This window comes from Hyperolius riggenbachi, chromosome 6 (assembly GCF_040937935.1).
Source record: "Hyperolius riggenbachi isolate aHypRig1 chromosome 6, aHypRig1.pri, whole genome shotgun sequence".
NCBI lineage: Eukaryota > Metazoa > Chordata > Amphibia > Anura > Hyperoliidae > Hyperolius > Hyperolius riggenbachi.
In genome coordinates, this window is record NC_090651.1 from 151,614,277 (window position 1) to 151,686,365 (window position 72,089).

Below are 72,089 nucleotides of genomic sequence, written 5' to 3' on the forward strand. Positions count from 1 at the left end.
CGAGGCAATTTTTTGTACTAATTCGGCCACTGCAGCTTCAAGGCCATGCTGCAGGGCCGCACAACTCGGCACACAAGTGATTCCCTTTTCTCCCTACTAACAGAGCTTTCTGTTGGTTGGGTCAGATCGCCCCCAAGAATGTGTTTATTTTTTATAAATATTTATTTTATTTTTTTTAACCACTTCAGGATTCTGCGTACGTTTAAGTACGCCCCTGAATCCTGAAGTGGATTCCATGGAAACGGCCGCTCGTGTGAGCGGCCGTTACATGTCAGTTCACAGAGGGTGTCTCCGTGAACACCCTGCGAGCCACCGATCGCGGCTCGCAGGGTAAATGTAAACACGCGGGGAAGATCTTCCCCGGTGTTTACATATATACGGCGCTGCTGCGCAGCAGCGCCGTAGAGGTGATCGGCGATCCCCGGCCTTTGATTGGCCGGGGATCGCCGGCATCTGATAGGCTAAAGCCTATCCCATCAGGCGCAGGACGGAAATCCGTCCTGCGCCGCTCACAGGGGGAGGGAAGGGGAAGGAGGCCAGGAAGCGCTGCGGAGGAGGGCTTTGAAGAGCCCCCCGCAAGCGCAAGCAGCCGGCAGCGATCAGACCCCCCCAGCAGGACATCCCCCTAGTGGGGAAAAAAGGGGGGAAGTCTGATCGCCCTGGCTGCAACCTGATCGGTGCTGCGGGCTGGAGAGCCCACACAGCACCGATCAGAAAAATACCCCCCTGGCACAGAAGTGGTTAAATTAAATTTCCTTATTTTTCAGCCTATCACAGTGGATCACTCCTGTGTCCCCCATGCGGACAGCCGCTGGGAGCCTAAAGGTGGAGCTCCGTCATCCATTCGGAGATGCGCGCGCATTGGCGCACGCAATCTCCTGCCAAACCCATTCCCCAGCCATTCACGTGGGGTGGTCCTGGGGCTTCTGCCGTGTTCACGCCAATTGGCGTGAAGCGGTCGGCAAGAGGTTAAATATCATATAAAACTGTGGGATATCTAAAAAAAAAAAGTCATTTTTAGGAGAAGGAAGATGGATACAATTCTTTTTCTCATCAGTTTATTTTCACCTCGGATGTCCTTTAAAGAGGAACTACAGTGAAAATGTGAGGAATTTTTTTTTTTATAACTTACAAATGATTTAGTCAGTGTTTGTCCATTGTAAAAATCTTTCCTCACCATGATTTACATTCTGAAACTTATCACAGCTGGCGACATCTTTAGTCCTGTCAGGTGCAGGTGCATTGCTACAGAATGTTTGTTTCTGAGAATTCCCAAAGCTAGTGAAGATAATGCCTGGTCTCCCAGAGTACTCTGAGAGAAGAATACCGGAGAGCTAAACAGCCTGGGCTAAACATCACTGAGAGGTCAGGGATATGCAGCAATACATAGATCTAGGAAGTATTTCTGATGCTGAAACCAGTAAAATGACTGTAAAAGTGGCTATCCTGAATAATTTACTGCGTACTACTAGGTCACTACATTGCCTTTTTAAAGGGACCCCGAGCAGTGCCTGAAATTAAGATTACACTTACCTGGGGGTTCTTTCAGCTCACCGTAGTTGGCGAGGTCCCCCAGTGTCGTCCTGGCTCCTCTCTATGTGCCTCCACCGGCCCCCCGTTACTGGTGACGGTGGGTGTCGGGCCGGCTCTTCCTGGTTAATGATGCCACGCATGCGCAGACCTGTGATGACGCGAAGCAGCCGGCGTGATGACGCCATGCGTCATTAACCAGGAAGAGCCGGCCTGACAACTGGCCTGGGTGTCGCCGGTAACTGGGGCCGGCGGAGGCACAAGCATAGGAGCCAGGAGGATGCTGGGGACCTCGCCGCCTATGGTGAGCTGGAAGTAGACCCAGGTAAGTAATCTTTTAATTTCAATCACTGCTCGGGTCCCTTTAAAGGGAACCTAAACTGAGTAAGATATGGATTTTTCCTTTTAAGATAATACCAGTTGCCTGACTCTCCTGCTGATCCTGTGTCTCTAATACTTTTAGCCACAGCCCCTCAACAAGCATACAGATCAGGTGCGCTGACTGAAGTCCGACTGGATTAGCTGCATGCTTGTTTCAGGTGTGTGATTCAGCCACTACTACAACCGCAGAGATCAGCAGAGTATTCAGGCAACTGTTATTGCTTAAAAGGAAACATCCATATCCCGCTCAGTTAAGGTTTCCTTTAAGCAAAAATGAACCAACAAACTCATGGGCTTCAATTCATAAAGGGCTGTTCCAGTAAAAAAAAAAACGGGTCAATAAAATACCGCATTTGGTATTTCAGACTCATTTGCCAATTCATAAAGATTTTCACAGGTGCGGTAGAAGTTCGGTAATTTACCAAAAGACATGGCTTCAGTTCACAAAGACCTGTATGGTAACAGTACAACAGTGTGGAGTAGGTCTCTGCTTTGTTACAAGATGATCTCCCACTTCTGTGCAGTGATGGCATTACAACAGTTAGGGCTTGAGCCCACTGACGCAGTTGTATCCGCTTTACACATCAATGTTACAGATGCCCGAAAAGCGGACAGAAGCAGATACAACTGCGTTAATGGGCTCAGGCCCTAAAAGGCATTCCCGGAATCTCTTTAGATGTACATGTTTCCTTCTAAATCCTTTAAACCTGTCTATTAGTCGTTCTTAACATTTTATTTAATGGCCAGAGTTTAGTTGAACTTCCAAGAAACATAAAGGCGGCCACTAATGATACTCATTCTCGAACCCTTTAAACATTAAAAGAGCCCTTTAAACATATCTGACAAGCACTTGTATTTGTTCTTGTGGCCACACTTCTGCCCGTGTAAAAGTGATGAGGTACTTCACATGAGTGAGTATAATCCACCCCTATGCTGTATCAAAAATATGGGGACGAGGGACAGGAAAAGGACTAACGAAGTGCAGTGGTCCAAATGCATTGTATCATTAATTTATTAAGTGCTGGCGTAACAAGTAACAAAATGTATGCAATAATACAGATTCATAAAATATTTTGTCAGATGTGTCAAACTGCTAAAAACAGAAGCCTTCTGACTCTCACCATTCACATGCCTAGGATCCATCTGCATAGATTCTGCCGGGCCTGGGTTTCTGTGTGGTGCAAGATCGCTAGTCCTACATCCTGTGCTTCAGACTGAGGAAGAAAAAAGTCCACTAAGGATCATAAGACACGGTTTAGGAGATATAATGCTGTATGTTGCATAATTCCGTGGGGACTCCAGGTGAAGTGTAGTTGTATTACTGTTTGCAGTATGGCATAATGAAATTGGATGTATGGCTCCAAGTGGTTATTGCGTGCGAGTAACGACACAATGCGCCGTCTAGTACCACGGCATACACACGTGTGTTAAAACCAAGCTTTACAGCTGGCTCTCGCATATATCCTGTCACCACCGAGCCTGTACTGCAATGCCTTACAATGATGGCACACCACAAACGGCAGTCCTCAGTGGATTGCCACCTCATCCCTTTAAATACCGACACATGAATTATACATGTCTTGGGCACAGATTATGTGTGAGTAGCCCCAGGAACTGTATAATTCATATGTGCCGGTATTTAACCATTTTAGCCCGCTGGGATTTTTCACCTTACGCATCAGAGCAATTTTCACCTCCCATTCATTCGCTAATAACTTTTATCACTACTTATTACAATTTATTGATCTATATCTTGTTTTTTCCGCCACTAATTAGGCTTTCTTTGGGTGGTACATTTTGCTCAGAGCCACTTTACTCTAAATGCATTTTAACAGGATTAAAAAGAAAAAAATCATTATTTCTCAGTTTTTGGCCATTATAGCTTTAAAATAATCCACGCTACCATAATTAAAACCTATGTATTTTATTTACCCGTTTGTCTCGATTATTATACCATTTAAATTTTGTCCCTATCACAATGTATGACGCCAATATTTTATTTAGAAATAAAGGTGCATTGTTTCTGTTTTGCGTCCATCGCTATTTACAAGCTTATAATTTAAAAAATGTTTGTAGTATACCCCTTTCAAAAACATATTTAAAAAGTTCAGACCCTTAGGTAACTATTTGTTTTTGTTTTGTTTTTTTTATTGTAATTTTTTTTTCCATTAAAAATTTTATTTGGGTAATATTTTGGTGTAGGACATAAACAGTAAATGTTTAATGTTGTTATATGTGTAAATTGTTATATAAAAAATGTGTAGCTGTAGTTTTACTATTTGGCCACAAGATGGCCACCTTCGTTTTTGGTTTCCCTCCTTGAACTTCTCGCTAAGCAGAAGTACAAGGGGAATCTTTCCGGGCAGAAGGACTGAAGCCTCACGGGTGAGCGCTTCGGTTTTTCTGCGGGGGACAGGGATCGGTGATCGGGAACCATGTTCCCGTTCACTGATCCCAGGGCTACCAGGGGACACCACGGGGGCGCGCCCGCGATCGCTGCAAGGCAGCCGCCCGGACGTGAGCTTCACGTCCGGGCGGCACAAATGGTTAAAGGGATGCAGTGGCCAGGGCTGTGGAGCCGGTACAAAAATCCACCGACTCCGACTCCTCAGTTCCGACTCCTCTAATATGCATATTACAATCTTGTTGATTAAAAGTATGTAACATAAAAAGCATCTCCTAACTGCCAACACTTAGGAATTTTAAAAGACAACTGAAGTGAGAGGGATATGGAGGCTGCAATATTTATTCCATTTTAAACAATACCAGTTACCTGGCTATTTGGCTGATCTTCTGCCTCTAATACTTAGATTAAGTACTAGTCATAGACTAAAACTAGTCCTTGGTAAGAGTACTTGTAGAAGGTACGGACATGAACAAAGAACATCTATCAGGCCCTAGGCCATGTAACTGTGGGTGCATGTAAGAGTGATGTGCAGTTACTCTGAAGGAGAATGAGGCGATTCTTCCTGTATTACACATTCTTCATGCACAATCTGAACCAGGTTTATGGGTAATAGACAACACCTCTGTGTTCAATGTGCACAACATTCTCAGTGGATTCCCTGCAGCTCTGTGGGGAGTGCATATGTAGAGTATAGTACTACTGTGTAACAAAGTAAACCTGAGACAGATGAAATTAAAGTTTTATACATACCTGGGGCTTCCTCCAGTCCCCTTCAGGCTAATTAGTCTCTAGCTGTCCTCCTCCGCCACCTGGATCTTCTGGTTATGGGTCTAGGTACTTGGGCCTGTCAGGTGTAGTGCGCATGCACACACTCCGCCGTTGGGAGCGTACTACATCTGCGCAGCACTGTTGCGCAGGTGCAGAACGCTCCTGGCTGTGGAAGTGGCATGCGGCCGGACTGCACTGATTGGCTGAATTACCAGGACTCATAGCAGAAGATCCAGGTGGAAGAGGAGGACAGCGAGGGACTGATTAGCCTGAAGGGGGCTAGAGGAAGCCCCAGGTATGTATAAAACCTTTTTCACCTGTCTCATGTACCCTTTAATTCGTAGCCACCAAACCAAATTTTAAAAAGATCAAATTATTTGATTTCATGTGCAAAGGGAGTGCATACATTTGCATAAACCAGCATCAATGAAAAATTATTAGCATCTCATTGACCATCTCTGTTAGTGACACGGCTACACATCATGCTTTATTCTTACAGCATAGATGTTATTTAGTATATATGTTACGGCCAGAACCCGAAGTTTGGCCACTTCGGGTTCTGGCCGGCCAATGTGCGAAGTGGCCGCTGCGCTGCGGCAAGTGTTAGAAATGAAATGATTCCTGTTCAGATGAATGTATTTTCCGGTTGTCTCGCTGCGGCCAAATGTATGAAAAGTTAGTTTAATTTATTGAAATGAAGCCGGCGGCGGCGGCGGCAATGTAGCAGATGAAGCCGGCGGCTTCAGCTCTCTCTCCTCCTCCCTGCCTCTCTCTCTCCTACTGGCAGCCGGCGGGGACATGCGTGTCCCCGAGAGTCGTTTGTCCTGCCAGGGAAGCAGAGCGGGGAGGCTGCAGACATTGCTTCTGCCAGGACCCACTCTGCAGGAACAGCAGGATTCCCTGCCGTGACGAACGACTCTTGGGGACACGCGTGTCCCCGCCGGCTGTCAGTAGGAGAGAGAGAGGCAGAGCGGAAGCCGGCGGCTTCATTTCATTAAATTAAACTAACTTTTCATACATTTGGCCGCAGCGAGACGGCCGGAAAATACATTCATCTTAACAGGAATCATTTCATTTCTAACACTGGCCGCAGTGCAGCGGCCACTTCGCACATTGGCCGGCCAGAACCCGAAGTGGCCAAACTTCAGGTTTTGGCCGTAACATATGCAAAAGATTCCTGTGTACACATCATATATACAGTCACAATCCGATATGTATATCTGACTATAAAAATACGGGGACTGCAGCACAAGTAACTATTTTTTGATTGGTTTATTTCATTTTTGTGGACTAAGCACAGCTATTAGTGTATGTATAAATAATTTATGATGACTATTATCTGAGAAATAGAACATTTTATCATATTGTCTATTTTAATTACAGTTTAAATTCATTAGGAGTCGGTGTATTTTTCCCCGACTCCAGGTACCCAAAATTGTTCCAACTCCACAGCCCTGGCAGTGGCAACCCTGTCAGTGTAACACAACAGATGGAAAACTGAACATTTTAAAAACTGAGCCGTGTTATGGATCAGTTTTTACACGGATCAGTTTACTATCTGTGGCCGTGCCAGTGTGAACTGGGCCTAATGCCTGGTATGGTAAACCCTGATATAAAAGAACTTCTGTTATAGAAACCCATGTGCCGTGCTCAGTACTTTGGGCCCATGTTGATTACCTCAAATGGTTGGAGAGACCTATGACTATTTATGATATACACCTCTTTGCCCAGTACCTTGGAGTTTACTATAAAGGGATTCTACTGTCTGTGTCGGTATGCAATATAATTTCCCCTACAGGTGTTCCAACATCCTAGCATAATTATCCTTCATATTAACATTTTAAAATAAGTATGATATCAATTTAAAGGATGGGAATAAAGTTTAGAGTCAAACACATTTTTTTAGTAGAGAAATATATATATTTACATACAAAGAGGGACAAATGGGGAACAAAGAGAGGCAAAGGGACTGTCCCTTCAAAAGAGGGGCAGTTGGGAGCTATAATAGGGTTAGGTTGGGTTGCACTTTCTGATATGTATAGTATACATGCAGGTACCACCCCGGAAATAGTTTATTTTCAGCATGCTGCTGACTGATGGGATTGCATGGTATTGCAGTAAAACAGCGCTCACATAAAATGGAAAACGAAAGCAAAGCAAACGTCTGCTAACATGAGCAGCATGAGAGGTTGCCTGGCTCCTCCCACTCAGTCACGTTACAGTGACATCTTCCCTTGCTGTGTGGTGGTCTTCTCGGTGCTGTCAGTGTCCTGTCAGCCTGTGCTGCAGCCCTGGGCGTTAGATGGGGTCTGGCGCTCCTGAATGGACGGATGCGATGTTAGTCAGCTGATTACTGCCGATAGGAAGCTGTTTAGACGTCACAGCTTGTAGTGTGAGTATAACTGGGAGAGTGGGAGTAATGCAGGACGCTGTGTTATATACAAACACTGGGTTTAGGTGTGAGAAGTTCCTGACCTGTTGTGATATTCTGAACAAATGATCGCGGGAGTCTGATTTCAGTGGAACGTGGAAGCTGCCAGTAACTGCCATGTTTGTTTTGAGAAAATGTCGTGCTGACCTGAGAAACTAATGAGGTTCAAAGTCAACCTTCTCATAGTTTCTCGGTCTTTGCATGAGGCAAATCACGTTCGGAAAGCTACCTGACAGCTTGATTATTCAGTTGTCTATCCCAGTCTGCTTAGCCCTGTGGAACTCTGTCTACTTAGCCCTGTGGAAAATTAAAAAGTATTTTTTTACATTTTATGCTGTGTGGTGTTATTTGGGGCAGTCACACTGCAGCTGAAAAGCACCGTGTTATAGCAGTGGTGCGACCAAAGAAGAAAAATTAACGTGTGACATCTGGAAGTCGCACGGTAATGCACTGCAGCTTGTGTGTAAGGCCTGGTTCACATTAGCGTTCGCTGTTCGGATTCGCCTGATCCGAGCCGGACCGTATACTGTACAAACGGAACGTACGTTCCGCATAGCAATGCAAAGTCTATGCGGACGTTCACATGCGTCCGTTCCGTACAGAACGGAGCCGGATCAGATCCGGACTCCGGACACTTTTCCAACATGCTCTATTTTTCGGGTCCGGCTCATCTGGCCCACGCACCCGGAGCCTGACTGCACCATCCGGAAATAGAAACCAATGGGAAATGGAAAGCACAGAACACACTGGCCATAAAAAACTGACGTTCTACCCCACTTCCTATGCGTTTTCTAGCATTTTGGATGGGGAAACATGGGCCCAGCATTTCTGGAGTGGAGCAGCAGTGACTTAGTGCTGGAGCTGTTTGGCAGTATGTCTGACGTGGAGGTGAGGCCCTAAACAGCGGAGGACCTGATTCTACAGATGCACCTTCTACTGACCTCCCAGACCCCAACAAGTAAAATAGTTTATCTCTTTTACCAAACGGATCCGGATCGCAGCTGTATACATTCCTGATGCATCCGGATCGGAACCGTACTGTTCCGGTCCGGTCATCCGGTCCGTTTGGCACAGAAACGCAAGTGTGAACGGGGCCTTACTTAGAGCTCTTCTGTTACGTCGCACCGCAGGCAGTATGTGTCATGTCTCATTGACTTTAATGTCTACTCTACTGCAATGAGCTGCGGCGGAGAGTACTAGAGATGGGAAGTTCGGATCTTTTCAATGATTTGGATGATTCGAATCGGATCTTTGATCCGAATCTCGGATCATTTTACTAGGGAAGCATTCGGGGGTGAAATGACTAGCAGGACAGGACTTTCCCTGCAGTGGACAGAGAAGGGGAGGGGGGTGGACACACAAAGGGGAGAAGATGGACAGAGAGCAGGGAGTGAACAGAGAAGGGAGGAGGGACGAGCAGAGAGCAGAAATGTTTGTTTGCACACAATACCCACATGCTGCAATCATATGCTTTACATATATTTCACCTATATGTTCATCTGTATACTTTGAATGCAAACGTCGCAAAGTGAAAAAAAAAAGCATTCCCCAAAGCATTCCCAGAAGTGAAGTGCAGCTGTTTAGAGCAGAGTGCAGGAGGATCATATTGCCCTGCAATCACAGTGCCTGCCCTTGTAGCCCAGCACGCTGTCTACAAAGTTACTGAGCTGAGCCAAAAGTTTCCCATTTGTTCACTGTGCACAACTACGGAACAGACAGCCTATAATGTGCAGCACATAATAGCCAGTATGTGTGCTCTACACATATCTGGCAGTGGCACCCATGTCCCCTCTCTCTCATCTACCTGTCCCTGCAAGGCTGGCTCCCCTCCAACAGAGCGATACATTTCTGCTCTGCTTCCTTCCAGGACCCCCCTGCCCGCTGAGAGGGGGGTGTGCCGCTCCTGGTCCCGCCCCCCTTTGCGATCCGAATCACTAATTTTGATGATTCGACTCACAAAAGAGATTCGGATCAAAGATCTGAATCGTTCATGATCCGGACAACACTAGAGAGTACCACAACTCAGCATCGCTGTTGGTGTAAAATGACCCTCAAGGCAAAGTTCACACTGAGGCGTTGCGTTGTGTACAATATAAAGGCAGGCTCGCAATGTAACAATTTGTGCTATGCAAGCATTGCAACACATACAATCAGGCCCTTTTCCCACTTGTGCATTGCTGATCACATTTTCAGCTACACCCAATGTACATGATTCGCAAGGACATCAGAAGTGCATAGACTGCAGTGCACAGTCACAGTGATCGAATCTGCTGTATATCGGCTGGAAAATCGTTAGGTGTATGGGCCCCTTAAGACCTTGGACCCACTTGCAGCATTTTAGCCAATTTATTTCATATTGATTTTGAAAAAAGCAAAAACGCAATTAATAGGCAGTCTTGTATTGTGAATTTCCAGCGTTTGCGCTTTGCATTGAGTTAATCAGAACTGTGTCACGCTTGCTCTGAAAATGCTGCATACACTGCGTTTGCAATTTTTACATAGCACAAGTGCTGCAGTCCTGCATTCCACCGCTTGCGGCTGTCTTGAAAAAATTCAAGATACCTGCATGCTTTCTTTTTTTGGGGAAATGGGGAGGGGGCTAGTTAGGTTCTCCTGAAGTGAACCTTGAAGGCCCGTTTCCATTAGAGCGAATCTGCATGCGTTTCCTGCATGCAGATTCGCATAGACAATACAAGTGGATGGGACTGTTTCCACTTGTCAGGATTTCTAAGCGTTTTTCTGTGCAGAAAAAAATCTGCACAGCAGAGCCATCAGAATTCGCATAACGCATACCGCTATGCGATTCGCATACAATGTATTTAATATGAAATGTGCATGCGGTTTTGGTATGCAAATTTTCATGCGAATTCGCATACGATTTTGCATAGAAACAATGGAAAAGCACACAGGCACTGCCATGGTTAAATTCGCATACATAGTCATCCATGCGAAATCATATGCGAATTCGGATGAAAATTGGCATACAACCGCATGCGAAATTCACATTAGCATGCACATTTTTTCCGCGGCGATTCCCACCGCACAAGTGGAAACGTACCCTGACTAGGCCTGAAAGATGAATCGAATTTAAACCGAAATCGCGATCACCAAGATCACAATTTCGGAATTGTCAAAGTGGCGATTATCATGATCCCATCATTTCCACATGGGGTACGGTAGAAGAAGCGGCTCGTGTGGCCCGCAGCGTTGGACATACAGACAGAAATCGTTCAATTCAATTTTTTTCCTAAAATCGTTCAGGCCTAACCCTGACTGTAAAAAAAAAAATACAAGTGTTTCACTTACCTCGGGCTTCAACCAGCCCCCTGCAGTCATCCTGTATTCTTGTAGTCACTTACTGATCCTCCAGTCCCCCGCCATGAGCTAGCTTCATTTTCGTTGTGGCCAACATGCGCAGTACATGTAGGTATGCGTACTGCACACATGCAAGACGGCCACAACGATGGGAACGTGATCGAGAATGCACGAGGCAGTGGTTGGCGAAAACGAAACTAACTTGCGGCAGGGGACAGGAGGATCGAAGAGTGACAGCGCAGGCACAGAAAGGCTGCAGGGGGCTGGTTGAAGCCCCAGGTAAGTTTTTTGTTTTTGTTTTTTTTGTTTTTTACGGTTAAGGCTCCCTTTAAACATTCTATAAATGCAGGAAGTTTTGAATCCGGATGATACCACATACATTCTATAAATGTGATTGCTTGAGGTGATCTGGACATATTTCATGCTCCCAGCAATGGAAGCCTGTGAACAGTTGTCTTTCTGAGAAAGTGCTTTATTTCCTTCAGGTGTTAGGATGGACTTCTTCCTGCTTATCTCCATCTGTTTGGCCACCTGTCATGGAACATACCAGGATTTGGACTGGATAGATCCAACAGATATGATACATTATGATGCAGCTGCTGGAAGGATGAGAAAAGAAAGGGAGGTATGACATTAATTTACACCATAACAACATGTTTGAAAGACCACAGCCATTTAATATTGATTTTTATATAGCTCCAGCATCTTCTGTGGCGCTGTACAACAGAATACACAGTATAACAATAAAAAATAAATACAACAGTCTACAAGGTTTCCCAACCAGGGTTCCCCGGTTACGTTGCATGGGTTCCTTGGCATTTTTCTCCATCGTGGGTGTTGAGGGAAGTATGATAGAGAAAACTCTATAATAGGGGACACACTATAATTGGTGGTCAGAATAGCAATGAACACATTAATAAAAAGCATTAGAATAAAGGGACATTAGAATGAAGGGCTCTGTAATAGGACATAAAAACGGCCACAGCAGCTTTTATTATTATTATTTTTTTATTTATATAGCGCCAACATATTACGCAGCGCTTTACAAAGCACAAAAAGACGACAAGGGGAACATAGATACACTAACAAAATGTACAACAGAGTTACAAGCAGCACAAATATTGTGCCAAAAACAGTAAACATTAGGAGGATGACCCTGCCCTTTGCGAGCTTACAATCTAATGGGTAGTGGGGGACACACTAGGTAAGGGGGTGGAGGATGGATGAGGCAGTGACCCTTTGCCTCTGATTACATTGTGTCAGATAAAGACCATGCCACCTGCAAATTACATTCAGGGTTTCCTTGAGATCCGAAAATTACTTGCAGGGGTTGCTTGAGATCCAAAAAGTATTTGCAGGGTTCCTCCAGGGTAAAAAGGTTGAGAAAGACTTGTCTACAATGACAATGGTGGATTGCAGCTGATGCAATGAACAAATCAACTATTGACAGGGGTGGAAGATAAGTGTGCATAATAAAAACACACGATTGGTTCGCATGATGGCCAGGGGCCCCGGACCTCTCTCACTGGCCGGGGCCCCAAGGCCAATGCGCGATACCTGGAGGGGAGTGCAGGTGGGCATGGACCTCTCACACCCAGGCTCTGGACCTCTCACATCCAGAAAACCCACCAACACTGCCTCCATACTGAATGCTAAATTCGACACACACAAGCAATAGAACACAGCAATACATGCATGCAGCTACATTTAAGTCGTCAGCAGGTGCTCGTCAGCCAATCAGGATGCACTGTCATACACCCTTTACCTGCCATACCACATCTAGCAGCCATTAGCATTCAGGTGGGAGGCTTCAGTTGGACGCAAATCGCAAGATTGCGTCGCTAGCAGGACCGCCCCGTGCAGGCATTCCTCCCACAGGGGTCCCTCCCTAACCGCTCACCTGTCTGCCATGTCCTAGAGCTGAAAAAAAACGTTTAAAAACACACGATTGGTTCGCACGATGGCCAGTGAGAGAGGTCCGGGGCCCCTGGCCATCGTGCGAACCAATCGTGTGTTTTTAAACGTTTTTTTTCAGCTGTAGGACATGGCAGACAGGTGAGCGGTTAGGGTGGGACCCCTGTGGGAGGAATGCCTGCACGGGGCGGTCCTGCTAGCGACGCAATCTTGCGATTTGCGTCCAACTGAAACCTCCCACCTGAATGCTAATGGCTGCTAGATGTGGTATGGCAGGTAAAGGGTGTATGACAGTGCATCCTGATTGGCTGACGAGCACCTGCTGACGACTTAAATGTAGCTGCATGCATGTATTGCTGTGTTCTATTGCTTGTGTGTGTCGAATTTAGCATTCAGTATGGAGGCAGTGTTGGTGGGTTTTCTGGATGTGAGAGGTCCAGAGCCTGGGTGTGAGAGGTCCATGCCCACCTGCACTCCCCTCCAGGTATCGCGCATTGGCCTTGGGGCCCCGGCCAGTGAGAGAGGTCCGGGGCCCCTGGCCATCGTGCGAACCAATCGTGTGTTTTTAAACGTTTTTTTTTCAGCTCTAGGACATGGCAGACAGGTGAGCGGTTAGGGAGGGACCCCTGTGGGAGGAATGCCTGCACGGGGCGGTCCTGCTAGCGACGCAATCTTGCGATTTGCGTCCAACTGAAGCCTCCCACCTGAATGCTAATGGCTGCTAGATGTGGTATGGCAGGTAAAGGGTGTATGACAGTGCATCCTGATTGGCTGACGAGCACCTGCTGACGACTTAAATGTAGCTGCATGCATGTATTGCTGTGTTCTATTGCTTGTGTGTGTCGAATTTAGCATTCAGTATGGAGGCAGTGTTGGTGGGTTTTCTGGATGTGAGAGGTCCAGAGCCTGGGTGTGAGAGGTCCATGCCCACCTGCACTCCCCTCCAGGTATCGCGCATTGGCCTTGGGGCCCCGGCCAGTGAGAGAGGTCCGGGGCCCCTGGCCATCGTGCGAACCAATCGTGTGTTTTTAAACGTTTTTTTTCAGCTCTAGGACATGGCAGACAGGTGAGCGGTTAGGGAGGGACCCCTGTGGGAGGAATGCCTGCACGGGGCGGTCCTGCTAGCGACGCAATCTTGCGATTTGCGTCCAACTGAAGCCTCCCACCTGAATGCTAATGGCTGCTAGATGTGGTATGGCAGGTAAAGGGTGTATGACAGTGCATCCTGATTGGCTGACGAGCACCTGCTGACGACTTAAATGTAGCTGCATGCATGTATTGCTGTGTTCTATTGCTTGTGTGTGTCGAATTTAGCATTCAGTATGGAGGCAGTGTTGGTGGGTTTTCTGGATGTGAGAGGTCCAGAGCCTGGGTGTGAGAGGTCCATGCCCACCTGCACTCCCCTCCAGGTATCGCGCATTGGCCTTGGGGCCCCGGCCAGTGAGAGAGGTCCGGGGCCCCTGGCCATCGTGCGAACCAATCGTGTGTTTTTAAACGTTTTTTTTTCAGCTCTAGGACATGGCAGACAGGTGAGCGGTTAGGGAGGGACCCCTGTGGGAGGAATGCCTGCACGGGGCGGTCCTGCTAGCGACGCAATCTTGCGATTTGCGTCCAACTGAAGCCTCCCACCTGAATGCTAATGGCTGCTAGATGTGGTATGGCAGGTAAAGGGTGTATGACAGTGCATCCTGATTGGCTGACGAGCACCTGCTGACGACTTAAATGTAGCTGCATGCATGTATTGCTGTGTTCTATTGCTTGTGTGTGTCGAATTTAGCATTCAGTATGGAGGCAGTGTTGGTGGGTTTTCTGGATGTGAGAGGTCCAGAGCCTGGGTGTGAGAGGTCCATGCCCACCTGCACTCCCCTCCAGGTATCGCGCATTGGCCTTGGGGCCCCGGCCAGTGAGAGAGGTCCGGGGCCCCTGGCCATCGTGCGAACCAATCGTGTGTTTTTAAACGTTTTTTTTCAGCTCTAGGACATGGCAGACAGGTGAGCGGTTAGGGAGGGACCCCTGTGGGAGGAATGCCTGCACGGGGCGGTCCTGCTAGCGACGCAATCTTGCGATTTGCGTCCAACTGAAGCCTCCCACCTGAATGCTAATGGCTGCTAGATGTGGTATGGCAGGTAAAGGGTGTATGACAGTGCATCCTGATTGGCTGACGAGCACCTGCTGACGACTTAAATGTAGCTGCATGCATGTATTGCTGTGTTCTATTGCTTGTGTGTGTCGAAGTGTGCATAATACTCAGCATTGAGAGACAGAAGGGGAAAGAGAGTCCTGGTCAATAGGCCTTACAGTGTAAAAATTTAAAGGATAGGACAATAGATAAAAGGGAATCCGTGTATGACATGGTAAAAATGGTGGTCAGGGACCGAAGTTCCCTAGGTAGGAGAGTCCTGAAGAGGCGAGTTTTCAGGTTGCACCTAAAAAGGATATGTGTGGATGATTGGCGGATGTGTTGAGGGAGGGAGTTCCAGAAGAGGGGAGAGGATTGAGAGAAGTCTTGCAAGTGGGAGTGAGAAGAGGTGACCAAGAGAGGAAGACAAGGGAATATTGTTAGTAGAGCAGAGTTTGCATGGAAGATGGTACCTGCAAGATTGGCCCAGTTTTGGGAGGGGTTACAAGCTGTATCACGACTTTTGTAGGTTTTTTTGGGGAGATTTAACTTTATTTCCTGTCCTGGTAAGAAGAAATGTGAGTGGTGACTGTTGTTTACTTGTTATAGTACTTGTGGGGGAGGGGGGTGTTATCTTATATTTTGGATACATACAATACTGAATATGATACATTCGGGCTGGATGAATGGCATTTCATTTAGTATGTCTGCCCATGTGAGCTTTTGGAAGCTTTTGAATTTTTACTCATGGCAGATCTGAGTGTTGTAAACCATGGTGCCTTATTTTTCTCAGGATATTTCTCAAGAAGAGAATGATAGCCGCACAGAGTATGCAAACCAGAAGTATGGGATGGATGTGGATGAGTTGAAACAACAGGTACGCCTTTTGTAATAAGTATAAACATGAAAGCAGAACATTTTAACATTTGCTGGCACACTAATTCTTTATGACATGACAAGCTGCTTGAGTAGCTGGAATGGTATAGCAATGGAAATATTAAATGCATTTTTTTCACATTAGGAGGTAGAAAATGGCAACTGACGTGCCTGGAACAAATCTGTACATTAGCTTTAATATAGAGACTAGTATAAGGCAAGCCTCATTTGTTGGTATTAGAGTAGGTAAGCATTGAAGCTTCTGTTGTTTGTGTCAAATCTGGGGAGATTTATCCTCCTTTCCTGTTCTGAATTATCTGCGCGCTCACTTCCACTATGTACAGGTGCGACGCCGTGTTCTGAACAATGTGTGCCTTGGTATATGATATACGTCCACGTTATCCAGGGCTGCTTTACGTTCATCAGTGAATAAGAGAATGCGGTGTCTGAAAAAAGCGACATGCTGTCACATTTTCTTTCTTGACATCTATGCATGTGAAAACCCACATTAGATGGAAACAGCCCAATCCTTTCCAATGGCCTGGCAGTTCAATGTGTTTTATCATTTGTGTAACGTGCATGGAATTCAGACATAGATCCCTAAGGCTTTAATGTAAAGCCAGGGACAGGAAGTGATGGACATGAACAAAAACTTGACAGAGAATGTAACTTGCACACTATTCATTGACTGAAACTATTTGGTTTCTACCCGTTTCCCTTCACACTCCTGGCCTCCACGATAGTAGCTGGCTTGTGCATCTATGGATTGTACTTTCTCCAGATGAGGAGAAAGATGGCAAACCCATTCTGATAATTTTTAGTATGCGGGGGTGTAACCTCTGAGCTGAAGAAGACATTTTAGATTTGCCAAGTAATTATGTTTGACATTTTTGAAGAAGGTCATTGCAGCATGGCATCCCAGTGATGTGTAAAAAAAAAAATGGTACTGTTTGTAAGAACAGGCTGAATATCTGCTGATTAGCAGAATAGTAATTAGAATTGGTTCTGCTAATTATTTTTTCTTATTCCACCAATGGCCTTGACTGTATAAACCATCGCTGTAACAAAGGCAGCACGGAAAAGCTGAATGTCCTTTTGACAGCTAAAGATTAGATCCATTTTAAGACAGACAATTCCTGACAGGCTGACATTTCTGTTCATGTAGGCCCACAGTGGCTATTTATGGTTAAAGTGGACCTGAACTATTCCATATGACAGAAGGAAAACATATGGAAATGCTCCCTGTATGTATTTAGAGCGTTGAGCCCACCCTCATCTGTGACTAATCACAACTGTATTTTGATTTCTCACCCGTTTCAGCTGGTTGCCTCAGCAGAGCAGCTAATTTGTAAACACATAATGTGTTAACCTTATGTCTGCTTCCATGAAAGTAGGAAGTAGGCACACTGCAGATTTATTGCAGGATATGTATCAGCTGTAACAAAGAAATGTTTTTCTTTAAAGGAGAACTGTAGTGAAAGGTATATGGAGGCTACCATATTGATTTCCTTTTAAGCAATACCAGTTACCTGGCTATCCTGCAGATCCTCTGCCTCCAATACTTTTTGCCCTAGACCCTGAGCAAGCATGCAGCAGATCAGGTGTTTCTGACATTATTGTCAGATCTGACAAGATTAGCTGCATGCTTGTTTCTGGTGTGATTCACACTACTGCAGCCAAATAGATCAGCAGGGCTGCCAGGCAACTGGTATAGCTTAAAAGGAAATCAATATGGCAGCCTCCATATACCTCTCACTACAGTTCTCCTTTAAAGGTTATGTTATTGTTGCTTTTCTTTTAGAGCAGAGAGGAAGTTCTGAGTTCAGGTTCCCATTAAGAACAGTCAGGAATTGCGGATGAGAAAATCTTGGTTATCTAAAACTAAATACACACCACAGATCGTTGTTGGCTAAATCGATCATTCATGACCTGTTGGGAAATATCCCTATACAGACGCACTGCTCGTCTTCTGCCAAGCAGCCTGTTCTGATCTATGGAAAGGGGAGGGCGGGACGGAAGATGACTGGTTGCACGGCAACAGTAGCAGGGCCAAGAATCTTCCAGCTTGGTTCATTGCTAGAGCCCACTGACATTGGCGGACTCCTGTATACACTCTAGATTTTAGCCTTAAGTTAATCCTTAAGTTAGGATTGATTTTGGCAATGAAAATGTAACCTGTGTTCATAAATTTCGAGTGCAACGCTGTGTAGAAGCAGGGAGAATAATTTAGCAGTGTGTGAGGGTGAATTAGTTATCGTAATCCTATTCCGACTAATGTAAGGAGATTTTTTATACAGAATTGTAAAAGCTCGAGTAAACTCAGAACTGAACATCCTAAGTTATAATAGCGATCAGAATGTTATTGTATATAAATAGTTAATAGTAGCAAAGTGCTAGACAGAAATACCTGTTTCATTGGCTGTATGTGACATCTTTCCTGCCTGTCCTCTGTGGATATAGCCGGTGGATGAGTCAATCAAGTGTGACACCTAAAGTAGGTAGAACAGATGCCAGACTTCATACATGGCTTCTGCTATAAGGCAGGAATGCATGGAAATGAAGAAGTTCTCTGGAATTAGATGCTGACCATTTTGAGCCTGTATGGATCGATAGCTCAAGAGCTGCAGAGCGCAGCTTACTGTGGGATATTTGTACTAAGAAAGTACAAAGTGAAGGTAATCCTTATGGTTCACACTAATCAGCATGGTTGCCATTAGGACTTTCCTCGCTCAGTTCTGGTTAGTTTGTCAGCAGATGTTCTGATTCAGTATGTTCAGTTTAGATTTAGAATTCCCACATGCAAATGTCACTATTTTTTGCAGATTGAGGAGTACAGGAAAACGGAACAAATGCCTCAGAACAGTGAGCCGGCTTTCAGACGCTTCCTGCTCAGGATTCTAGATGAAGCTAAGCAGCTTGGACTTGTAAGTACTACACGTCTTGTCATTCTTGCATTCAGTTTTATCACCCTTGTATGGTACATCAGAGCACAAATGTACATATAAGCATTAGAATTTCATGTGCAAAGTGTATAACCTGTGTTTAAAAAAAAAACCATACATACATACATACATACAGTTACAGACAAAAATCTTCACTGATATGGTAACAGAATCCTCAAGGATTTAAAACTGTGCTAAACTCCGTGCATGAAATTACAAGGTAGGATAAGGGAATTGGCTGTACTGTTTAAATAAAATTCCTTTGCGGAAAGAAAAAAAATAACTAAAGCATTTTAGGGTAAGTTTAAGTGTAGCTCTGTTTGTCAGCACCGCTCTTCACTGACAGTTATTGACCTTTAATTGACTCTCAGCAAAAGCTTTGCTGACGTCAGTATGATGGTGCCGGCAGAGCAGGAGGTAAAGATAGATCTGTACTGGAGACAATCCTGAAATGTTAAAGGACACCTGAAGTGAGGAGCCATATACCAGTCGCTTGGAATCCTGCTGATTTTTTTTCATGCATTATTAGTGTCTGAATCGTCCATCTGAAGCAAGCATGCAGCAAATCCAGTCACACATCAGTCAGAAACATCTGATCTGCATGCATGTTCAGGGTTTATGGCTAATGGCCCATACTCACGGGCTACAATTGTCGCCGCAACACGCGGCGCGCGCGTGTTGCGACGACAGGTCGCCCGTGAGTATGCGCCGTCGCACGGGCGCGCACCCCGAACTGCCGCCCGTCGCTGTCGCCAGGCGATTGAAAGTTTCAATCGCCTGGCGACAGTCGCCGCCGCAACTGTCGCTAGTCCGGAGCTTCCGGCGGGGGGAGGAGGAACGTCGGCGACAGCTTCCGTCGCACCGCTGGTCTCTCTTCCGCGTGTGTACGCGGAGGGACCTGGCGAGGAGCTGCCGCCGGCCTGTCGCCCACACGCTCACGTGTGCTGGCGACAGGCCACTTTTGCAGCCCGTGAGTATGGGCCATTACAGGCAGAGGATCAGCAGTACAGCCAGGCAGTTTGCATTATATAAAATAAAATGAATATGGAAGCTTTCCACACTCACTTCAGGTGTCCTTTAAGGTGCTTATCAATAATTCAGTCTGGATTGTACAGTCATACCAAAGCTATGTAGCAGAGAGGTAAACTGGGTGAATATTCTATGCTCCATTCTTTAGGTAGTCCCTCATATTGCACAGTTGTGGCGTGGTAAGATTCTAGTGTGTCTAGTCATAATCCAAAAGATGACCGTTCCATGTGAAGCTTTGTACACACGCTAGGTGGTTCTTGGCTGAGGTGACTGATCTCTTGATGCCTCTGCCGAGAATATAGGGTGTGTATGGCAGAGTGCCGGTGTTCTGACTTTCAAGCATACCTGTCAAGCCAGCGTACATTTTATTCTGTGCTTGCACAGCACTACCTCTCCTCTAACTTGTCAACTCAGTATACAAAGAAGTGAACACGAGGGGTTAAAGATAGATGCCCAAGGAAGGGTGTTAAAGTTAATTGCGCACTTGCGTCTGGTTGTGTTAATAGTTGCACATGGGAGGAGTAAAGGTTAGTCGCACATGGGGGTGGGGGCTTAAGATTAAGCACCACCGGGGGTGGGTTTTGTGCGATGGTAGGGAAAGGTTAGGTCATAGTGCAATATCTGTAAATATTACCGTGATTTTACTATGTGAATGAAGTGGTAGTATGTCTGTAAATTTACCGATATTCTACTACAGCTATCCTACAAACCATTTATGGTGAATTGGTAGGTATGTTAGTCTTTTGGTCAAACTAACGTACACATATGCTATTTTGCAGTGCTTGCTTGCTAGTTTGTTGGAAAACCGGAATGTCCTGGCCAAGCGCAACCTGAGCCTATTGTTCTCCTTACCTCTCCCACTCCAAGACATTGCCGCCTGGGCGGCACATTGTCTCTATATCAAAGTACTCAGCAGCGCCTCTCACATATACCTTCTTCTGGCACATTGTCTCTAGCCTGTAGGCTAGTGACGACAATGTACAGCACTTGGTCTGTTGCTGAGGGATCGAGTCCTGATCATTGTGGGCGACAGTAATTGTGTGTTCTCTTATTCAGGAAGGTTTTTTTTTTTCATATACATGCATAGTTATATGAATTATGCATTAAAGTTTTTAGAGTTTCAGGTTAAGGTAAACCCGAGGGGAGAAACATATGGATGTTTACATATTTATTACCTTTTAAATGCACCTTGCCTGGCAGTACTGGTGATCTTCTGCCTGTAATGCTTTTAGCCATAGACCTGGAACAAGCATGCAGATCAGATATTTCTGGTATAAATCTGCCAAGGTTAGCTGCATGCTTGTTTCAGGTGTATGGCAGAAGCTACATCAGCACAACTGTCAGGCAACTGGTATTGATTAAAAGTAAATAAATATGGCATCCTCCATAGATCTCTCACGTCGGGTACCTGCATTTGATGCAACTTTTGCTTAAAATTCTACTTTGCTGGTATATGATGGATGTTTTTGACTTTTTTTGCTGGTATATGATGGATGTTTTTGACTTTCTTTTGCTGGTACTTGATGGATGTTTTTGATTGACAGCCAGATGCTTCTCAGCCAGAGATCCACTATAACGCGGAGGTGGTACTCACCAAAGAGAAGGTTGCTGAGATCTGGAGATATCTCAGTGATAGGGACTGGCATGCAGGTGCCCTCGATGAAGCTCTCGGCAGCACTTTAGTTGGCTTCAAGTATTACAATAAAGAAGAGTGCAGATGGAACTTTGAGGACTATGTTGGGACTGATCCGATGACTGTTGTTATGGTAAAGGATTCATCAATTTTTCCTGGGTAGTAAATAAAAAAACATATTCATTTATACATTATTTAGTCAGTATTTGTACATTGTAATATTTGGCTAACTTTGCTCACGCTGATTTACATTCTGAAATGTATCACAGGTGGTGACCTCTTTAATCCTGTCAGGGGCATCTCTGCGAAATGTTTGTTTACTAAGCAATCTTAAAGCAAGTAGAAAATATACCTGGTTTCCCAGAATGCTCGAAGGGGTGATGGGGAGGACAATTCAGTATAGCTAAACAGCCTAGGCTAAGCATCAGTGGGAGGGCTACATACCAGTGTACAGCAATATATAGATCTAAGAAGTTTTCTGATGCTGAAACCAGAAAAATTAACATAAAAATGTGTATCCAAAATAATTTACTAGACTATACTATATGTCACTACAGTGCCTCTTTACTATGGAATATTACACATTTAAAGCTTTAGTTCAGCCTTTCAGTTTAGTAATTCATGTGTTAGTAAGTTTGCATCATTTAGCAGTGCACAGTTTTTGTGCATTACATATCTATAGGTCTTCTGCTGTTCTGCAGTACAACCCTGCACGTTTTTGCTACACGTGTATGAAACCGATGTGGTCCAAGTTGATGGCTGTAAAAAAAAAATAAGTCTTCCAACAGTTAGCATTAATGGTATAACCATGACAACATAAAATATTACAAATCTGTCCTGCCAAGGAACCTGCCCCTTTGGGGTAAGGAAGTTCTCGGCCAGTCAGTCTCTATCATTGATGGTCTCCTGAACTGCCCTTGAAGCCTGGTTCCTGATGGTCATTCAGCATGTAGTCCTGATCAAGATGTTCAGCCACCCCTTACTGCCTCTTATAAAACTGTGTAGGATGCAGGTGGATTTCAGAACACAGTTTTTGCCAGGCAACGTTTCATGGCAAAATGGAATACATTTCACTTGTTGGCAAGAATGCCCAAGGTGCTTTCCACCATAAACCATGCCCTGGATAGTCGGTAACTACAGAATCTTTGGGCGACTCAGCCCACTTTGGACTTTCTCATTGGCTGATGTGACCATACTCTCAAAGGCCTCATCCCCAACAATAACAAATAAGTACAAATGACCAGTGATAACAGAGCATTATTTTAAAACTATGGCCTTAATATCATACAGAATCTTATAAAAAATCTACAAAAACCACCAAGTACACAACTGCTCAGTGACCATACTCCTCTCTCTATATTTTCCTGCTCTATACAGATTTCTATTCCAATAGGAAAATAAAACTATACACTACACCGTATTCCAATCTAAGAACATTTTACTTTAGGGAAAAAAAAGCGACGTGTTTTGTAAAGCTTCTATTCAATGGATATCTAATCTCGAGGATTATTTTTCCACAGATTTCACTGACTCTCCTTACCGTTGTGGTCATGATAGCCACACAGATGTGGACACGTATTGGTTTGCTTTCACTGATACCAAGGATCTGTGTTATCATTTTTCTGACCAGTCTGCCTTGGAACTGGATGTACTTGTATCGGGTAAGCTATTTTAGTTTTAATTTTAAAAGTTTTGATAGACTATTAGGTGACAGTCAATATAGTAACTTAAAGAGAACCTGAGGCGGGTTTTTTAAATCTTGATCGGACACTGAGGCATGTTCTGTGCGCTATGACATGCCTCTGTGTCCTGCTGCTGCTGCCGCCAGTCTCCTCCGGGCTCAGCCTTCTGTTTACCTGCAAATGTCAATCAGTGTCCGCCTCCCCATTACATGCCGCTCTCCCCGCCACACCTCTCCTCTGCTAGCTTCCTCCAATTGAAAGCCAAGCTGTGACCCAGGAAGTACTGGCCGCAGCTTAGCTCCTGATTGGAGCACAGATCATGCCTCTGTGTCCTATTAAGATTTAAAAAAACCCGCCTCTGGTTCTCTTTAAGTATTGGACAAGCACCGTACTACTAAATATAAACTAAAAAATAAAACCAGAGTGTACTTGGGGAAGTACTCTGAAAACAATTTGAAAGAAAAAGAACCCCAATGCAGCACCAAAGTTGGTCAATAGTAATTAATTAGTCTTTACTGAAAAGTTAAACGCAACGAAAATCATTTAAAAAAATCACGTGATAGGTGACAGGGCACGGTGATAGCCTAATATTTTACCACTATTCTACCTAAGCCCGTTTAAAAACGGGCTCTAGGTAGTGATACTGCCGCTCCATGTTAGTGCGCGTGCGCACCCATCCGCCCGCCGTGTGCGCACCCATCCGCCCGCCGTGTGCGCACCCATCCGCCTGGCTCCCTGGCCCGTCCTCCTGTCCCAACGGTTGACTGTACTGCGCACATGCGCAGTACAGAAAACCACGGACACACAGACGGAAAGATGACGCAGGGACAGTTAGGTTTTAACAATAACAACAATAACAATAATATTTATATAGCGCTTTTCTCCCTGGGGTTTCAAAGCGCTGTGACCCTGCATTATGCAGTCTCAAAGGCTAGGGAAAAGAAGTGAGTTTTTAGCCTTTTTTTAAAGCTGTCCAGAGAGGGAGCCTCTCGTACTGATTGTGGAAGTGAGTTCCATAGAGTAGGGGCTGCGTAGGAAATGGCCCGAGCACCAAATGTTAAGTGTATCCTGGGAATAACCAGCTTCATCTTGTTGGCAGAGCGGAGGGTGCGTGGAGGGGCATAAAGTTCCAATAGATCTGCTATGTATTTGGGTCCCATGTGGTGTAGAGCCTTGAATGTCAGCAGGCAGATTTTAGTATACAGGATAACAATAGGTCTGAGTCAATAACAATACATCTCCTCAACACTTATTACAAAAAGTGCAGCTGTGCCAATAATGATGAAAAACATATCTCGCTCTATATCTCTCAATATCAATAACTAGTATTGACCAATAAGAGCAAATACATTAAGAAAAATAAAGAAAACAAGATTTAGGGGGGAAAACCCTATGCTAATCTGATCCCAAATGCCAGCAATCCCAAAACAAGAATATACATAATAATCAGAGCATGGGGTACAGGTGACTCAATGGAACCAATCTTAAGTTTTTCTCAAACTATAGACACTACAGCATGGTAAATAAGCTGCTTAGCACCTTGCCTTGCTGCAATAGATTCACAGGTCTAAATTGTAACCAGAGCGCTCTCTGCATAGAGTTTGTATGTTTCTCTGTTTGTATAGGGTTATTTTGGGTGCTCTACTTTCCTTCCACATCTTAGTGTACCTAAAGTCAGATTTTGTACAGAAAATAAACATACATACCTAATACTCATTAGGAAATCTTTTAGTGTGTGTTGAAATCGCCGTTCCAAGCCGCCCCCATTCACCGCAATCCAGCACTGAGATGTATGACATACGGAATAAAACTACCTGAACTGTCTCGTTTTTGTCACTCCTGGCTGCTTTTTTTTCTGGTCTACAATTTAATTTATAAAATTCTATCTGGTAAGGTGGCCACAACCCCGGGACTACTTCTGGGATCGCGGCCATCATGCTGAAGTAAATAAAAATTTTATAAACGTGTCAGAAAAAAAGCAGCTGGGAGCTGTCCAGTACACATCAAGATTCAGGTAGTATCGAGGGGGGGGGGGAGAGGTACGCTGGCTTGAATTACTTCCGGACCGACATAGTTGGAATCTATGTCCTGCTGATGAATGTGCGGCTCTGACAGAGCATTGATTCCAGCTATTCACCACTGCGCACTCACGCCGCCCTCGCTGCCTGACGCGCACTCACGCCGCCCTCGCTGCCTGACGCGCACTCACGCCGCCCTCGCTGCCTGACGCGCACTCACGCCGCCCTCGCTGCCTGACGCGCACTCACGCCGCCCTCGCTGCCTGACGCGCACTCACGCCGCCCTCGCTGCCTGACGCGCACTCACGCCGCCCTCGCTGCCTGACGCGCACTCACGCCGCCCTCGCTGCCTGACGCGCACTCACGCCGCCCTCGCTGCCTGACGCGCACTCACGCCGCCCTCGCTGCCTGACGCGCACTCACGCCGCCCTCGCTGCCTGATGCGCACTCACGCACTGTGCTTTTAAAACTTTTAGCCATAGACCCTGAACAAGCATGCAGCAGATCAGGTGTTTCTGACATTGTCAGATCTAACAAGAGTACATGTTTGTTCTGGTGTAATTCAGACACTACTGCAGCCACATAGATCAGTAGGATGCCAGGCAACTGGTTTTGTTTAAAAGGAAATAAATATGGCATCCTCCATATACCTCTCACTTCAGTTGTCCTTTAAAGGAAATCAAAGACGGGCACACTTGTATTGCGCAGACTGCACCCCCCCCGGGTCTATAGTACCGAGCCGTCCGGTCCCGAAAGGGTTAAAGGAGAACTGAGAGAGGTGTATGAAGGCTACCATATTTATTTCCATTTAAGCAATACCAGTTACCTGGCTATCCTGCTGATCCTCTGCATCTCATACCTTCAGCTATAGACCCTGAACAAGCATGCAGCAGATCAGGTTTTTCTGACAATTTTGACAAGATTATCTGCATGCTTGTTTCTGGTGTAATTCAGCCACTATTTCAGCCAAATAGATCAGCAGGGCTGCCAGGCAACTGGTATAGCTTAAAAGGAAATAAATATGACAGCCTTCATGTACCTCTCACTACAGTGCTCCTTTAAAGAACACCTGAAGTGAGAGGAGTAAGGAAGCTGCCATATTTACTTCCTTTTAAACAATGCAAATACCCTGGTTGTCCTGCTGATTCTCAACCTCACAGGTGTTGAACTCCAATCGTTGAGTGGCTAGATCCATGCCAGTGTTTAGGATAGACTGAGAAATGTGTTCTGCTTGATGAACCGCACCTGTCCTGATTCAGTCCCATCGATTCATTTGAGCTGTGTCTAAACTGTGTGAGGACCTCTGCCCTTGAGGACTGCAGTTCAACATCCCTGCTCTACTTCTAATAATTTTAGCCATAGAGCCTGAACAAGCATGGAGATAAGATGTTTAACTAGATTTGCCACGTTTGTTTCTGGTGTGATTCAGACACTACTGCAGCCATACAGAACAGCAGGACAGCTAGGCAACTGTTATTGTTTAAGGCTTCTTTCCCACTAAGATGTTGCGTTAGATGCCACGTTAAGGTCGCATAACGTGCCCCTAACGCAACGCATAGTGGGGTTGAAGTTGGACGTCAGATTGAGCCGAGTTATGCTGCTCTTTATGCGTCCATGATGCGTACTTTTGGACGCATGCGGCATCACGTGGTCCCGCCAGCCAATCGCCGCACAAAGCTGCCGCTCCAGGAAGTAAACGCTACACGTCACACAGTGCAGTGAATATTAATTAGCCATGTGGCTGGCCGCGGAGGAGGAGGGGAGACCACCTCCTCCAACATTACTGAGCATGTGCAAACAGATAAACGCTTCTAAGCCAAGTATAACGTACAGCATGCAGCACTTTGTTTAAACGTGCTGCGTTACAATGTAACGCAACGTGGGCACTGTGAACAGCCCATTTAGTTTTCATTGCTGTGAGTTAGGCTGCATTACAGGCTGCACTAACGTGCGCCTGTAACGTCTTACTGTGAAAGCAGCCTAAAAGCAAATTGACTACGGAGGAAATGTGAGTGCACTTCTAACTTTTATTGGAATCAAAGTGCTTTACACTATGATTGCACTTTGGGAGTATTTTATACAATATAATGCAAGGAGTTGTGAAAGTAACAGGAGAGCTGGGAAAAGACCGGAGGTTGGGCGGCAGCCCATGACTGTTGTGGTCTGTGACTGATCAACAACATTGGTCCAGTGAGCGCATGCCAAAGATATCTGTGCTGGTTGTTGGGTGTGAACACCGTTTTGTCACATAAGCACAGTGGAGTGTGTGAACACCAGAGGTTTATTTTGGCAGAGTTCTTCTATGATTAGGTCTATTTACATTTTTCAGTTATTGAAGGCTTTGAAGTTGTACTATGTGTACATGTCCAAACTGCTCCCGATTGATAAAGGGATCGATTTTACGATAACTTTGCAAATTGGATCCCTTTCTCAATCGGAAGTGGATCGGACAGAATGGGAAAAAAAAAGTTGAGATGAACATTGACTTTAGGAAGCGCGTCTCCACCCCACCTCCAATCTATATTGACGGCACAGAAGTTGAGAGTTCCCTGTGCCCACCTTCTGGGCACAACCATTACCAATGATCTAAGTTGGAAAGCCCACCCCACCTCCACCGAGAGGAAAGCCAAGCAGAGGCTATTCTTCTTCCGTCAATTGAGGAACTTTGGTATGGGCCAGGAACTTCTGACAAGCTTCTACTCGGCCACAATTGAGTCTGTCCGACACAAACTACTGAGGGTTATCAGACCAGCGGAGAGGATCATTGGGAAACCAATTTTCCCTCTGAACCTCCTCTACGACACCAGACAGCGCTCCAGAGCACTGCAGATCACCAACGATCCATTACACCCAGGCTCCCGCTTTTTCAGTCTTCTCCCTTCAGGCCGGAGGTTTTGGTCCATCTCCACTTAGGACCTCTAGGCACAGGCACAGGTTCTTTCCCTCAGTTGTCAACTAGCTGAGTTCTGACTCCTCCCCCCCCCCCCCCCCTCAGCCCCCCATCACCCTCCCCTTAAGCCGTTCTTCCTCTACTTCCTCTTTTTAAACACATCTGCACTGCCGAACGCTATACTTTTTGTGAACAATTTTTCGTTATCGAATTGCTGTATTTGGATTATGTTACCAGGTTATCTCTTGTGTGTCCTTTCCTATACTTATAGCCCTACATGTGCCAAGCCCAATTCTGGGCAAAAATAAAATAAAATGATTCTGATTCGGATATCGTCCAATTCCCATCGATTGGGCAGGAAATTGCATCTTGTGTTCCCAGCATTAGACTCTGTTATTAGCAGTAAAGATAATGGCCATTTTTTCTGAGTTTAAATTTAGAGAAGACTTTGAGCTCAGGTTTGTGTATGGTAAAGTGTGTTTGTGTATGGTAACTCTGTTGATACCTACATTTTTTGTAACATATACTGTTAAAAATAACAATATCTCTCTCCTGGTACACAATAGATGAAGGGTCAATTCATTAATGGTTGGTAAGGGACCCTTAGGGCCCCCCAATGTCTTACCCTCCCTCCCTTTGATGTAGGGCAGAAATGCCCATTAGGTAGATCGTGATCTACTGGTAGATCACAAAGGGCTTCTGAGTAGATCCCACACCGCCCACCTGAGTGATATATGTACAGGTCCTTCTCAAAAAATTTGCATATTGTGATAAAGTTCATTATTTTCTGGAATGTACTGATAAACATTAGACTTTCATATATTTTTTTTTTTTTTAAAAGAGATTTTTTATTGAAATTTTTATAAACATTACAAACATGAAATAATCCCTACACCTCCCCCCCCCCCCCCCCCTTAGATCCACACTTGTTAGTCACATAAATTACAAGTACATGACATGGTCTTACATACATACATTGTGCAGTACAGCAAGAGACTGTTTTGGTAACCAGTAGGCCCTGACACATTTCAGCAATTTGACTTACACAGTTGAACTAGCGCTTTTACTCACTATCTGATAGGCTCTACAAATACACATCCGAGACACTGACGTTTATGTCCAGGTTTGGTATTACCGTGTCGTTGGCCTCCACCCAAGCCCCCCAGATTTTGTCGAACTTCCCAATCTGGCCCCTAGTCTGGTAAGTTAAGTTATATAATGGGAGGTTGAGATTAACCAGTCTTGTAAGGTCAGACAGCTGAGGGGTGATGGGTTGTTTCCATTTAAACATAATACATTTCCTGGCATAAAAAAGAACTATGCGTATAAATTTTTTCTTGTGTGCGCTGCAAGTGGCATTGTCAATGATGCTAAGCATCATGGCCTTAAAGGACATCTCTACTGGCCGGCCCAGAACCCTAGAAAGTAGGGAAGCAACGGATTTCCAGAACACCTGAATGTGTGAGCATTCCCATACACAGTGGATAAAATTAGCTTTCTGATGACCGCATTTGAAGCATGCTGAGCTGGTATTAGATCCCAGTTTGGCTAATCTAAGCGGGGTGTAGTATGCCTGATGAAACCACTTGAGCTGTATTAGTTTATCTTGCGTACTAATAACTGATGACATATAATACATTTCAAATTCCCCCCAATCTGATTCCTCGAAGTTGTAGGTATCCAACTGCCATTTAAGTTTGGCAGCTTCATACCTTTGGAAGCCCCCTTTGGAAGACAGGATAGAATAGAGATTAGAGATTTGCTTAGTAGTGTCTTTGTTTAACATGAGAAGTTCCAATTCCGAAGGTTCAATCCGTACCCCAGATGTGCCCCATTGAGTTCTAACCGCATCCCTAAGTTGAAAGTATTGAAAGAGTGAGCCCCTTGGGAGACCGCATTCGTTTCTGAGGCGCACAAAGGATTTAAAGGTCCCGTCATTATAAATGTGGTTGATGTATTTGATTCCGTGCTTAAACCAAAATTGGACGTTACTGAAGTTATATAGTTCCGGCAAATTAGGATTGATCCAAAGAGGGGTGCTAGGAGAAACTGTGTTCTCCTTTTTGGGGATTATTTTGATGGCCGCTTTGTATAATTTAACAGAGGATTTAATAAGTAGGGTACCTTCTGAGTGAGGGGCCACCCCCCTATAGATTACATTACCCAGAGCTTCGTACGAAGTGGCCATATCCGCTTCCAGATTCAGCGAGGCATCGGATCTGTCAGAACTCATCCAGCGCTTTATATACGTTAGTTGAGCTGCTAAATAGTATAGGTAAAAGTCTGGTAAAGCTAAACCCCCCAGTGCGGGTGGGAGTCTTAAAGTAGCTAGGGCTAGTCTAGGTGCTGAACTTCCCCATATGAATTTGCTAATTTTAATGTCTGTCTAGTTTTTTGAAGAAACTTTTGGGGATTGTTAATGGGGCCATCTGGGTGACATAAAATAGCTTGGGGGCGACTATCATTTTGAGAATTGCTACTCTACCGGCTACATTTAATGGGAGCTTGCTCCATAAGTTAAATTTAGAATCTATGCTGACCATGAGGGGAAGAATATTAGCAGAGCTGTAGTTATTTAAATCCCTGGTCACCGTGACTCCTAGGTATTTGAAGGTGTCAACTACCTCTAGTTTTGAGGAAGGGTCAATGTGCTGTTTAGCGTTTAAGTCTAGCGGGAATAAAGCAGATTTAGTCCAATTTACTCGAAGGCCGGAGATTTTACCAAAAATGTTATAAATGCGGAAGACCTCCACCAAGGAGAGACCTGGATCTGCTAAATAAAGTAAGACATCGTCCGCGTATAGAGAAACTCGTTCCTCCATACTGTTTACTATAAGGCCGGACAGGGCAGTGGATGTGCGGACATGTTCCGCTAAGGGCTCCATGGCTAGGGCAAACAACAGTGGCGATAAAGGACACCCCTGCCGCGTCCCCCTCCTGATTTTGAAAGAATTGGAGATGTGTGAATTGACTCTAATTTTTGCGCTAGGGTCTGCGTAAAGGACATTGAACCATTTCCTGAAGTTTACCCCAAATCCTAGTTTTGCTAAGACCTCTTGCAAGTAAGGCCACTCCACGGAGTCGAAGGCCTTGTGCGTGTCTAGGGATACGATTACTCTAGAGCCTGCGTTTTTGTGGGGGTATTGGATGTTAGAAAACAACCTTCTAATGTTTGTTTTAGTAGATCTGCCCGGGATAAAGCCCGTTTGGTCCCCATGCACAAGTGAAGGAATAACTTGGATCAATCTATTCGCCAGGACTTTAGCTAGAATCTTGGCATCTGCATTGATTAATGAGATGGGCCTATAAGATTCGCAGAGTTCTAGGTTTTTGTTTGGCTTAGGGAGAAGAATAATTAGTGTTTCGTACAGGGTTGGTGGAAATGTGCCCCTCTCCAAGGATTGCGCGTATAGCGCTGCCAGTTTAGGGACCGACACTGCTCTACTTTTAAGATACCATTCTGACGGAATACCGTCAGGTCCGGGCGTTTTACCCTTCTTCAGGCCCGTTATGGCTATGAGTATTTCTTCCTCTGAGATAGGCGCATCCAGAGCCAACGCTGCTTCCTGCGTTAGTTTCGGGAGCTCAACGGCATCTAAGAATTCCTTAATGGAGGTTAGATTGCCATCAAACCTACTGGTATATAAATCACTGTAAAAATCATAAAATGCTCCTGCCATATCTGCCGAGGACGTGCATAACTTGCCTGTGCCTGATAGGATTCTGGGTATAGCCACAGATCCTTCAGATGTCCTCAACATATATGCCAGGGTCTTACTGCATTTATTACCGAATTCAAATGATTGTTGTTTCGAAATGACATCCTTACGCTTTGTGCGCCTCAGAAGTGCAAGCTCATGGAACCTGCGGGCTGATGCCCATTCCCCGTATGATTGATCGTCATGTGCCGCCAGTAATCGCTGTTTAGCCTCCATTAACCTGGATTCTGTCATATAGCTAGTAGCCAGGTTATTCTGTCTAATAATTGAGAGAGATGCTCTAAAGGCGCCCCGTAGGACCGCTTTACTTGCGTCCCAGCATACCCCAAATTCTGTTGAGCTTAAATTTTCTACCCAGAAGTTACCCATAGCTTCTACACAGGGGTTTAGAACTGTTAGGTCCTCCAGCCACCACGCGCCCATTCTCCAGCAATTGTTGCTTTGGGTGTTAAGGCAACGAAGTTCGCATAGCAAGGGAGAGTGGTCAGATATGCCGTGAGGTAAGTAACTAATGTCTTCGACCAGGGGGAGTATGTCTTGGGTCCCCAGGCACATGTCTATACGTGACATGTATTTGTGTTGATCTGAATAGCAGGAGTACTCTCTGCCGTCTGGATATCTCCAGCGCCAGATGTCTGTAAGGGCATATCTGGATATCCAATCTGTAAAATGTGGGAAGGCCCGTGAACTTTTGCTTAATTTGTCCTTGACTGGGTCAAGGACCGCGTTAAAATCCCCAATTATGAGGACAGGATTGTCCATACAGCTACGAAGCTTAGTGGCCAGGTGGTCAAGCACAGCAACGTTAAAAGGTGGGGGAACATATAATGATACCAGGGTATAAATTTTGCCTTCTAGATTGATAGTAACTATTGTGAAACAACCGTTCCTGTCCACCTGGACACCCTGCACCGTGCCCGGGAAAGATTTAGAAATTAAAATTGCGGTGCCTCTGGAGAAGGTAGAGAAATGGGACACATGGTAGCTGGACACCCACGGCTTTTTGAGAGAAAGTACCTTCCCACCTGTAAGGTGTGTCTCTTGTAGACAGATGATATGAGGACTTAATTTTTTCAGGTGGTCAAATACTAGTCTTCGTTTTATGTTGTTATTGAGACCCCTGACATTCCAAGAAATTATACGTAAATTAGCCATAGTCAAGGTGAAAACATATCGTGGAGGCACCAGCGATTACATGAGCAACCATATCATTGTGTCTGAGTGTGTTACAAAGTGTGGACCATGCACCCTTCCCTTTTTTACCCCAACCAACAAGCCCCTTAACCCCTAACCCACCCCACTCCCTGCCCCAAACACCAGGAAGTATCATTCCCCGAACTTACTGAACACGGGTAAGAATTGTGGCCAGCCCTCCCGACCCGCGTACAGAAGGATATTAACAGTGCTTAGAGTCATGCAAACTAAATGTGTTATTGTTAATTACAATGTGCTGCCTAGGAACCTTGTGGAGCCTTATATATCATATTATATGCCCTACATGGAGGGTATGATGGGAGAAATGCATTATACATTTGCTTTTAACCAGAAATTACTGTATTATTAACAGCGGCAGAGAGCCACCCGATGAAAAAGTACTCAAAAACATTACAAGTGTCTTCTGGTGGCTGCACTGCGACTGACAGCGAGAAATGAACAAATAATGAATTTACAACTGCAGTAGCAAAAAACAAACTGAACAGAGGAGCATACCACTCCATATCGTTGAATGATAAAAGTGCCGCTTTAAGGATAGGACCCGAGCTGGTGAATCCAAAAAGAGCACAGTCCTAGTTCCTAAGCTTGTTATAGAATCAGAACAACATGGTAGCTTGTCTAATCAGTTAGCAAACCCTTGTGCGTCCATCCATTGTGAGACCTCAGTTGGAGCAAAGAAAAAATGGGCTTTGCCATTATGCAGAACTTTCAATTTAGCTGGAAATAGCATGCTGTACTGCAGCTGCTTGTCGCGCAGCCTTTTCTTGACATGAATAAAAGTGGCTCTCTTTTTTTGTACTTCTAGGGAAAAGTCCTGGTAAATAGAAACTTTGGTCCCGTCAATAAATAAATCCGGCTGGTTTTTGGCCGCTCTCAAGATTTCAAACTTATCCCTGTAATTAAGGAATTTCATGACTATCGGGCGTGGTGAGGCCCCGGGTTTAGGTGAACCGCCAGGAACTCTGTGGGCCCGCTCGATGATGAATACCTGAGAAGGCCGAAGATCAGGGAGCGATTCTTTAAACCATGCTTCAAAAAAGGATTCTGGACAAGAGCCCTCAGCTTTTTCTGGAACCCCAACCAGCCTGAGATTGCATCGGCGTGCCCTGTTTTCAAGGTCATCTAGTTTGGCAGAGTTATCTTGCGAAGTAGAAGACACCCCTTGCATGTGTTGTTGTAAAGGGGCTACAGTATCCTCTAGGTCTGAGACTCTGCGTTCAACTGCAGTTGTGCGGTCTTTGACCTTAGACAAGTCATGTTTGACAAAAGATAGATCGGCTTGTATGGAGTCTAGCCTGCTGGTCACTGATAGCTGTAAGGCTACTATCGCTGCCATGATTTCTGCCCTTGTAGGTTCCTCTGCTGTGTCAGTGTTTTTAACTGGGGAGACGGATTCCGGAGAGACAGGGTTGTTTCCGTTTTGTTCCCTCTCTGTCACCGGGGAGGGAGGGATAGCATGTTGCGATTCTCCTGTTGTAAGGGCCGCTGGATCAGCATGATGTATTTGGGCTACAGTCATCCCACCCTCAGGACTATAGTTCCCTTTCTGGGGCTTCCCTCGGGAGGGGAGAGGAGTGTTCGTGGCCTTGGCCTTATCCGAGAGGCCGGCCGCGGCCTGCGGCTGATGATGTGAGCCGAGGCCTGTATTAGGTGCATGAGCTGGGCTGTGGTTGCCGCTCTGTGCTCTTGGGGATGCTGGGTCTGAGGCAGGAGTGACATGCGCCTTACCGGGAGGAGAGGTCCCCGCCGTGACCGTGAGCTGCCGCTGCCTGCGGGACTGTGAGCTTCCAGCCGCTCCCCCACTGATCCTTTCAGCCGCCTGGCCGCCGGCGCCATCTTGGGAAGCTCCGTGGGCGAATCTCGCCAGCCGCTCCGCCGGTCCGTCAGGTCTCTGGGTGTCCGATTTCCCCATCTTGTGAGGCCCCGGTGTTCCCCTCTGTCGTAGGGACCACGGGAGATCAGGAGGTGCGCACTTAGAAAGCAGGATTGCTGCAGTTTTCGGCGGTGTCAGGAGAGCTGGAGAAGTCTGCGTCCTCACAGCTCCATGGCTAGCCACGCCCCAGACTTTCATATATTTTAGATTCATTACACACAACTGAAAGTAGTTCAAGCCTTTTATTGTTTTAATATTGATGATTTTGGCATACAGCTCATGAAAACCCAAAATTCCTATCTCAAAAAATTAGCATATTTCATCCGACCAATAAAAGAAAAGTGTTTTTAAAACAAAAAAAGTCAACCTTCAAATAATTATGTTCAGTTATGCACTCAATACTTGGTCGGGAATCCTTTTGCAGAAATGACTGCTTCAATGCGGCGTGGCATGGAGGCAATCAGCCTGTGGCACTGCTCAGGTGTTATGGAGGCCCAGGATACTTCAATAGCGGCCTTAAGCTCATCCAGAGTGTTGGGTCTTGCGTCTCTCAACTTTCTCTTCACAATATCGCACAGATTCTCTATGGGGTTCAGGTCAGGAGAGTTGGCAGGCCAATTGAGCACAGTAATACCCTGGTCAGTAAACCATTTACCAGTGGTTTTGGCACTGTGAGCAGGTGCCAGGTCGTGCTGAAAAATGAAATCTTCATCTCCATAAAGCTTTTCAGCAGATGGAAGCATGAAGTGCTCCAAAATCTCCAGATAGCTAGCTGCATTGACCCTGCCCGTGATAAAAAGCAGTGGACCAACACCAGCAGCTGACATGGCACCCCAGACCATCACTGACTGGGTACTTGACACTGGACTGCAGGCATTTTGGCATTTCCCTCTCCCCAGTCTTCCTCCAGACTCTGGCACCTTGATTTCCGAATGACATGCAAAAGTTGCTTTCATCTGAAAGTACTTTGGACCACTGAGCAACAGTCCAGTGCTGCTTCTCTGTAGCCCAGGTCAGGCGCTTCTGGCGCTGTTTCTGGTTCAAAAGTGGCTTGACCTGGGGAATGCGGCACCTGTAGCCCATTTCCTGCACACGCCTGTACACGGTGGCTCTGGATGTTTCTACTCCAGACTCAGTCCACTGCTTCTGCAGGTCCCCCAAGGTCTGGAATCGGTCTTTCTCCACAATCTTCCTCAGCGTCCGGTCACCTCTTCTCGTTGTGCAGCGTTTTCTGCCACACTTTTTCCTTCCCACAGACTTCCCACTGAGGTGCCTTGATACAGCACTCTGGGAACAGCCTATTCGTTCAAAAATTTTCTTTCTGTGTCTGCTTGAGGGTGTCAATGATGGCCTTCTGGACAGCAGTCAGGTCGGCAGTCTTACCCATGATTGCGGTTTTGAGTAATGAACCAGGCTGGGAGTTTTCAAAAGCCTCAGGAATCTTTTGCAGGTGTTTAGAGTTAATTCGTTGATTCAGATGATTAGGTTAATAGCTTGTTTAGAGAACCTTTTCATAATATGCTAATTTTTTGAGATAGGAATTTTGGGTTTTCATGAGCTGTATGCCAAAATCATCAATATTAAAACAATAAAAGGCTTGAACTACTTTCAGTTGTGTGTAATGAATCTAAAATATATGAAAGTCTAATGTTTATCAGTACATTACAGAAAATAATAAACTTTATCACAATATGCTAATTTTTTTAGAAGGACCTGTATAGTACTCGGACTCCTTGACATGGATGAGCTTATGGAATATGCTGTCTTGAAGTATTACACAGCAGTGTAGAAGTTTGTGATGTTGCATTGTGGAGTGCAATACATTTTCGAAGCATTATGTGCTACTGGTGATTAAAGTTTTGCCAGACACTGAGCACAATATTGTAAGCATGATATTGTGACTCTGGGCAAGCACTGTTCTCTTTGGCTCACTGAGGAAGACTCTGATATGCATGTAATTGACGGCTTGTTGTAATCACTGATGGATTGCCATTATGACTTGCCTTTGTAGGTAGATTCTGCCTGCTAGATCATTTTCAATTCATAATTTTTGAGGTAGGTCACGAGCTGAAAAAGTGTGGACACCTTTGATTTAGAGCCTCTTCCTTCAGTTTTGGCTACACTTGTTAGAGCTAGAGGGAGTCATGGTGGCCACACTTGTTATCTGACCAGGGGTGTAACTACAGGGGAGCAGCCCCTGCAGGGGGGCCAGAGCTGTCAGGAGCCACAACTACTACTTCACTCCCTCTGATAAAGGGGTCCATCCTTCAGATACGGTGTTTTTGTGGACTTGTGATGGATATGAAGATGATGATGTCCACACTTGTTTTCTGACCCTTGCAAGATGGATAGGCAAGGGAAACTTGGGGGTGAACATTTGGGGCCTCATCAAAGTTTTGTTGGGGGGGGGGGGCAATGAGTCATAGCTGCAGTTGTTTTCATAAATGTCAATTACAATTTACATCTGCAAAACCTAAGTGCATTGCCCAGAGCTTGCAGTTTATAGTTGGGTCTCCTGTTCTAACCAAGATATAACCTCATAGTGGCTTTTGTCACGGTGCCACCTGGGCTCTGTTTCCTCTTCATTGTTCTTCACTTCCATCCTAAATTCTCTCTACTGAAGATTATCAGAGCCCAAACCTAAAAATAATCATGTTAACATAAAAGGTTTATTTGGAAGTCTTCTGTGGGAGTTTAGTAGTGGATATTTGCACCAAGTCACACTTGTTTGATCTATGATGATGCCCTGTTTATGCTTATTAGACACTGGATAATGAAACTAGTCCGTATACTGATGCTGAGTCTCTACTAAACCTCTGCTGTCATTCTTATCAGGTTGCCTTTGCTGAACAACAAGCTGAGCTGACAAAAATGAAGACCTCTGATGAAGCCTGTGGCAGGGAGAGGACTTGGCTGGATGGCCTGTTTGGTATAGAATTTAGTATACTGGACAGAACGCAATGAACACAAACACATTGTTAGAGACACATTAAACCGTGTTACCTCTAAAGGTGGTCAATGAAATGCTGCTAATTCAGTCTTGCATGCTGATTTAATGCAAATTGTAATTGGATTTCCTTCTGATACATGTACACATTGAAGTGTGCTTAAAATACAAACCTGTTACATTGTTAAAAAAAAAAAAAAAAAAAAAAAGGTACTCATCCATCGCATGTATGTACACTGTTTTTGTTTTAGGCTTCATACGCACGCTACATGGTTCTCCCATCTAACGTGTGTACCGCAGCCCTGATCCATCGCTGAGGACCCTTTCACACTAGGAGCTGATTCGTCCGGTTTGACCGATCGCTCCTAGGATGTGGTAAGTGGAGTAAAATGAAAGTCTATTGACTTTCATGTTACTTTTCACATTCGACAAAGCGTTCCAGAGTGTTATGGTGTAACGCTTCTGGGAGCTTTTAATCCTACGACGTAGGCGGTTTCTGGTACATTAGAACTAGCGTCGCTGATCAGCATCACACTGCAACTTCCCGACACACTGTGATTCATAACGCGTGCATGAAATCTGGTTCCTGCATGCGTTGGGTAATATGAAAAGAGCCCTCAAAGATCCAGAGTGTTCGATCGTCCCAGGCATACTGAGGCTGAGCCCACCGTTCAACACCCTACCATGCCCACTCCATTGTGTGTTACGCTATTATCCCTCTGCCTCCCTCTATTGCAACAGAACATGTTGCCAGCCTGCAGCACTCTGCCCTGAACTGCCGCCTGAGGGTTCCAAGTCCTGATCACCTAAGTGGCAGTCCTCATACGTGTGTAAGAGGCTTGCATTCTGAGAACATCTGGCCTTCCCTGCTCCTTATATCTTCCATAGTGAATTTACAAACCGGGGGTGTGGAGGACAGAGAAAGGTGGAGGATTTACAAAGGCATAAGAAAGTTTAGCCGCTCATGTGAGTACACAGTGTTTTGCTAGAGTGGAGCAGGGGCGTTGCTAGGATTCAGAGATCCGGTGCACTTTGGGGCACTACAGCTGGAAAGTGGTTGTGGCCATGCACCAAAATGTGGGTGTGGTCATGGTTGAAGCCAAATGTACATAAACTTAACAGCAGTCTAAATAGCACAAGTAGTTACAGATAAAACCAGATTAGTGCAGTTCCACCCCAGAGTTAAATACAAAATTCACATGAATAAATACGGGGCTTTAAATGAACAATTATAGTCTTAATTCTTCTTATAGATATCTTCACAATTGCGGACACACGGATAGACACAGTTTTCAGATTTCCAAATCACAACAAACGACTGCCTGACACGTGTTTCACGATCAAAGACTGCTTCTTCAGAGGCATACAGTATACATGTACATCACATGTCGACCCTTGTATAGCATGAGACCGCAATCTGTAGAGACATGAAGACAAATCTCGTGGACAAGTCCCAAACGCCACAGCCGACTCAGAGTGCCTCGTGCCACTCAGAGTGGGAAATGATAGAAATGTATGCATTTGTTTGTTGCTGCAAGGTTGTGCTTCTAACTTTTTTTTTTTTTTTTTTTTTTTTAAATGCTCCTTTTGTAGGATGGTTTAAGAGTTCTTCATCTTTCCAGAATGATCCATGTGAGGAATACTACAAGTCTTTGACAATCAATCCAGTGCTTCAGGTTGCCCCCATTAAGGTGAACTGGGATTTCTACTTAATCATTAAAACAGTAGTTTGTTCCAGGCTAAGCAGATGTAATGGTTTTATGAATAGCTTGTACATCATAGACTGCACCCCCAAGCTATGTGCGAACGGAGAACAGTTGTGTTGTGTGTACCTGTGTCCCCTGATATTAGTGACCTATTCAGTACTCCGCCAGCTGGATATTTGGCTGAGTGCTATTATAGTTCTGATCTGAGCACACGTTCTGCTCGTGTTCCCTCTTCATAGGACACATTATGCTCACTTTTGTTCACAGAATTTGAATGTGAGCAACATGTGAGTTGATAAACTGAAGCTCCACTCCTCAGCAGAGCACATACTGGAAGCATGTATATGTAGCAAAGTAGTATGTGTTGGTAGCATGCCCATAAGCATAGTTACCTCTTCTGGCTCCGGCCACAGTCCTCACAACTCTGAATGTCTCACTTTCATTCTGTAGTATTAGTACTAATGGGTCTATTCTGTCTCTCTGCCACAGGCTTTGTCTTTCACCATCGCAGACATTCCAACAGAAGCTATGAAGCACTTGTGTAAGGGAATTGGGGAGTCCTTGCAGGCTTTGTTAGCAAAGGTGCCATATTTCTACCAGCCTGCAGTGCTTATGATTATAGCTCTTGCCCTGTTTGTAAGTATATTGCTGTTTTCCACATGTATAGTAGATGGCATTTGTTATCTTCTACACAGAGTTGTATGATTGAAGAGTTACCAGGACAAGCCTCAGTGTTAGCATAAAAGGTTCTTCCATCAATGATACTTGAGGAAATCTCCTGTAGACACCCAGCGCTCAAACAAACCAAACTAGGTCACCACATATGATTGAAACACTGTTGGTGTCTAATCCAATGGGAAGCTATTTATTAACCTCTTGACGGCCAGCTAACGCCGATTGGCGTAAACTGGTTGTCTGTGGGTTTCCATGGAAACGCCCACTTGTTCGAGCGGCCGTTCCATGTCAGTTCACGGAGGGTGTCTCCGTGAACTGCCTGCGATCCTCCGATCGCGGCTCGCAGGCGAAATGTAAACATGCGGGTGAGAAATCCCCGGTGTTTACACTGCACGGCGCTGCAGCAGCGCCGTAAAGGAGATCGGCGATCCCCGGCCTCTGATAGGCCGGGGATCGCCGCCGTCTGATAGGCTGAAGCCTATCAGAGGCGGTACAGGACGTATCGCCGTCCTGTACCGCCTACAGAGCCAGGGAGAGGGAGGGGGAATAGCGCCGCGGAGGGGGGCTTTGAGGAGCCCCCCCGCAAGGCACAGCAGAGCGGCGGCGATCAGACCCCCCCAGCAGGACATCCCCCTAGTGGGGAAAAAAGGGGGGGGGGAAGTCTGATCGCCCTGCTGTAATGACGATCTGTGCTGGGGGCTGAAGAGCCCACCCAGCACAGATCAATAGGAAACCATTTGGTCGGCAAGTGGTTAAGTAAAACAAATCATAAAAACACACATTGTGGGTCCTGTGCAACAGAGACCCAGAAAAAACTAAATTGCCTTGGGGCACAACAAGTGCCAGCATACCAAAAGGTGAATCCTTTTTGAGATGTTCACTCTCTAGTCCTGACCGCTTTTGGCTCTATGCCGTCATCGGAGGTCACTAGAGAGTGAGCTAAAAGTGGGCATATATAGGATACCTTACCGAATGTGAAAATTGTCTGGCTTTGCCCAAAGATGATGCAAGCTACTGCACCTGCCATAGTGACTGGCTGAATGGAGTCATGTGGGCAGACTAGAGAGGATTATGGGGGCTGTATTGCTTCACAGACTCGCCCACTGATGGGCTCATATGGGTCATGAGGAATGGGAAATGTAGTGCAATACCAAATGAAAAACATTGTAATAGAACAGGCTTTCTCAACCAGGGTTCCTTGAGTACTTTGCAGGGGTTCTTTGGCATTTTCCTCCATCGTGGGGGAAGTATAATAGAGCACATTATAATGGAGAATACTGTAAAAATAAGCGCCAAATTGTACTAAATGAGAGGCACTGTAAAAGGGGGAAGAGAAATAAACAGCCTTGTCTACTTTTAAAGACCTCGCCTCCTGCCAAATAAATGCAGAGGTTCCCCAAGATCAAGAAATTGTTTGCAGGTATTCCTTGAGATCCAAAAGTTATTTGCAGGGTTCCACCACAGTATAAAGGTTGAGGAAGGCTGTATTAGAATGTTTAACTGTCTGTTGCAAAGAGCCAATATAACTGAGAGTGGCTGAAGCATACACATTATTAGCAAATGCAATTCAACTTCACATTACAGCCATAAATATTGAAGTAAAAAATAAATACCGTATATCAAAATACTTCTGAACAGCAGAAATGGATGAATGCATAAATAAATGAATAAAATGAGGCACATAAGTATCATTAAAGCAGCATGCAATAAAAATATTTGCACATACAATGCAAATGGCTCATGGGTGAAAATAGTAGTACCTTCATCATAGAAAAAAATATACCCTGCGGTGTTATCGACATATTGAAGGCCACATGTCCACTTAAAGAGGAACACCAGTGAAAATAATGAAAAAAGTGCTTAACTTTTTACAATAATTATTTTATAAATTATTTAATCAGTATTTGCCCATTGTAAAATCTTTCCTTTCCCTGATTTACATACTGACATTTATCACATGGACATCTTTACTGCTGGCAGGTGATGTCTGTGGAAAGAGATGATGCATTTTTGGCAGCTGGAAACAGCTGTTATTTCCCACAATGCAACAAGGCTCCCACAGTGTGATATCAGCACCCTGGTGCTGACATCACACTGTGGGAGGGGTTTCACCACAAAATCAGCCATACAGAGTCCCCTGATGATCCGTTTGAGAGAGTTCTCAAAGTAAAGGGGGTATCGGCTACTAATTGGGATGAAGTTCAATCCTTGATTATGTTTCTCTTTAAGTAGATATACAACGTATGTGCTATTACAGTTATAGAATGTATCAATTTTGTATTCTTACCCAGTGATTCTACTAGTAAGCCTCCCGTCTACTAGGGTTGGTAGTACGGTGTCTGCAGCTGAAACATCTCTTAGGCCTTGTTTACATTGCGTTCCGTCCGCATGTCCAACCGCGTTGGCCGGTTTTTGAAGGATTTTTTTTTTCCGATTCTCGGCGATTATCTGTGCACTGTATTCTTATTTAAACCACTTTTCTAAGCTGTTTTGCCGAGCGAGGAAGTGTCAGGACGTGAACTCTATGATCCGGAAAATAATAAATACAATGTATGTATTCTTAAAAAACGTGAACGCAACGCAATCGCTGCACCAAGCGATTTTGTGAGCATTTGCGTTTTTTCCTATACCTTCCATTTAGGCAAAAATGGCTCAGGCACCGCTTTTCTGACCGGAACGCGGATGGAAAGCTACAATCTGAACTACACCATAGAGAAGCATGGTGTAGCCGCTTTCCGGGCTTTTCAGAAAAACGTCTGCGCTTAAATTTGGCCAAAAACGCCTCTAGTGTGAACGAGTCCTCACAGCTACATGTCCCTATTTCTTGTTTTTGTTTTGCAGCAGGGCCTGAATTTCCTGCACTGTTAGGTGATTCTGCAGGTTCAGCGCCCTCCTTAAAGAGGAACTCCAGTGAAAATAATTTAATATAAAAAGGTGCTTAATTTTTACAATAATTATGTATACATGATTTAGTCAGAGTTTGCTCATTGTAAAATCTTTCCTCTCCCAGATTCACATTCTGACATGTATTACATGGTGACATTGTTACTGTGGGCAGATTATGTAGCTGTTCTGGCTTTAACAGACAGCTATAAACAGCCATTTCCTGTGTGTGTCATTGTTACATTGTGGCAGTTTGCCCAGAGTACCGTACGGTACCAGAGCCTCTTGTGGGAGGGGTTTCAGCACAAAATCAGTCATACAGCGCCCCCTGATGGTCTGTTTGTGAAAATCATTATATTTTTCATGTAAAAGTGGGTATCAGCTACTGATTGGGATAAAGTTCAATTCTTGGTCGGAGTTTCTCTTTAAGGTCACCCGAGATTCAGCAGTTAGTAAGGGGTTCAGGTGACAAAGGCCAGTGTTTCTTTACTAGTCTGTTAGCTTGTCGTGTTGCAGACTGTAATCGTTTATGAAAGACACTTGAAAGTCCTGTGTTTTCAGTATCAGTCCTTGTACTACAGAGGATTTCATTTCTATCCCTCCCCAAAACCTCATTACTTTTGGTCAGCATGGCCTCTCGTTCATAACAAAATCTATTAATAGGTTTTTCAGGTTGAGTAACATAGATTGTTCCTGTCAGTACTTTTAAAGAAAGGGCTATTTTCTTTAAAAGCACTGACAGGAACCGCTTTATTCCCTTTGATAGCTGCCCTCATTCGAACAGGCTCAAAGCCATACCTACCGGCTAGTGTTTTGTACCAACAGAGAGGACTATTTTACCCAGTCGGAAGTTTGTGACTGCATTGGCCTCAATTCACTAAGCCTTATCAAACACTTTATCAAAAGTTTGATTTATCGCTAAAACGTTCAAGAAATCTAACGCCTTAGTTAATTCAAAATTAGATTTTACTCATGAGGTAAATTATCAAACGTTTGATAAAGTGTTAGATAAAGCTTAGTGAATTGAGGCCATTGTGGCTGAACACTGGTCATCGGCGATTGGGCTGTTGTATGTGTATGTTGCTGCTCTCCCCTGCTGTTCAGCTAGGCTGCGATTGGGCCTGCATGCTCTGTGGATATACCACTATAATCTATCTGGAAACTAAAGTAGCTTGTTACCTAATAATGGTCAGCTGTGTAATAATACCCTTTGGATATGCAGGTGACCTAATAATACTTGCCCTGGAACATTGGTTTCGATTTCATATGCTGCATAGTGCATGAAAACAGTTTGGGAAATTGGAACTAGACACTCCCTTTGCGTTTGAGCATATGTGTTTACTTGTGTGATCCCTGTGGGAAGATTAGACTTTATGTTGTGTATATGATGGTTATTTACATATTTGGTATATTTCTTTCCTGTATGACATTAATACTATTAGTATTGCTGATTTATAATTATCCCTGAGCCCGAGACCTGCATTGTTTCATCCTTTTTGCATACTATCATTATGCAGTTCCATGGTCAGGGCTTTTTAATAATTACTTATTATGTTGTTTACTTAATTGTTATAATAGGTATTTCCACTCTTTCTTTATTGTAGCTAGCGATTATTCTTTAGTTGAATTATTGAATCTAATCATATCTGTGCTACATATGCTGGTTGATAGTAATCTATAAATACATTCTCAGAATATCTTTACTTAATCAAGAATAATAATAGCTCTGTGTCTGTAACCTCATGTGTAGGTGATCTCTCTACCATTGGAACTCATGACATAATCTAAGCTGACTCCACATAATCAGGTTACTGAGGCCTGTCATCTCATTTGATCACTGTTTTGTTGGTTTTGACAGGTCTGCTGCTGTTGGATTGTCGGCCTAATTGGTAAAAACCGTAGAGTTCAAGATGGAGGGGAGAGATGTCGGCTTCAGCACACCTGTGATCCAGGCCACGGCATGCAAGATAGAAAAGTAATTCAATCTAACAAAAAACGATTAATTATGGAAATATTCAACATCAGAAGGTTTAAATTGTAGAGTACTTAATGTCATTAGTTTGATCTTATTGACTCAGGCCTGCTGAACTTGTAACAGTTCACATTACTAAAGAGCAACACACGCCATGCTGAGAGTGAACTTCCCCACCTTAAATGCTGGAATTCCCTCCTTGCATGTAATGTATCTTAGGGCCAGTGCACACCAAAAAGCACTAGCATAATCGCAAACGCTCAGCGCTTTTTGAAGTGACTTTTCTAGGCATGTGCCTAGCGATTTTCTAATCATGCCTAGCAATTTTTGGAGCGTTTTGGTGCAGCGTTTATTTTTTTTTTGTTACAGTAGAGCTGTAACTGAACAGCTTCTGTAACAAAAACGCTTAGAAAATCGCTTTGATCTAGCGCTTTTCAGAGCGATTTTCCACTTTTCTGTACTTAACATTGAGACTGAATCGCCTCAGAAATGCTGCAGGACTTGCGTTTGGGAGAAAATCGCATCGCTCTGGTGTGCTTCATCCCATTCATATACATTAGCCAAGCGCTTTTCAAAGTGCTCAGTAGCAATCTTGGTGTGCACCAGCCCTCACTCAGCAGCTTATTGAAGACTATAATCATGCAAGCACATCCCACTGTCCCAGCATGCTCCATAGGCATATACAGCTACACTTACCTGAGCTGAATGTATACATCACCGGCCAATAATGCCTTTATATCAAACTGCCTCTTGTAGTCTGTTCATGTATATAACTTACAGTATATACTGATTTGGGATGAGATGCTAACAATTCTGAGCTGATGCAGCTCAGGTTATGACATTTTGAGTGGTCCATATTTACGCTGCATGAAATTTGCACCAACTCAGAATCTTAGCTTTATCTTTTACTTTTCCTACCTGTATGAAATAGCAATGTACCTTCTCCAAACAGAGGGTATTTGCAGTTTAGCAAGTAGGAACTCGGATCATGCATCGCCTGCTCAGCGAGTGAATATGCAAATCATTTCTTTATGTCCCTGAAAAGCTGGACACAAATGGAGCCCTCAACTGGTGAGGGTAATAAACTCAGAATTCCTACAACAATACATTTTACAAAAGGTTTTAAAGGCCAACTCCAGATTATTCCCGGAATTGTGCTGTAGTGTGCACAGAGATGTATATGTAAACACAGGTTTAACCCTGTATGTGCTTCCAGCAAACCAGGAAGTAACAGTTCTGCAGCATCTCTGAGGAGATCTGTAAACCGTACCAAAGAAACATTTTTCTGTGAAGGATATTGGGCTTGATTCATCAAGCTGCACTGCTACAGCAGCACAGCTTAAAGAGACTCCGTAACAAAAATTGCATCCTGTTTTTTATCATCCTACAAGTTCCAAAAGCTATTCTAATGTGTTCTGCCTTACTGCAGCACGTTCTACTATCACCATCTCTGTAATAAATCAACTTATCTCTCTCTTGTCAGACTTGTCAGCCTGTGTCTGGAAGGCTGCCAAGTTCTTCAGTGTTGTGGTTCTGTGATGCATCTCCCCCCTCCAGGCCCCTCTCTGCACACTGCCTGTGTATTATTTAGATTAGGGCAGCTTCTCTCTTATCTTTTACAAGCTGGATAAATCCTCCTCTGAGCTGGCTGGGCTTTCACATACTGAGGAATTACATACAGGCAGAGCTGTCTGCACTCTGCAGGAAGAAACAGCCTGACACTTCAGTGGAAGATAGCTGCAGGGGGAAAGAAACACACAAATGATCTCTTGAGATTCAAAAGGAAGGGTGTATACAGCCTGCTTGTGTATGGATGTATTTTCTATGTGTGGACATACTGTACATCAACCTACTTCCTGTTTTGGTGGCCATTTTGTTTGTTTATAAACAAACTTTTTAAAACTGTTTTTAACCACTTTTAATGCGGCGAGGAGCGGCGAAATTGTGACAAAGGGTAATAGGAGATGTCCCCTAACGCACTGGTATGTTTACTTTTGTGCGATTTTAACAATACAGATTCTCTTTAAGGCTAGGTCCTCACTTGTCCATTGCAGATCGGATCTGTTTGAAACTGATCAGTTTTTGTAAACAATTTTTTTTCTCTCCGTTTTAACTGGTTCAGCACCGCAGTGCCGAAAATCTCATGCATCCGAGCAACGTTCACCTCCCATTCATTCGCCTATAACTTTATTGCTACTTATCACAATGAATTGATCTATATCTTGTTTTTTCCGCCACTAATTAGGCTTTCTTGGGTAGTACATTTTGCTAAGAATTATTTTTTTCTAAATCCATTTTAACAGGAAGATTAAGAAAGAAATGAAAAAAAATCATTATTTCTCAGTTTTTGGCCATTATAGTTTGAAATTTAATATACGCTACCGTAATTAAAACCCATGTATTTTATTTGCCCATCTGTCCTGGTTATTACACCGTTTAAACGATGTCCCTATCACAATTTATGGTGCCGATATTTCATTTAGAAATAAAGGTGCATTTTTTTCAATTTGCGTCCATCACTATTTTATAAGCCTATAATTTTAAATAATATAATAACATACTCTCTTGACATGCTTATTTAAAAAGTTTAGACCCTTGGGTAACTATTTTTTTTTTTTTTTTTTTTTTTTAATAAAAAATGTATGTGGGTAATTTTTTGGTGTGGGAGGGAAACTGCCTATTTTAAATGTAAAATAGTATAATTGTTTATTTTAAAATGTATGTTGGTGCAGTTTACTATTTGGCCACAGTGAAAAAAGTCCTGGATGCGAACGGTCTCGCATCCAGGAACTTAAATGCAGGGGAGTTGTTTCCTGGGGGCAGAAATACCACGCTCTCTGGATAGAAAGCGTCGGTATTTCTCCGGGGAAGTTAGATCGGTGAATGGGAATTATATTCCCATTCACTGATCGGGGGGCTAGCCGCGGGCGGCGGGTGCGCGCGCCCGATCGCGCGCACCACGCAGGGAAAGCTGCTGTGCCTTTCTGGACGAGAAAGCTCGTCCAGAAAGGCCGAACTGGTTAAGAGAAAATGGCTTTTTTTGCAGCTACATTTCCAGTCTGTGGAAATGCGGGTAACTTACTTCCTTGCGTTCCACCTCTCGCCGTCACTTCCTGCAATGCTGCCCTCTGTACTTCATTGGGCGGTATTGCAGGAAGTGACGGCGACACCACCCCCCCCCCCCCCCGTCCCCCCTTCCCCCTTTTCTGCCTGCTACCCCCTCCAGCATGGCGGCCCCCCTCCCATGGGACACATCTGTGTCAAAAGATGCCTGTGAGAGGGGGATCCGTTTTGCCATTGCTTTTCACTACCCCTCCGTGTATTCGGGTCCGAGAAAATGTTGCAAATCCAGACTATCCGTTCAGGTTTTCAAAACGGATCCCCCTGAACCGGATGTTTTTTGTTTAAGTGAAGGCGGCTACTATTTTTAACATTGGTATCTGTGGCTCCAGTTTTGATCTGAGCTAAAAACCGGAGCCACGGATACGTTTTTAGAACAAGTGTGAACCTACGCTGAGGATCGCAGGCTCAGTGTATGCTCTGCTGCAGTAGTGCATAGTGTGCGCTGGTAACTTGCGCTCGCACCTTCTAAGTAATGGCTGCTGCACTGAATCCTCCCTGAGCTCCGGCTGGTCTAGTGGCTTTAAATTGCTGATCCCCGCACTTTGATTGGCCCAGTAGGCTGCCTGTCAGTGTGCGCTGAGCTTGCGCTCCTCTCATTAAGCTGCGCTGCTTTAGCAAATGAATCAAGCCCATTATGCTGTTTCTTCTTTTAGAGCAGAGAGGAAGTCCTGGGTTTAGGTTCGCTTTAATAACCAGTAAGGCCCCATTCAGACTATGTGCGTTCCTAGCCGTTTTTACAGAATGCATACGGGCAGACTTTGCGCATAGAAACGGCTACTAATGTTTTCTAATAGCCTCGTTCACATGTATGCGTATGACACTCATACGTTTCTCATCCGCATTGCTGCACGCAGTTCTGTGCGTCACGCACAGAAGCGGAGACAATGAAAGTCGATGTGTATAAAAAACACGTACTATTGCGTTTTTAGCGTAAGTTTCCCTCTGCGTTTCCCATAATTCTTTTCTAATTCTTTTCCGTTTCCTGTGTGACGTGTGTGCAAAACACAACAGAAAACTCATTTGAACGCAAGAAAAACGCATACAAACGCATGCTTTTTTCAACTTGCTAAAAACAAGGAACACCAAGAGCCCCAATAGTGTAATATGTACTGGTAAATGGTTACTAGATAGAGTAAATATTAATACTCACAAACCAGGGTTACCATTAGGCAACCACTGTAAAGGCAGGTGGGGAGATTTTCCTGACCCCACTCAGGAATAAGAAGTCGCTCTCTGTAGATGAGAAAAAAGGGGGTTCAACCCTCCACCCAGGGTGGACTCAATATTATGCAGGAGAACAGAGGCGCCAAAAGGATAAAAGGAAGCTAAATGAGCTTAAAAACCAAATTCTTGGTAACTAGAGGAGGTAGTGGTGGACTTACCTCCTCCAAGTAGACACACAACGACTGTAGTAAACACGGTCAATATATTTTATTTATGAACTCCAAATATGCAACACGTTTCGCAGGTTTGATCCCGCTTCATCAGGCAATAACAACTGAGCAAATAGCATATGTGGTCAGTAGAAGAGCCAGGCACCTCTGCACACCTCTGCACAGTTAAAACACTGACAAGCACTCCTGTGTTTGTACGGTCCCTCTGATGCACATGCTCATGCATTCCTTTAACATGGAATGACTTCTAGTAGCAGCACTCATTCATGAAAACAAAAAAAGAAAAAAAAAATATTAAAGTGACAGTGTCACCCTTAAATAATAATAGGGTTTATTTCCTCCCAAGTAAAACATGGACTTTGGCCTAACTAATTAACCCCTTGTGTCACCTATACTTAGACCTAAGATTAGTGAACACCTATAATGGCTGCCGCCCCGTAGCGATCAGATGCAAATGACCCAACACTGTACAATGCATCGCTGTGCTGTTGCCAAGTAATGTATCTGTACATCACTGGGGTCCCCAAACTGGGCCATAGCGATCGAATCCAATCGCTACAGACGGCAATGTTACACCACATTTCCAACTATTGATGAAATATGACATTTCCGGTCTCATTTTAACCGGAAAAAGACAAGTAACATATGTTGAGATGTTTTATAACTGTGGCACTTGTCTTGTGAAGGGTGAAATATGAAAAATTAATGTATTTTTTGCACTCACGCCTAGTTTTCCCCCATAGAAAGACTATAAAATTATACAGTATAATTCTTGAAAACAAATACTACCCAAAAAAAGCTTTGATTGTCCTGAAAAAAAAAACTACGTGTATCACTTTGATTGCATAAGTAATAAAAAAAAGTTATTGCTGTATCGATAGTGACAGCTGAAATGCCAAAATTGTCAGGAATCCTAAAGGGGGGAAAAACACAGAATGCGAAGTGGTTAAAGTGATCCGGAGCGTGGGATCAAAAGGAGATACTTACCTGAAGAGAGGTAAGCCTCAGAATCCTATTAAGGCTTTCCTTAGTGCTCCAATGTCGCGTACGTTAAAAAAGGGCGCCGAGAAAAAAGGGCGCAGGGTTTTAAAAGATAATCATGAATAACGTTTAAAAAAAAATTGTGTTATATTTCGTTTAAAAATAACGTTTTATAAAGTTATAAATCATTAAGCGCTTTGAGTCCCCAGGGAGAAAAGCGCTATATAAATATTATTGTTATTGTTATTAAATAATGTGTATAAAATCGGCTATTTTAAAAACGTTAATCTTCCCTGTTCAAAAATTGAAATTTATAATAACGTTTTATAAAACATTAATAAGAATTTTACTAAAGCTATACCTAACCCTACTCTCACACAGAACCCTCCCTGTACCTACCCCTAACCCCTAGACCCCCCAGTTGGTGCCTAACCCTAAGACCCCCCCCCCCCTGTTGGTGCCTAAACCTAAGACCCCCCCTGGTGGTGCCTAACCCTAAGACCCCCCCTGGTGGTGCCTAACCCTAAGACCCCCCCTGGTGGTGCCTAAACCTAAGACCCCCCTGTTGGTGCCTAAACCTAAGACCCCCCTGGTGGTGCCTAACCCTAAGACCCCCCTGTAATAAGCATTAATAACGTTTTAAAAAAATATGGTGCGGTTTTTCGTTTAAAAATGTAAAAAAAAAAAAAAAAATTGTACGGTTTTTCGTTTAAAAGTAATGTTTAAAAAATTATAAATCATTAAATAATGTGTAATCATGAGAAACAGTTATAAAACATTAAAAGTCTCCGGGCGCCGCTTTTAAAACATTATTTTTCTCCGGCGCCCTTTTTTCCTGTTGGGCGCCGATTAAACGATATTTATTATGGGAGTGAATGGCAGCGCCCTTTTTGTCCACCTGCCTCATGCGCTCAAATTTCCTGCTTCCTCCAATGTCCCCGTCACTGAGCGCTCCTCCTGTTACAAGCACAGCCACACATACACAGTAGCACAGCTGCTCGTACACGAGCCTCTCCAACTTGCTGCGCATGTGTGAGCGGGATCATGCGGCTACTGCGCAGCCACGTTGCAGGAAAAGGAGCTGTGTGGCCCCGATATTATTAGCGGCAATGCCTAGTCACTAATTTCCGGGGGGGGGGCTCAGGGATGGGGGACACCAGAATACCGAAGAAAGCCTCAATAGGAGAGGCTTCCCTCTCTTTAGGTAAGTATCTCATGATGTACCTGAGCTTCAGCCCAGGTACACTTTCATGTTGGTTTTGGATAGAGTGGGATGAGGTTAAATGTCTAGGGAATTTTATAGTTACGGTATGTCTTACTTTTCAGTGTCACCTGCAGAGGGCAGTATTCAGAGACAGTGCTGTAAAAACCCAGAAGAAATTCTAACTCCATTCCAGTCTAAAAACTGAAACGAAATGTATGAAACTGATTTGGGTGAAGATTCACCCAAACATCATGTTCCTTATTTGAGGAACCCTGATTTGTAATGGCTGTTTTAGGGAAACCTGTAGATGCCACAGTAGCCGAATATGATCAGTAATACTCATTATGCATGTTTTATATTGTGACCCTAAATGGCGGAGGAGCTGGTCTGGTACGCCAGCAACCGATGCAAAATTCAGATTAGCAGAGAGGATAATGGGAAAACCCTTCCCGCACTTGATTTCATTCACAACACCAGACAGCGTGCCAGAGCAATGAGGATTGCCAATGATGCCTCACACCCAGGCCATCAGTTCTTTAGTTGGCTCCAATCAGGCCTAAGGTTCAGGGCCATCTCCACCAGGACTTCAAGCCACAAGAACACTTTTCCCCCCTCTGCTGTAAAACTCTTGAACTCACTCCATGTCCCGCTTTTCCCTGCAGTCCTCTCCCCCTCTCCCTTTACTCTCTAGGCCGCAGCCACTGTTCTTGCCATCAGCGTTAATGCTATGAATGTTGTTGTGTTATCGTTTTATCACTACCACTGTTACAGCTCTTGTTTTCCTGCAATCTCCATTATTCTGTAACCTGTTTATATGCTCTGTTACCAAAAGCAATTCCAGGCTTGACCAAGTCGTGCTTGGTGAAATAATTCTGATTCTAAATTGTCTTTATTTTTGTAGAATCTGCCTCAGTGTACAGGAGGAAATGTGTGCCAGTGTGAGAGCCCCATAGGAGGGGAAAAAGGACAGAACTTGAAGGGGACAAAGTGCCTTTAGGAGAAACACCATGATGACTACGTCAAAGGGAGGATTTCCCTGTAAAAGATCTACTTTGAGCAGCTTTTTGCACATGCCATTCATTGCTCTTGGGGCAGCAGCCAACAAACACTTGAAAGAAGAATCTGTGGGATCATAAATGCAGCAGAGAGAATCTCTCACAGTGAATGTATGGGTAAAGCATGATTCTGGAGTACTGTATTAGAATACTGTAATTTACATACATAACAAACTGCTCATTTTACACAATCATGACAAATCATGCTTTAAAACTGCTTTGACTCAAAAGACTTATCTGTATGGAAGACGACGTGGTCTGTACAGAAAACTATGTGGTTGGATGTTTTACCCTGTGGAATAAGTTGGCCATCTTATTGGTGTCTTGTGGGATGTTCTGTGAAACCCCTTCATGCTGGACTGTACAAAGATCTCGCATTTCAAGCTTGCCTTCACCATTCTGCTCACCGCCCTGTTACTAAGGTGCTTATCATTTTGGCTTGCATGCACTTTGTATGCTTGGATTAGGTTTACAGTGATCGGTATGTTGCATTCCGTGTAGCTGCTGGAACACTACGCAACAGATTGTGAAAGCAGTGCTGCACGTTACCCGTGTGTTGGATCGTATACAGTGAAGCATAGTCAATGAAAAGTATGGTTCTCTGCCATTGTGTGTTTTTTTTTCCATAACGCACTGAATGCAGTGGGTTACCATGCCACACTCCATCACACTGTGAATGAAGCATCAGTGATGCATTGGCGTACGAGAGGAATGGGCGCAGGAGACTTGGGTGCAGGATACAGCCGGTGTATGGCTGATCCTGCTGCTGCACAAGTCTCGGCCGTGTTAAATACTATTCCCCCTCCAGGCCGCCATGGATGGTGGGGAATGAAATAATTTGGCTTCCAGCAATTGCTGGAAGCCAAATTATTGTGTTTTAAAAGTAACTTCAGCTCCATCTTCTGACGGCACTGAAGTTACTCCCTGTGTGCCCAAGTCTCCTGCGCTGGATTCACTGTGTTCGGGTACATTGCAGTCAGCGGCCATAATGCACTGATGAGAATATGGCCTCAACGTAATGAAAATTGGCAGGCAGTGGCCTAAGGGCCCGTTTACACTGCACGCGTTTCCAGCCGCGTTTTGGAAATGCGTGCAGGTGGCCGATACGCACGACATCAGACATTGCATAGAGTGCAATGTCTGATGTTCACACTGCATGCGTTCCGGACCTGTGCGGTCCGGGAACGCATGCTGCACGCAGATTTTGCTAAAACGCGTGGCTGTCCCATTCACTTTTCAGTGATGGGATCAGCCACGCAACGCACACAAACGCGGATGGCCATGCGTTCGTACGCGTTGCAGTCCGCACGCGTTCCGCACGCATGGCCATCCGCATTTGTGATCTGAACGGGCCCTTATGCTTGGTAATTGAGATGCTTATTGTGAGCCCCTCAGTGGGGCAGTTAAGTGACAAGACAATCTACTCGCTGTACAGCGCTGCGGAAGATGTCGGCACTACATAAATAATAGTCATAATGCTTAGAATTCAGAATTGCTGCAAATTTTTTTTCAGCTTGGTAATTAATCAGCAGCTGTTGCATTTGATCAGATTCATGATATACATGCATAAAATTTATATCCACACAGAAATATTAGCACCTCATTTCCCATTTCTAGTGGCTGTAGCCAGTTTCCAAGCAGTATTAGGCCTAGAACCCACTAGGAATTGATGCAACACTGAATGCAGCGATTTTTTTTTTTTTTTTTTTTTTTTTTTTGTGTTTCCCAGGGCTTGGATTAGCGTATTTTAATAAACTTTATTATATTTATCGGGTGTTGGGATATCTGGCTTCCCTCCATAGTACCACCTCCTAAAGAAAGAGGTCATAGGTGCTTCTTTAGGACCAATCATAGAAGTGCCTGTGACCTCTTCCTTTAGGGGAAGGGCTATGGACAGAAGCAGGAAACCTGGACAGCAGGTAAAAATCATCACTCTCCCCTTCCAAAGCTTTAAATAGCAATTTTGCAGCACTTGTATACTAAGCATTGAGCGCTCAAAATTCTACATGTCCTGCAATTACCCCTAATTAACACTTTTTTGGATTTTTTTTTGCAAGCCCAAAACACTGCCAAAATCACCCTAGTGGTGTCAGCCCTGAGTCCTTGGACAAGACTCCCTAATGCTCTATGGAGGGCTGCTGTGTGTTCCCTAGGTGGCGGCAGCTCATAAGTGTAAAAACACTATACGGACAGATTTCCTTGAGGGCCCATTCACACTTGGGTGGTGAGTGGCTGATTCCTGCTAATCGCCGAAGCAGTAACGCAATTGTTATCCTATGGCAGTGATCCCACTGCTGCGATTGACGCTGTTTCGCGATTACCAGCAGTTGCAAAATGTATTACCTGCAGCATTTTTTCCAGTAACCTCCAGGACAGGTCCACCCTGAGACGACATAGGCTCCTCCCAGGAACAGGAAACGTCCACGTAGAGTACTCTATAAATTTTAAACTGACACCCACAACTCCAGTTGACGTTTCCTGTTCCAGGAAAGCAAGGGTGCTCTATGCCGCTCGCCGGTCCTTCAGATCAGGTGTGTCTGGGACTAGGTTGGCGGTGTATCAGGGGGACCTGCCTGGAGGTGGTTTTGGATCCCTAGAGAGAAGATGGAGGTACCTGTCTTCGGCGCTCCTATGGCTACCCGAGTTGAGGTGGATCTAAGAGGAGCAAGCAGCGTCCGTGATTCACTAGAAGGCAGAGGCCGTTGGCGCGCTGGAGTGGTGTGAGGGCTGTCTCTGAGCTTCCGGAGGGTTGGCTGGATTTGCCCTCAATGGCGGCTTCCGTATAGGAACTTCCGCCCTTACATGACGTCACTTCCGGTCGGCGCGGTGAAGAGACGTCGGAACTCTGCAGGGCTCGGCAGTTTGTTTGTTGAGCGGAGCAGGATGGACGCTAAGCAGGAGCCAGGAAAGGGCAGAGAATCTGCTGATCCTTCAAGACCAAGGAGGCGGTGCCCGCTCTGTGATACAAAACTTGCCCATACATATACTAAACAGTTTTGTCAGGCCTGCTTTATGAAATTAATTCAGGAACAGTCAGGAGGGTTGAAGGAGGAAATCATGTCTGCAGTTAAACAGGAGATGACAGAGACAATAAAATCAATAAGGGAAGCCTTTACGGCAGCAGTTGCTCCGCCTGCCGATGCAATGGAGGCTGGGACTAGTACAGCTACACCTTTAACCCCTGATCCTAAGGCTGTTACCACACAGCCTGAACAACCTGATAAACACAAGAGTAAGGCCTCATCTAAGAGACGTATTATTTCGTCCTCAGAAGAAGAGGGTATAGATGAAGAGGATGAGGATAACGATGGGTCAGATGCATCTTCCGTAAAAAGTATGGATAGTATGTCAGATCCTAAGAAAGTTTCTAGATTTAGATTCCCGGCGGATGACACAGAGCAACTTATTTTAGCGATCAATAAGACTCTTAACATTGAGCCAGAGAAGACAAAAGACATATCAGTACATGATAGGCTATACCAGGGAATGGAACCAGCGGAACCACTAACCTTTCCCATTCATATTTCTACTAAAAATACAATTATGAGTCAGTGGAAGTATCCGGACAAGAAACTATTTATGTCTAAAGGATTTATTAAGAGATTTCCGTTTAAAGAAGATGATGTTAAGATGTGGAATCGTTGTCCCAAGCTTGATGCGGCTTTTTCGCAGGTTAACAAACAGAACGAATTAGCATTTGAAGATCTGGGATATCTCAAAGATCCACAAGATAAGAAAGTAGAGTTTGCTCTGAAAAAAGCCTGGTCCTCAGCTGGTGCAAATTTTCGGCCGGCAGCAGCTACTACATGTGTAGCAAGAGTATTGGCATTATGGGTGAAAAAAGTGGAAGAGAATGTTCAGAAAGGAGCTTCTAAAGAAGACATACTAGAGTCGTTAGATGTGGTGTCTAGGGCTACTGACTATATTACAGATGCGGCAGCAGAGAATATAAGAATAAATGCGAGAACAACAGCTTTAATTAATACTGCCAGGCGCAATTTATGGATCAAAAATTGGGAGGGCAGTCAGACTTCGAAAGCAAGAGTATGCAATATACCGTTCGATGGTGAGTTATTATTTGGAGCACAACTAGATGGGATATTGGAGAGAACTTCTAACAAGAAGAAGAGTTTTCCAGTTAAGAAGAAGTTTGTGCAGAATAAGAGATTCTTCAGGAGAAATAGGCAGGAGAATAAAGAAAGGCCTCAACAAAGAAGGAAGCCTTGGGCAATTAACAAAGAGGGGGCAAAAAAGAACTTTCTTTTTCGAAGCTCAGACGTTCAAGAAAGGAAGTGACGCCAGAGAAAAAGTTGGGGGTCGTCTGAGATTTTATTCCCAGTGGACAAAAGTCAGCAGAAACAATTTCATCCTCAATCTCATAAATACAGGATACAGGATTCAATTTCAGTCATTGCCAGGAAACAGATTCATCACTACTCCTCTTCCCAGGGACAAAGAAAGAAAAGAGGCCCTGGGAAAGATCATAAACGATATGGTGGAGGAAAAAGTGGTGGTCCCTGTTCCGCGCAATCAGATACAAAGGGGTTTTTACTCGACGATCTTTATGGTAAAAAAGCCGACGGGCAAGTTCAGACTAATTCTGAACCTCAAGCCTCTAAACCCCTTTGTATCTTATCAAAGATTCAGAATGGAATCAATATTCTCTGTGAGAAACTTACTAACCCCCAACTGCGTAATGACGAACATAGACTTGAGAGATGCTTACTGGCACATCCCAATAAGAGAGTCATCCCAGAGGTTCCTCAGATTTGCGTTAAAGGGAAGGAAGTTGATTCAACATTTCCAGTTCAATGCTCTACCTTTCGGAATATCATCAGCCCCACGCATCTTCTCGAAGGTAATGGGGGAAGTGATAAAGTATTTCCACACAGAAGGAATCCTGGTAATTCCTTATCTGGACGACTTACTGATAGTAGCAGATTCATACCAGCAAGCAGAAAGGAACACAGCGAGAGTGTTGGAACAATTACAGGCTCTGGGATGGATAATCAATTGGGAAAAATCGATTCTTCAACCAACATCAAGAATACAATTTCTGGGAGTTCTGATAGATTCAGGGACACAAAGACTTTATCTGACAACAGAAAAGATAACAAAGGTAAGAAGAATCATAAAGGAGTACAACAAGGATCCAGACTTGTCAATAAGGGAAATCATGAAGGTGCTGGGCTTCTTAACCTCGACATCTCCAGCAATTCAGTGGGCCCTGATGCACACAAGACATCTACAGTTTTGGATGATGCAAAACTGGAACAAAAAACAGGAGGATCTGGAAAGGCAGATAAGATGTCCAACAGAAGTGCTGAGATCGCTGGACTGGTGGCTATCAGAGAAGATTCTGACGGAAGGAAGATTATGGAATGTTCCAGCCAAGAAGTACATCACCACAGATGCAAGTCTAATTGGATGGGGAGCCCATCTGGAAGGAACAGTGATGCAGGGACTGTGGTCCAAGTGGATAAGAAACCAGTCTTCAAATTACAGAGAATTAAGAGCAATAAAAGAGTCACTAGTACAGGGTCTGCAGATATTAAAGGGCCAACATGTTCAAGTCAGGACAGACAACACGACCGCTGTGGCTTATATAAATCGACAGGGAGGAACAAGATCAAAAAAGCTCTTGGATCTGGCGATGGAAGCATTGATACTCGCAGAGGAAAATTTCCTGTCATTGTCAGCAATTCATCTAAAAGGTTCTCTAAACAACATGGCAGATTTCCTAAGCAGACACAGCCTGTCGAACTCGGAAATGGAAATATCACACAGAGTATTCAAAAGTCTAGTAAAAATGTGGGGACGTCCCCAGATAGACATGTTCGCAAACAAGTCAAACACAAAATGCAGGAGGTTCTATTCGTTGAATCCCAGAGAGGGAGCGGAAGCGGTGGATGCACTCAGTCAGAACTGGACATTCGAGAGGGGATATGCGTTTCCACCGATTCAGCTTATTCCGCGGGTGTTACAGAAACTGATGCAGACAAGGGTAACAGTCATTATGGTAACACCGGATTGGCCAGGAAGAAGTTGGTATCCGATGATTCTAAAAATGAGGTTGGAGGGTCCATTGAGAATCTCTCACAGGGATACACTATCCAGCAAATCACGAAGAAATCTAGACTGTATACCAAATCTAAACCTGTCTGCCTGGCTTCTGAGAGGTCTCCGTTAAGAAAGAGAGGGGTTTCAGAAAGAGTCATAAGTACACTATTAGATTGTAGAAAAAAGGTGACGCGGAAAATATACTTAAAATATTGGAAAACCTTCAATATGTGGAAAGAACAGTCGGGATTTTCAGGAGATATAATACCTACTGTATTAGAATTTCTACAAGATGGTGTGGAAAAGAATATTTCTTTAAGTACTTTAAAGGTACAAGTAGCGGCAATATCTACTTTTCTGGATATAAGGTTAGCAGGGGACCCCCTTATAATCCAGTTCTTCAGATCCATTGAGAGAAAGAAGCCCATAGTGAATAGAAAAGTTCCCAGCTGGGACTTATCTTTAGTACTAAAGGTATTGAAAGAGGAACCTTTTGAGCCATTATCGGAGATTCCTTTAAGACTTCTTACAATGAAGACTATCTTTCTAATCGCCATTACTTCAGCGAGGAGAGTAAGTGAGCTGGAAGCGTTAGGTTGTGATGAGCCGTTCTGTATAATATTTAATGATAGGGTAGTATTAAAGACATGTGAGGAATTTCTTCCCAAAGTAACGACAACATTTCACAGATCACAGGAAATTGTGTTACCTTCATTTAATTCAGAACCAGCATTGGATGTCAGGAGATGTCTTATTTCATACATGGAAAGAGTAGCAGAGTTTAGAGAATCAAGAGCTCTATTCATAAATACCTCAGGGGCTACAAAGGGGAAGAAAATGTCGAAGAGAACCATAGCCAAATGGATAAAGTTGGTTATAGAGGAAGCTTATAAGTTAGCAGGAACCTCACTAACAGGTACAGTTAGGGCCCACTCTACTAGGGCAGCTGCCACATCATGGGCTTACAGAGCGGGTGCAACGCCAGAAGAGATTTGCAGAGCGGCTACGTGGACAAGTCTCGGCACCTTCTCAAGACACTACAGGGTGAATCTAATGTCTGCGAGACAACAATCATTCGGAAGGAAAGTTCTGCAGGCAGTAAGCCCACCCTAAAATTGGTAAGATTCTTGCTTATCTTCTCAGGGTGGACCTGTCCTGGAGGTTACTGGAAAAACCATTGTTAGTTACCTGGTAACTTCCTTTTTAGTAACCTCCAGGACAGGTCCGTAACCCACCCGTTTATAGAGGTATAGAGATGTATATATATCTACGTATGCCTTATGGATTGTTAGATGGATGGGGACACCTGCTATGAGTAACAGTTCTTGTGGTTGACTGGAGTTGTGGGTGTCAGTTTAAAATTTATAGAGTACTCTACGTGGACGTTTCCTGTTCCTGGGAGGAGCCTATGTCGTCTCAGGGTGGACCTGTCCTGGAGGTTACTAAAAAGGAAGTTACCAGGTAACTAACAATGGTTTCTCGCAATCCTTGAGCGATTGTGATACAGTGCTTATAAAAGCGCTGATCATGATCGGTTTGAATTGTGGGAGTGTACAGTGATTTCCCGAGCTAATTGCTGTAAAATCACCTGCGCAAAACTGGTTTGCCTCTGACAAGTGTGAATGGGCCCTTACAGTGGAATCCCTTTAGGCTGCTTTCACAGTGGGACGTTAAAGTCCCACATTACAGCAGCCTGTAACGCAGCCCAACTCACAGCAATGAAAAATCAATGTGCTGGTTCACAGTGCCCACGTTGCGTTTGAGTATAACACAGCACGTTAAATGAAAGTGCAGCGTGCTGTGCGTTATACTCGTACTTGGCTGGGTTAGACTGTTTGCACATGTTCAGTAATGTTTTTTTTTAAATGTGCCACATGCACCGTTTTCGTTCGATCAGTTTGCGTCAAAGTACGCATCAAGTCGCATAACGCAGTTCAATGTAACGTCCAACTTCAAAGCTAACGTGTTGCGTTAGGGGCACCTTATGCGACCTTAACGTTGCATCAAACGCAACGTCCAAGTGTGAAAGAGCCCTTATAGTAAACTCCAAGGGACCAGGAAAAGTAGTTTTCTATATCAGAAGTCTACTATATCACAGTTGGTCATACATTATATATTTATACAGATGCATTTGCTGGGACATGAGGACACAGTTTAATATATCTAGAGGTGTACTATGGAATTCTACTGTATTTGCTAATATCCAGTTTTTAGTAAACAATATTGGGTGTCCTTATTAGGAGTCTCTCGCAGTTTTCTTACAATTTGTTAAACACTTTTTACTTTGAGCATTTCAAGCACATCTCTAAGTTGCCCCAGCATTGTTTGGGCTTATTCTAGTTCTAAGTTCTCTGCGCACCTCTTCTTCATATGCAAAAATATTTTGGTGACATTTTCATGAGAACTTCCCAGCATGGGAGTCCAAGTGCTTGCAGGGGCTTTTCAGGGTTTGCAGACCAATAGTACCACCTCGGATTTGAGGCAGCTCATGCTGATTGGAGCAACATTCAGATCCTGTATATTAATTTGCCAGAATGAAATCTTTTTCAACTGCATATTTTTAATGTTATGAGTTGATTAGTCTTTATTTTTCTATCTGTTTTGAATATCTACTATACATCCGTGTGTGTGTGTGTGTGTGTGTGTGTGTGTGTGTGTGTGTGTGTGTGTGTGTGTGTGTGTGTGTGTGTGTGTGTGTGTGTGTGTGTGTGTGTGTGTGTGTGTGTGTGTGTGTGTGTGTGTGTGTGTGTGTGTGTTAGACTAGCACTCATGTGTGCAAGTCCTAGCTGCTGGCTTCTGGAGAGAAAATGTATATAGTATAAATTTAAATATGAAATAGAGATGATTATTGAGATGCAAATCAGAGTTGATGTAGGCTTGAGCAAATATTGTATGCAAATCTATGAAGCTTGAAAATGGACCAATTGCATTTCACTTCAACAAGATTCAGTTGGTTTGTCAAACTGCGTATATTTGCATAATCCTGCAGCAACTTAGAATTATTTGCTAGTATTAGTTTATCTCATAAACGATCTCTAATCTGGTATAGATCTGTAAAGTGTTTGATTGTTGAAGCCTGCAGTCAGGGCTGGGACCCTCTAGGAGCGCTCTGACAGCACTTGCCAATCCGTAAAGTGATATGCCAGTGGATTCCTATGCACCATTTTGGCAGCAATCGTATTAGTGGCAGCAGTAGCTGAATTGTGAGCGCTCCGGGAAATCTCGGCACTATGGCAAAGCGACTGTCATAAGTCACAGCCCTAATTTTGTTTTCCTTCTAAGCCAGAGATTTTACATGGCCAACCATCTGTCCAGTTTTGTCATATCATATGTCTTGGCTTCAGCCCTTTTATCACTGAAAATTGCAAACAATGTGATTGCAACATTTCATGTTATACCAGGTGTCTCCTGTGTGTTTCAGTGCAATATTTGTGCAATCATTATTTGACTTCATGGTGCAATTACATTCCAATGGTTATCAAAAATTTAAATTACAAAAGGAAATTGCCATGCACTGATGAGGATCAACCAATATGAAACAGTCTGGATGCATGTTGATTATTGTGGCTCTGTACAATAATCAAGTACAAGCTGTACTTTTTACAACTCTGTACAAGCTGACGCATCATTGCATTCCAGCGGTTCTGGAGGTGTGGTTAGCTTACAAGGACAACAGGGATAATTTGCATACTCAGTGAGCATATGATGTCACCCATCATGCATCACTGCTAACTGGGAATTATCACACATTCCTTCTGTTTTAAAGGGACTCTGTAACAAAAATGTCATTGTGTTTTCTACCATCCTACAGGTTCCTAAACCTATTATAATGTGCTCTGGCTTACTGCAGCACTTTATACTATCACCATCTCTGTAATAAATCAGCTTATCTTTCCCCTGTCGGACTTGTCGTCCTGTGTCTGGAAGGCTGCCAACTCTTCAGTGTGATCTGCTATGCATGCCCCCTCTATGCACACTCCCGTGTGTGTGTGTGTGTGTTATTTACATTAGCCAGCTTTTCTCTGCTCTCTTATCTTTTACAAGCTGGATAAATCCTCTGTTCACATACTGATGAGTCACATACTGCAGAATTACAGACAACCTGGCAGAGCTGTCTGCAAGAGTAAACAAATAGCTTGTAACTCTTCAGTGAGCTGCAGGGGGAAAGAAACACACACATGATCTCTTGAGATTCAAAAGGAAGGCTGTATACAGCCTGATTGTGTATGGATGCACTTTCTATGTGTGGACATACTGTACATCAACCTACTTCCTGTTTTGGTGGCCATTTTGTTTGTTTACAAACTTTTTAAAACTGTTTTTGACTACTTTTAATGCGGCGGGGAGCGCCAAAATTGTGACAGAGGGTAATAGGAGATGTTCCCAAACACACTGGTATGTTTACTTTTGTGTGATTTTAACAATACAGATTCTCTTTAAGAAGGCAAACTTTTTTGTAAAGGGAAATTGCATAGCACTGCAATCAGTGTGCAATTCTCCTGCACTCCCATGGACTGTACTGTAACACAAATGAAAAAAAAAATGCAGTCTGCACTACATTTTGTGTTTGAGTAAAAATATAAAATCTAATTGCATAAGTGAAAAAGGTATATTGCAATTTCCATTATATTGCTGGTGTTCTAAGGATCTGCCAATTGTATATGATAAAGATGGTGGAAAAGGGGCCCTGCCTTTGAAGAGTTTCTGGTTACTGAATCTAAATGGCTGACTGGTGTACCTGAACCCTCCTGAGAACTGTCCTGTTTTTTTTTTTTTTGTTTGTTTTTAAATGCACAGAAGCTTTAGGCTAGGGTCACACTTAGCATGAGTTTGTGTGACCCTAACCTTAGAAATTCATCACAATCTACAAAGGAATGAAAAGTAGTAACTTAACATATGGCAATGTACTCCATTGCTCATTAAGTAAACTTTTTTTTGCTGAGTTTTCTCATCTTGTTTTCTAGTTACCTTTTCAGCACCAAACAAGTGAAAAAAATACTAAAATGTAGGTAAGAAAGAAATATGTTGCTTTAACCACTTGAGGACTCAGCCTTTACCCCCCCCTTAAGGACCAGCGCTGTTTTTTCCATTCAGACCACTGCAGCTTTAACGGTTTATTGCTCGGTCATACAACCTACCACCTAAATGAATTTTGGCTCCTTTTCTTCTCACTAATACAGCTTTCTTTTGATGCTATTTGATTGCTGCTGCGAGTTTTAGTTTTTATTATATTCATCAAAAAAGACATGAATTTTGGCAAAAAAATGATTTAACTTTCTGTGCTGACATTTTTCAAATAAAGTAAAATTTCCGTATACATGCAGCGCGAAAAATGTGGACAAACATGTTTTTGATTAAAAAAAAACCCATTCAGTGTATATTTATTGGTTTGGGTAAAAGTTATAGCGTTTACAAACTATGGTGCCAAAAGATGGTGCTAAAATTCCAGGATAGTATAAATACCCCACAAATAACCCCATTTTGGAAAGCAGACATCCCAAAGTACTCACTAAGAGGCATGGTGAGTTCATAGAAGATTTTATTTTTTGTCACAAGTTAGCGGAAAATGACAGTTTGTCACCAAAGAAAAAAAGGTTTCCATTTCTGCTAACTTGTAACAAAAAAAAAATGAAATCTGCCATGGACTCAACATGCCCCTCAATGAATACCTTGAAGTGTCTATTTTTCAAAATGGGGTCATTTATGGGGTGTGTTTCCTGTCCTGGCATTTTGGGGGGTGCGGAATTGTAAGCACCCCTGTAAAGCCTAAAGGTAGTCATTGCACTGTGGGCCCCTTAGCGCAGTTTGGCTGCAAAAAAGTGTCACACATATGGTATCGCCATACTCGGGAGAAGTAGTACAATGTGTTTTGGGGTGTATTTTTACACATACCCATGCTGGGTGGGAGAAATATCTCTGTAAATGACAATTTTTTGATTTTTTTTTTTACACACAATTGTACATTTACAGAGTTATTTCTCCCACTCAGCATGGGTATGTATAAAAATACACCCCAAAGCACATTGTACTACTTCTCCTGAGTACGGCGATACCACATGTGTGGCACTTTTTTGCACCCTAACTGCGCTAAGGGGCCCAAAGTCCAATGAGTACCTTTAGGATTTCACAGGTCATTTTGAGAAATTTCGTTTCCAGACTACTCCTCACGGTTTAGGGCCCCTAAAATGCCAGGGCAGTATAGGAACCCCACAAATGACCCCATTTTAGAAAGAAGACACCCCAAGGTACTCAATTAGGAGTATGGTGAGTTCATAGAAGATTTTACTTTTTGTCACAAGTTAGCGGAAAATGATTTTTATTCGTTTTTTTTTTACCAAGTGTCATTTTCCGCTAACTTGTGACAAAAAATAAAATCTTCTATGAACTCACCATACTCCTAACGGAATACCTTGGGGTGTCTTCTTTCTAAAATGGGGTCATTTGTGGGGTTCCTATACTGTCCTGGCATTTTAGGGGCCCTAAACCGTGAGGAGTAATCTGGAAACGAAATTTCTCAAAATGACCTGTGAAATCCTAAAGGTACTCATTGGACTTTGGGCCTTTTAGCGCAGTTAGGGTGCAAAAAAGTGCCACACATGTGGTATCGCTGTACTCAGGAGAAGTAGTACAATGTGTTTTGGGGTGTATTTTTACACATACCCATATTGGGTGGGAGAAATATCTCTGTAAATGGACAATTGTGTGTAAAGAAATCAAAAAATTGTCATTTACAGAGATATTTCTCCCACCCAATATGGGTATGTGTAAAAATACACCCCAAAACACATTGTACTACTACTCCCGAGTACGGCGATACCACATGTGTGACACTTTTTTGCACCCTAACTGCGCTAAGGGGCCTAAAGTCCAATGAGTACCGTTACCATTTCACAGGTCATTTTGAGAAATTTGGTTTCAAGACTACTCCTCACGGTTTAGGGCCCCTAAAATGCCAGAGCAGTATAGGAACCCCACAAATAACCCCATTTTACAAAGAGGACATCCCAAGGTATTCCGTTAGGAGTATGGTGAGTTCATAGAAGATTTTATTTTTGTCACAAGTTAGCGGAAAATGACACTTGGTAAAAAAAACTAATAAAAATCATTTTCCGCTAACTTGTGACAAAAAGTAAAATCTTCTATGAACTCACCATACTCCTAACGGAATACCTTAGGGTGTCTTCTTTCTAAAATGTGGTCATTTGTGGGGTTCCTATACTGCTCTGGCATTTTAGGGGCTCTAAACCGTGAGGAGTAGTCTTAAAACCAAATTTCCCAAAATGACCTGTGAAATGGTAACGGTACTCATTGGACTCTGGGCCCCTTAGCGCAGTTAGGGTGCAAAAAAGTGCCACACGTGGTATTGCCGTACTCGGGAGAAGTAGTACAATGTGTTTTGGGGTGTATTTTTACACATACCCATATTGGGTGGGAGAAATATCTCTGTAAATGGACAATTGTGTGTAAAAAAATCAAAAAATTGTCATTTACAGAGTGATTTCTTCTACCCATCATGGGTATGTGTAAAAATACACCCTAAAACACATTAGTCTACTTCTCCCGGGTACGGGCGATAGCACGTGTGGCACTTTTTTGCAGCCTAACTGCGCTAAGGGGCCCAACGTGCAATGACTACTTTTGGCCTTTACAGGGGTGCTCACAATTTAGCCCCTCCCCCCCCCACATGACAGGACAGTTAAACCCCACAAATGACCCCATTTTAAAAATAAGACACCACAAAGTATTCCATGAGGGGCATGGCGAGTTGATAAAAAAAAATATTTTTTGTCACAAGTTAGCAGAAAAGGATACTTTGTGAAAAAAAAAAAAAAACAACAATTTATGTTAACTTGTGACAAAAAACAAAATCTTCTATGAACTTACCATGCACCTCACGGAATACTTTGGGGTGTCATCTTTCCAAAATGGGGTCATTTGTGGGGTCTGTCCTGGCATTTTAGGGCCTCTGCAATCATTACATGTATGGCCAGTATTTCTGCTATACTCCTTATATTGGGCATACAGGTAGTGCATTCTGGGCTGAAAGGAAAAATGAACGGCAAACATCCCTTCATTCACATCGATCAATGTGGATGAACAAATATCTGCCAAAAAATGTGAAACGAAAAGAAAGAGGGACATAGGAGCTGCCACCCCAAAAATCCAAACCCATCAGCTCGTATGCCCAGGCAAACCTGATTTATTCATCCACATCGATCAATGTGAATTGAGAAATCATTGCTTGAGTTCTTTTTTGATACAAAGTGCTTGCCAAAGCATATGAACCCCAACACCACACCTTGGCCCATATGCCTCGGCAAACGTATCTTTTTTTACTGTGGAGGAGAAATCTCGTCCTACAGCGCTGCATGCACCGATTCTGTGTTACCTGACAGAAGCGCAATGCTTCTGTCAGGATGCATCATCAGTGCTGCAGCTGATTCGTCGGTTGGAAAAAAAGAGAGAAGAAGAAAAAAAAAAAAGCAAGCAGCAAAGCACTTCAATAACATTAAAGAGACTCCGTAACAAAAATTGCATCCTGTTTTTTATCATCCTACAAGTTCCAAAAGCTATTCTAATGTGTTCTGGCTTACTGCAGCACTTTGTACTATCAAAGTCTCTGTAATAAATCAATGTATCTTTCCCTTGTCAGACTTGTCAGCCTGTGTCTGGAAGGCTGCCAAGTTCTTCAGTGTTGTGGTTCTGCTATGCACTCCCCCCTCAGGGGGGAAAGAAACACACAAATGATCTTTTGAGATTCAAAAGGAAGTCTGTATACAGCCTGCTTGTGTATGGATGTATTTTCTATGTGTGGACATACTGTACATCAACCTACTTCCTGTTTGGTGGCCATTTTGTTTGTTTATAAACAAACTTTTTAAAACTGTTTTTAACCACTTTTAATGCGGCGGGGAGCGGCGAAATTGTGACAGAGGGTAATAGGAGATGTCCCCTAACGCACTGGTATGTTTACTTTTGTGCGATTTTAACAATACAGATTCTCTTTAACTTTTTAAACTTTATTAAATATGTTCAAACCAAACAATAACATTGGTAACCAAATATTAACGGTTTTGCTTATCTGTTTTTTTTGTTTTTTGTTTTTTTATTTTTTTACCTGCGAGCTGAGGATAAACTTCTCCTCCCCCATGGGTCAATGTTCAAATCGCACAGATATGTGGCGAAGTACATTATGCATTCTGTCCCAAGTGAAAGGAGAGGTTTCTGGCAGGCCAGTGTATTTGGATCTCTCAAAACCTGATGTTTAGGTTCACACTGCATACTGGCCTATCCGGTCGGTCGAGCCCGCCGCACCGTCTCGCCCAAAATAGATCTTCAGGGAATACCACAAGAGTAGCATTCGGCCTAGTAATTAACTGCGTCGCCGTAGACTAACATGACTTCCGGGCCGACCCAAATTGCCGCAGAAGCCACGCAGTAACGTAGGCATGCACTAGCGTTAAGTCAAGCACTTCCGGCGTAGGGGGGGGACCGCAAAGTGTGACTTTTGCTAGGCAATTTGCCCTAACGCATCGCGCCAGTGTGAAATAGCACTGAGAGACCCTTGTGTGCCTACTGCTGTATCTGTAGTTTTCTAGGTTCTAAAAGTGTGCCTTCTCGTGGTACTTCTCATAACACTCCCCTAGGCATAGGCCAGGCTGGTCAGGACAGGAGGGACAGTAAACGGGGGTGTCACGCCTTATTCCAGCCTTGCTGCAGACACGACATCTTTTTCTGGGGTTGTGTTGAGTTGGGGTACTGGGAATCGGGTAGGCGTAATGCCTTCCATGCAGCCGGCTAGTTGCATTTGGGGGTTGGGCTCTTGCACCTTCTGGATAGAGGAGTGCCGAAACGATCTCTTCCTGGAATTGAAGGAAAGATCCAGTTCTCCCAGCCTTACTGTAGAGAACAAAGCTGTTGTACATCGCCAATTGAATTAAATACAGACACTTTCTTATACCAGCGTCTGGTTTTCCGGGAAATTAAATAGGGCCCTAACATCTGGTCATTGAAGTCCACCCCTCCCATGTTGGCATTATAGCTGTGGACGGCGAAGGGCTTTTCAATTACCTCTGTTGCCCGTGTAATTTGTACTGTCGTGTCTGTGTAAATGGTAGACAGAAGGTAAACGTCCCTCTTGTCCTTCCATTTCACCGAGAGCAAGTACACAAGGCGGCCCTCTCCCCCCGTTGAAGTCTGGTGTTAACAAGCCGTTGGGGGAAGCCCCGGCGACTAGGCCGCACGGTGCCACAGCATCGGATTCCTTCTAACTTTAAGTGCTGAAAGAGGGCCACACTTGTGTAAAAGTTGTCCACATAAAGATGGTACCCCTTCTGGAACAAGGGTGACACCAAGTCCCACACAATCTTTCCACTGCTCCCCAGGTAGTCAGGACATCCGACCGGCTCCAATTTTGAGTCTTTTCCCTCATAGACCCTAAAACGAGATGTGGCCCTATCACAGAGCTTATACAGTTTCACCCCATACCGGGCACGCTTGCTTGGGATGTACTGTTTGATGCCAAGGCGCCTGGTAAAATGTACGAGAGACTCGTCTACACAGATGTTCTGTTCAGGGGTATAAGCATCTGCAAATGTGGATGACAGGTGGTATATAAGGGGCCGAATTTTGTGGAGCCGGTCATAAGCTGGGTGGTCTCTTGCATGACAGGTGTCGTTGTCATTGAAATGCAGGAAGCGCAGGATGATCTCAAATCGCGTCCTGGACATGGCAGCAGAGAACACGGGCATGTTATGTATTTGGCGTGTAGACCAATAAGAGCGCAATACATTTTTTTGGGTAATACCCATGTTGAGGAGAAGGCCCAAAAAAATTTTAAGTTCGGAAACTTGGAGTGGTTTCCACCGAAAAGGCTGGGCGTGGCAGCTTTTCGGATGGGTGGTCATAAATTGTGTGGCATATAGGTTGGTCTCAGCCACAATTAAGTCAAGGAGATCTTGGGTGAGGAACAGTTCAAAAAAAAGTCTAGGGCCAATCCTAGTTCAACTGTCTCCACCTGGACTCCAGACTGGGCGGTGAAAGGGGGCAGTATGGGTGCGGCAGGATCAGGGGAATGCCAATCAGGGTTTGTCAGCACCTCTGGAAAACCAATGGGAGTACGGACCCGTCTACTTGGTGGCTGCCGATCGGATCTTAATTCACGTACCACCGAACCAGTTTCTACTTCCAGGATGGTGTTCGCCACTTCATCAGAGTCTTCTACGGAAGTACTGGTGTTGATAGGTCCAGGAGATGCTGCGCTGCTGGTGCATGTCTCACCAAGAAAAATCAGATCAGCGCCACTCTGCTGCCCTTGAGACTGATCTTCCGCCGCCTGCAGTCCAGTGACATGGGGTTGTGGTACGCCTGGCTCTAGCCGGGACCTCAACCTCGTCATCGGAACTATCGGTCAGAGAGCCACTGCTGTCTACAGGATCGTACTCTGAACCCGAAGATTCGTCGAATAAGTCGAACCAATCATCCTCATCCGACTGGTCCATGTACCTGTAGATGTCTTCATTGGAAAACCTCATTTTTGCCATGGTGGCCTGCTAAATTTAGAAGGTATTCCTCTGAGACTACCCAGGAAAAGAGCACCTACCTAGCGAAAGGGAGTACTTGAGAGGTAGAAAGCTGTGGTCACTGAGTTTAGATTAAAAAAAAAAATCAAAACTGATGTTTACAGTGCCAAAGTGTTTTTTGCAGTGATCAGAAAAAAAAAATTCTGTCACTGCGGTGGGGCAGGCTGAACGCAGTGCAGGCGAACGATCAGGTCTGATCGGGCAAACACTGCGTTTTTTGTGGATCCTAGTGACCCTAATATAGATCTGACTGTGATCACTAATAATCACTTACAGATACTATATAGTACCAATGCTGATTAGCGACAGTGATGACGCTAATTAGTGACTGTGGTGCAGTGGGCTGAGCACTAACTGACACTAACAACCCTTTTGCTTAGCTAACTGGCCTAACTGTTTGTTACCACTAGTGATACTAAAAAAGTTTTTAGATCACTAGGATAGTGATGGTGAGGGGGGGGGGGGGGGGAGATCAGAGAGCAATCACAAATAATCAAAAACAATCACGAGACAATTACAACACAATTACAGCAATCGGCGCAATCAAAGCCAATCACGGACCAATTGAATCCAATAACGTGGCAATCAAAAACCAATTACGTGACAATTGAAGCCAATCACACGACAATCGATGCTAATCACAGGGCAAAACAGCCAATCAGTGGGCAATTGGCACAATCAAAACCAATTACGGGCAATTGAAGCCAATCACGCGACAATCGAAAACCAATTACGTGACAATCGAAGCCAATCACACGACAATCGATGCCAATCACAGTGCAATTGAGACAATTGTAGCCAAACAAAGCACAATCAAGCCTTACAGACAGGAGATAAGATACACAATGGCAGGGGGAAGAATATACGCAATCAATGAACTAGGACGGTGTGGGGAGGATCGGAAGGGGTGGGGGGTGATCAGATACCCCTAAGGGGTAGTTGGGGGTCTAATCTGATGGATAGGAGTGACAGGGGGTGATAGACGGGTTATTGACGGGTGATAAGTGGGTGTTTACAGGGAAAAACAGATGTAAACAATGGACTGCTGATGTGATCAGGGGGGGTGTCTCGGAGGGATCTGAAAGGGTGGGTGGGTGATCAGAAGCCCCTAATGGGCAGTTGGGGGTCTGATCTGATGGGGGGCAGTGGCAGGTGGTGATAAGGGATGATGGATAGGTGATTGACAGCTGATCAGCGAGCAATTACAGGGAAGATAGATAGATGCAGTATACAGGGGGGGGGGAGATCTGAAGGGGTGGGGGGTGATCAGATACCCCTAAGGGGTAGTTGGGGGTCTGATCTAATGGATAGGAGTGACAGGGGGTGATAGATGGGTTATTGACAGGTAATAAGTGTGTGTTTACAGGGAAAAACAGATGTAAATGATGGATTGCTGATGTGATCAGGGGGGGGGGGGGGTCTCAGGGGGATCTGAAAGGGTGGGTGATCAGAAGCCCCTAAGGGGCAGTTGGGGGTCTGATCTAATGGGGGGCAGTGACAGGTGGTGACAAGGGATGATTGACAGGTGACTGATAGGTGATTGGCAGCTGATCACTGGGGAGATAGACAGATGCAGGGGAGATAGATAGGTTCAGTATACAGGGGAGGGGGGGGAGATCTGAAGGGGTGGGGGGTGATCAGGGTAGTTAGGGGTCTGATCTGATCGATAGGAGTGACAGGTGGTGACAGGGATTGATGGGTGATATGGGGGGTGGTTAGGTTGAAGCTGCGTGCTGCAGGGGGATACAGGGGGGTGTCTGATGGG

The 72,089-nt window shown here is 44.2% G+C and overlaps 1 protein-coding gene across 4 annotated transcripts; it reads left to right on the top strand.

Moving 5' to 3' along the window:
* The first annotated feature begins 7,283 nt into the window (after positions 1-7,283).
* On the top strand, positions 7,284-53,289 carry LOC137521172 (chloride channel CLIC-like protein 1). Of its 4 annotated transcripts, none has more exons than XM_068240092.1 (11): positions 7,284-7,478; positions 11,318-11,457; positions 15,659-15,736; positions 18,561-18,665; positions 21,257-21,478; positions 22,866-23,006; positions 37,578-37,671; positions 39,283-39,380; positions 39,885-40,031; positions 44,812-44,981; positions 52,529-53,289. In XM_068240092.1, the coding sequence occupies exons 2-11, from the start codon at positions 11,326-11,328 to the stop codon at positions 52,578-52,580; spliced, it is 1,239 nt and encodes a 412-aa protein (XP_068096193.1). In that variant the 5' UTR covers positions 7,284-7,478; positions 11,318-11,325; the 3' UTR covers positions 52,581-53,289. The 4 variants fall into 4 exon arrangements, with proteins under 4 accessions (XP_068096193.1, XP_068096191.1, XP_068096194.1 ...); XM_068240090.1 differs by having other exon boundaries at positions 7,285-7,478; positions 15,659-15,742; positions 18,564-18,665; XM_068240093.1 differs by having other exon boundaries at positions 7,287-7,478; positions 15,659-15,742; positions 18,564-18,665; positions 44,812-44,928.
* Positions 53,290-72,089: the final 18,800 nt, after the last annotated feature.

Coding starts and splice junctions, on each gene's coding strand:
- LOC137521172 (XM_068240090.1), top strand. CDS start 11,326: ATGGACTTCTTCCTGCTTATCTCCATCTGTTTGGCCACCTGTCATGGA. Junction 23,007..37,577: donor ACTGGATGTACTTGTATCGG/GTAAGCTATTTT, acceptor CATTCTTATCAG/GTTGCCTTTGCTGAACAACA. Junction 44,982..52,528: donor GAAATATTCAACATCAGAAG/GTTTAAATTGTA, acceptor TTATTTTTGTAG/AATCTGCCTCAGTGTACAGG.